At 43.4% G+C, this 64,920-nt stretch overlaps 4 protein-coding genes and 1 pseudogene across 5 annotated transcripts; 2 read left to right on the top strand and 3 right to left on the bottom strand.

Annotated features, from left to right (window-relative positions):
* Positions 1-33,938: 33,938 nt before the first annotated feature.
* LOC127778865 (thylakoid lumenal 15.0 kDa protein 2, chloroplastic) lies at positions 33,939-39,036 on the bottom strand. Of its 2 annotated transcripts, XR_008018579.1 has the most exons (7): positions 38,677-39,036; positions 37,323-37,426; positions 36,466-36,556; positions 35,633-35,701; positions 34,925-35,034; positions 34,302-34,460; positions 33,939-34,204 (listed from the first exon to the last, which is right to left on the bottom strand). XR_008018579.1 is itself a non-coding variant. In XM_052305506.1 (6 exons), the coding sequence occupies exons 1-6, from the start codon at positions 38,957-38,959 to the stop codon at positions 34,368-34,370; spliced, it is 750 nt and encodes a 249-aa protein (XP_052161466.1). In that variant the 5' UTR covers positions 38,960-39,035; the 3' UTR covers positions 34,211-34,367. The 2 variants fall into 2 exon arrangements, 1 of the variants encoding a protein (XP_052161466.1); XM_052305506.1 differs by lacking the exon at positions 33,939-34,204 and having other exon boundaries at positions 34,211-34,460; positions 38,677-39,035.
* A 3,237-nt stretch (positions 39,037-42,273) lies between these two features.
* Positions 42,274-44,169, bottom strand: LOC127779955 (aspartic proteinase nepenthesin-1-like). The gene has a single exon (XM_052306886.1). The coding sequence runs from the start codon at positions 43,846-43,848 to the stop codon at positions 42,463-42,465; it is 1,386 nt and encodes a 461-aa protein (XP_052162846.1). The 5' UTR covers positions 43,849-44,169; the 3' UTR covers positions 42,274-42,462.
* Positions 44,170-50,066: 5,897 nt separating this feature from the next.
* Positions 50,067-51,730, top strand: LOC127780579 (aspartic proteinase nepenthesin-1-like; annotated as a pseudogene).
* A 397-nt stretch (positions 51,731-52,127) lies between these two features.
* On the bottom strand, positions 52,128-54,698 carry LOC127780276 (aspartic proteinase nepenthesin-1-like). Its single transcript, XM_052307196.1, has 5 exons — positions 54,324-54,698; positions 54,068-54,258; positions 53,815-53,931; positions 52,560-52,775; positions 52,128-52,311 (listed from the first exon to the last, which is right to left on the bottom strand). Exons 1-5 carry the CDS (start codon positions 54,696-54,698, stop codon positions 52,128-52,130), a joined length of 1,083 nt encoding a protein of 360 aa, XP_052163156.1.
* Positions 54,699-59,025: 4,327 nt separating this feature from the next.
* On the top strand, positions 59,026-60,600 carry LOC127780429 (aspartic proteinase nepenthesin-2-like). The gene has a single exon (XM_052307335.1). It carries the CDS (start codon positions 59,075-59,077, stop codon positions 60,425-60,427), a length of 1,353 nt encoding a protein of 450 aa, XP_052163295.1. The 5' UTR covers positions 59,026-59,074; the 3' UTR covers positions 60,428-60,600.
* The last annotated feature ends 4,320 nt before the right edge of the window (positions 60,601-64,920 follow it).

Here is a 64,920-nt window from a genome sequence, read left to right as displayed (position 1 = left end):
GCGGTTTTGACAGTTAAGGCGGTTTTCGGACGGTTACACCTGACATGTGGGCCCCCTTATCCATGTGCTTGCTTAGGAGTGAGGTTTCTTCACTTTCTCTTTGTTTTATTTGATAAATTCCTGCAACATGTTATTCTCCAAGTACAAGTGGAACTATATTATTTGAAAACAAACATGCATTGTAAGCATAGCTAGTTCTCCATTATTTTAGTTATATTGGCGGTCAAAATTTGTCTGTAACGACCGTCAACACCCTACATTACCATCCATAAAGCTAATAATTTTGTGCCCTGAGGCTGCATCCACCAATAAATCTGCAATTAGCATTGGGTATTCATCCTTAGGTGTAGCCTTGTTTAAATCCCTGAAATCAATACAGACTCTCAGTTTCCCATTCTTCTTCATAACCGGCACTATGTTTGAAATCCATTCAGCATATCGGCAGGGTCTTATAAAATTCGCATCATACAGCCTTGTGATCTCATCTTTGATTGCATCGTACATCTTGCCTTGAATCTCCTCAGAGGTTGTTGCTTTGGCCGATACCCTGGCTTAATGGGCAACTGGTGTTCAACTATGGATCGGCTTAACCCTGGCATCTCGTGGTATTCCCAGGCGAAACAATCCCGGTACTCTTTCAGTAAGTCAATTAACTCCTCCTTGAGCTGAGCTGGCAAGGTAGCGTATATGTACGTTGGCCTTGGCCTATCTCCTAGGCCAATGTCGACCTCTTCTAGTTCATCAGCTGACATGAAGCCCTGCCCCAGCTTTCCTTCTAGCTTGTCGACTGCATCTCCGGTGTACGGACTGGGGTTGTCGCCTATCTCCTGCCATTGGTGTTGTGGGGATAGATAATGCCAGTCGGTGTGGATCTAATCCCTATCAGTTGTCATGACTTTAATTAATGAAACTTGGTCCCACTGGACGTGCCAAAAGGTGTGTCAATGCGAAAACACGTGCAGCCTAGGAGATCTGCTTAACTCCAGTGTAGGTCCAGGGTTTGCCTCGAGTGCTAAGGGCGTGCCAGCTGATTTGATCCTACAATCAGCAAAGAAACAAAAGAGAGGTCAGTCAGCCAATAGCCGATTTGCCGATAGGCCGACAGTGTATCGTTAGTGGTCCCCAGCCGATTGGGCTGGCCATGGACTGAGTATATCACGGAATATGTATGCTCTGAGAATGCCCTATCAGCCAAAGTACTGTCTATAAAGATAAAAGCATATGGAACCAGGACAATACTAGCAAGACTACAGCCGATAAAGTAAAAACAGAGCCAAAAAAGATAACGTGTCGGCTAGTATTCCGGCACGAACCTATACAGGCGAGCCAAGCTGTAACAAGGCGTCAAGACTGAGCCGATAGTCGAATTAGCAGCCCTAGCCGATAGACACGGTCTCGATGCCAAGCTATAGCGAAGCCCATCTCTATAGGTGGTGGATACACATGTAACGATCTAAGAAACAGGCATAGTAGGTAAGATCGGCTGAAACTCCGATACTATCTCTAATTATGATTAATTATAGGTTAGTTTCCAGGGTTCTAAACACGACTAGGGATGATGCATCTCAAAGTATGTAAAGAAACTTAAAGTCTAAACAATCAAGGAATTAAACACTTTTCAAGATGGTAGATGCCTTAGCTAATCTAATCCGGTAAGACAATTTTAGCCGATACCGGTAGAAACCCTAAAGCGAGAGACAACCGATAGAGTTATATTGAGATACCAAGACCAGATTAGCTAAGACATATGATAACGATGGTCATGATAAGAGAACTAAAACATCTAAAGCGACGTGGAGAGAACTCGTCGAAAACAGGAAAAGTAAAAAAAAGGTGGCGATGCGCCGAAGTTGTATTGGATTGTCTCCCGTATTACAGTGCTAGGGGGTTAATATTTATACCCCAGGTACAGATAAGTCCATTGAGGACACGAGTCAAAACCTTCTAAACTCTAAAATACAAAAAGGACCATATATGACGGTTTCTTACCAAAACTAACCAAACCGCCATAGCTAACCTAATTAATAGATACAATTGCCTTCAATGAGCTCTATCTCTTTTCGGCAATAACAGTTATCCCAAATCGGGCCAGTACCGGGCCCAGGTCGTGTTGCATCGGCCAAATTAGCCCTCGGCCCCTCTGACCAAGTCATCCTCCAACCTTTATCTCGAGCTGATGTGATCCCCAATCCTCTCTCTCAGCCGATACGCTCCTCAGCCGATATGCGATTCAATCTTGATTTCATTTATGCTCTCAACACCAGGTCCATCTCGGTCTCTTTTCTCCCCTCCGAGCTTGATACCAAATTTCGCTGTTAACACGTGCCAGGTCTCTTGTTCGCTCCTGTTGCTGCCATCACAAACGTCGTCGTCGTCATCTCCATGGAGATGTAGCTGAGGGTCCCCTTCTAGTTGAACGAAAATAGCGTACTTGACGCCAGGCTGCCAGTGTTCAGGTGGTTTGTCTGTCACCAGGACGGAGCCGGGCTGCGCAGCTAGCCCCAAATTCTTAGGGATTTCCCACTACCCCTGCTCAATCTGGGATGACACAGTTAGTTACTCCCGGGTACGGGTCCACAAGCACGGGAGGTTTGGAATGCCTGGTGCGCTTGGGCGGGGAGAGGCGCCTGCTAGTCGGCAGAGGAGCGGGTTGTTGGCGACGCAGCGAAGGCGAGCGTGGGCGGGAGTGTTGGCGACGCGGCGAAAGCGACCACGGGTGGGAGTGCTTAGAAGGATGGCTTGGGGACACCCGGCCCACTGGCGAAAACGACCGAGGCAGCCTCCGGCCATGCCAACAATGTCAGGCTTTGTGTCCAGGCCAAAAGCAGAGGAAGCAGCGCTCGGGGTCACGGCCAGAGGCGGCGTGGTGGTCGTGGGCGAGTCACACGAAGCACTTCCCCTGAGTTCTCTCTTGGAAGAGGCGGAGGGATGTCGCATCGGCCCGGTGCAGATGGTATGCACAGCACCTTGACGGAGTGCCTGAATGACTTGTAGGTGGACTTTGGCTGGCGTGTCGATGCTGCTTGCGGCATCACTACAAGCGTGGTTTGACCTGCGTCCATCCCTCCTCAGGGGAGGCGTCGGCTGAAGCCATATCGTCGTGCCGACGTACTGTCTCCTCTGCGTGGTGCGGAGCTTGTAGGTTACTCTAGGGGGGATGGTGACGATGAAGTTCAAGGCGGGTCATCGAGGTGGCTGGCGATGCTCAGACCTTGCCGATGGCGGAATCGGCAATTCAAACCGGGAGTCGGCGTTGCGGGCGGTTTCCTCCGGCTGAGCTGGGGCGGTGAAGGGCCAGGAGGGGGTCGGCGGCGGTGTCCTAGTTGCACGCGGCCTGCGGGGAAGCGCAGCCGGCGGCGGTTGGGGCACCGCTGGAGGTGAGGAGCGTAGTTCCTTTGGACGAGCCCAGGAGGGGATAGGTGGCATCCTAGGTGCTCATGGCCTGCGGGGAAGCGTGGTGGACGGGGGCTAGGGCAACGCTGTGCCCCGGGCTGGTGGCGGCTAGGTCACCGCCAGGGGTGAGGAGCGCGTGGGCATCTAAACCCGCGCGGGGGGTTGACAAACTGCTCGGCGAAGGTACGGTGGTGGTCCGGGCGGCGTAGATCCGGTGGCTCCGGTACTTGGGAGATGCTCCACGGAGAGGGAACGCGGGTGGATATGGGCGGCGGCGACGGTGACGACTCCCTCCAGAAATCGAGCACGGGCTCCCGAAGGCGCAGAAAGTAGGCTGGGGGTGAGCAGCGGTCCAGAGTCGACTCTCGACGAAGGAGGCTGGGCCGGCGGAGGAGTTTGGGAGGCGCCGGGACAGACTTCGACAACGGTGTCATACCTGGAGCGGGCATCGGTCAGCCGGGCGAGCAAGCGGAGGCCGCTGGGGCCGGAGTGGCCACGCCTGCCATGCCCGCGCGAACGAGACAACCATGTGGTCGGAGAAGCGGCGGCGGTGGCGTCCCGGGTCGGAGAAGCGTTGGCGGCGCCCCATGCATCGCTGCCGCTGTGACGGCAGATCTGGCGGCCGTTGCGCTGCGGAGGTGGGGGGGTGGGGAACTCGCCGGTGGAGGAGGAGGAGGAGGTCCTCATCGTCGGCTGGAAGGGTGGGGCGACGCTGGTGGCGGGGAGGATGGGGCAGTGGCGGATCTTCTCAATGGCCTAAGATCAGTCAACAAAATAAGGCTTTCAACAAAATTATTTACCTTAGTCAAAAACGGAGGTATCCTATTTTATTGCGCATGCATGCACGTTTCCTTGTGCTGGTGTATACGCTTGTTTTCCACGCACTGATTTCGATCATGTGCATGCAAATCTCCGCTTCCTAGTTTGTTGGGTGTACCTTCCCAGTTTCTAGCGCATGCACAGGATTTCCTTTTGGCAGAGCATGCCAAACAGTCACCCTATACGCATCCCAATCCTAAATTTTTGGGCATCTTAGCAAAAATTAAGCTCCAACAGTACCCCTAATCACGTTTCCGAAAATTGGATTTCCCTAAACCGGAAATCTTTGATGTGGATCGGTGTCTCTTTCTTGGGTAGCAGTGTTACGTAGGAAATGTTTACTCCAGATAAATCCGCAGCGTTAGAATGAAAGTCATTGAAGAAGGCAATCAAATCAGGCTTTAGAGTTTGGGTGAAGCATTTATAGAATTCGTTTGTGAAACCGTCTGGGCCAGGACTTTTGTTTTGGGGAGATTGAAGGATTACCGTTGAAATTTCTTCCCAAGTGAAGTCAATGGATAGGTTTCGTACGCTCGGCTGGTTTGGGTAAAGAGAGGCTAGGTTATTGTGTTGGACCAGGGCAGAGCAATGCCGAAGATGTTATTGAAGAAATCAGTGGCTATCTGGAGTATTTGGGTAGTCTCAAAGAATTCTACTTCCTCCGTTTCACAATATAAGACTTTCTACTATTACTCATATTCATTTAGATGTTAATGAATCTAGACATATATATGTGTTTAGATTCATTAACATCTATATGTATGTAGCTAATGCTAGAAAGTCTTACATTGTGAAACGGAGGGAGTATATCATTGTTGACAAGCACTTTGATTTTGTTTTTTCGGTGGTGTATCCTGGCCGCAACGTCGAAGAAGTGGCTGTTTTCATCTCCTAAGGTGCACCAGGTGATTTTTGCACGTCTTTTCCATTTTAGAGCCCAAAACCAGTTAAGCTCTTTGATTCGCAGCAATTTTGATGTGGCCACTGCCGATGGGCTCAGCAGCCAAGGTGATTGAACACTATTTCTCCATCTTCTTCATCTAGTTTAGAGAAAATGAAGAACGATGTTGTCAAAGAAAATTTGTTCCGTGAACAAAACTTGTGTTACTGGGTACTGATGAATGAATTTTTGTTCTAGTCACAATTTGCTCATGTTTTAATGAGTTTGCTTGGGCGAGTCATCTCTTTTTCTCCTAGTATTTTTGGAGGGGAACCGATAGAACAATAATCAATATGCAAAACTAATTATCAGATCAAACTTAATATTTTGCATACAATAGATCCCCACAGATCAAAATACAGATATAGAGATTGTCTAGGACACAACAGATCAATGGGATTTGCTAGGGATTACCTCCTTGATGACACGAATAGCTACAGTATATCCTCGGTATTTCGTTTGTTTAGAAATCACAGCAGTCAGGATACTGGTTGGCTAGTGATGATGGAGATTTACGATGCCGGCGACGCTGGTGCAGGTAAGGAGAAGACAATCATACAGGGAAGGGGAAATTGGCAGATCAACTTCCGACTGGGTCCCACCTTGCTCATGTGGCAAACTAGCAAATGATAGGGATTTAATGTTTAGGCCTCTCTTGTAGGAGGGGGTGATTGTTGAGCCTAATTTTTATTTTGGTATTCCTAATTCAGATTTTTAGGGAATCAAATATTGGAAAGCTGTTGGGCATAGCTATTCCCATCTGGTAGCCGTCGCTTGTTAAAAAAAGAAAAGGAAAAAAAAGGCAGGAAGGTGAAAAAAAAAGAAAAAAAACCCACAGCAAGAAAACCAGAAAAGGAAAAAAAATATTAAACAATCAGAAAAAGAGAAAAAGAAAAAGAAAAAAAAGAAAGATTAAACAATCAGAAAAACAAAAAAACAAGAAAGAAAAAAGAAAGATTAAACAATCAGAAAAAAGAAAAATAAATATTAAACAATCAAAAAGAAAAGAAAAAGGACAAAGAAAGACTAAAAAAGAAAAAAAAACAAAGATTAAACAATCAGAAAAAAGAAAGAGAAAAAAAGATTAAACAATCAAAAAAGAAAAAGAAAAATTAAACAATCAGAAAAAAAAAGAAAGATTAAACAAGAGAAAAAGAAAAAGAAAGATTAAACAAGAAAAAAAAGAAAAAGAAAGATTAAAACCTACACGGCTACACAGTCGATCGGCTCGGCTGTTTCTTCTGAAGGTTCAATGGTTCTATATATACGATGGATTTTGACATAAACTTTGCCTTGTTTTGAATTGTTTTTTTTTTTCACATAATTCAACTTAATCTAACCTGAATTTTAACAAACGTTTCACAAAGTTTGACAAATAACATGACAAAACTTTGATACAATTCGAATATTAATTTCGCACAACTTGCAGAAAAATTCGATCGAAAACCATATAACAAGCATGGCAGAGTACCACATGTGACCATATCATAATTCAAGCAACTTGCAGGATTCTAGCACCTACAGGCCGTACCTGTTAACGTACCAATATATTAGCACACATCATCATTGTTAAAGTACCAATATATTAGCACACACTCAAGAAGCTTGCAGAACTCAAGCTTCTGCATGAACACGTACTGTGCTGCACAAACCCTACACATAGCTTGCAGAAAAAGAAAGATTAAACAATCAAAGAAAAAAAAGAAAGATTAAACAAGAAAAAAGAAAAAGAGAGATTAAACAATCAGAAAAAAAGAAGAAAAGAAAAAAGAAAAAGAAAGATTAAACAATCAGAAAAAAAGAGAAAGCAAAAAGAAAAAGAAAGATTAAACAATAAAAAAAGAAAAAAAATAAAAAGAAAGATTAAACAATTAGTAAAAAAGAAAAACAAAAAAGAAAAAAAAAAGAAACAATTAGAAAAAAAGAAAAAGATTATTTTTCTTTTCTCACATTGAGATCATTTCAAGCTATGCTTTCCCCGGCTGCTTTGCCTTCTTTTCCCTGGCTGCTTTGCCTTCTTTTTTTTTTTTTCTTCTATCGAGCTACTGGCGAGCCTCGACGTATATATATACGATTTTCGTTCGATGCACATAAGCCATGCCAAGTCATCATTTTTGTTGGATCATTTTTCTTTTCTCATGATAAATTTGTTAGTTAGATTGGATGGTGAAATTGTTTTTTTTTTTTAGTTCGTTGCCGCTAGCTCTTGCAGTGATATATTAGTTGCAGCGTCTTGTTCAAATATATATATGGTCTCTTGATTCCCTCTCAACAGATTTGCATGCCTTGACTTCTAAGGCTCCGGTTTCTACAGGTGTATTCAGAGGAGATTAGTTAAATATGAAAACTCTAACACACGTACCTAACAGCGACTTTATTGCTGATGTTTATACTCGAATCAATGGAATGATAAATAACACGGAATTACCAAGGCCCATATAGATGGCAGCCCGTATACTAGGGAAAGCCCAGAAGCCCAACGGTAGATGTCACGAAAACAATTTCAGATATTCCTTTTTAGCATAAAATCCTTCCAGTTCAAAAACAAGGGCACCAATTTTTTTTTTTGTAATCATTTTGTGTTATTAACAGAGAATAGCATAGTCAAGGTTTCTAAGGCCTATATATATATATGTGTACGTAGTTAGACGTGATACCCTTGGTAAAATTAACTTAATCAGTTCATATATATACTGATATGAGGTGACTAGCTAGCTATTTTTCTTCTTTTCTCACAAAGTCTCAATTGGAGGTTTATGATCAGTTGAAATAAAAAAAATTCCAACAACAAAATTTGAACCAACTATTTGGCATAAATCTAATGAAACTATCCTTTGCTAAGAGAACCATGGGTTGGATATATACATCCTTATTAGTGTAGAGGCTGGATATTAATCTGTTACCTAAGAAAACAATCCATGAACTTATAAAATGCATTTAGCCATCTCCGGCGCAGATCAAGCGCTGCCATTCGGTCATGGCCGATTGGTTGGTTGGTTGCTAGCTAGCGAGAAATCGCTGAGAGGATATTGAAAAGCTAGTAGGTAGTGTAACAGCTACCTAAGCCTTATTTGGAGAGCTTTGAGATTTTGGGAAGCATAGCTAGTGAGTAGTCAATCACTCAATTGGTGAGAATATGGAAAAAAATAGGTTTTCTAACTTTAAACTTCTAGTTCATTTTTTAAATTCAATAACTATAATTTCTTAAAATCTAGATGAAAATTTAAACTGTTTGAAAAAAAAAGGTTATATAAAAGAAGCTACGACTATCAAAAGCTCCCTCAAACAGAATCTATCCCTCAAACAGAATCTAAGTTACATGATAGTCATCTAGGTTCCATGCTAATCCTGGCTCGGAGTGGAAAGTCCATGCCTCTCGTCTAATCGACTAGCTAATTAAATGATTCAGGTGCTTCGCTTCTGTCGAATAATATATATCACACACGACGTTGAAGAACGATGTTGTCAAAGAAAATTTGTTCCGTGAACAAAACTTGTGTTACTGGGTACTGATGAATGAATTTTTGTTCTAGTCACAATTTGCTCATGTTTTAATGAGTTTGCTTGGGCGAGTCATCTCTTTTTCTCCTAGTATTTTTGGAGGGGAACCGATAGAACAATAATCAATATGCAAAACTAATTATCAGATCAAACTTAATATTTTGCATACAATAGATCCCCACGGATCAAAATACAGATATAGAGATTGTCTAGGACACAACAGATCAATGGGATTTGCTAGGGATTACCTCCTTGATGACACGAATAGCTACAGTATATCCTCGGTATTTCGTTTGTTTAGAAATCACAGCAGTCAGGATACTGGTTGGCTAGTGATGATGGAGATTTACGATGCCGGCGACGCTGGTGCAGGTAAGGAGAAGACAATCATACAGGGAAGGGGAAATTGGCAGATCAACTTCCGACTGGGTCCCACCTTGCTCATGTGGCAAACTAGCAAATGATAGGGATTTAATGTTTAGGCCTCTCTTGTAGGAGGGGGTGATTGTTGAGCCTAATTTTTATTTTGGTATTCCTAATTCAGATTTTTAGGGAATCAAATATTGGAAAGCTGTTGGGCATAGCTATTCCCATCTGGTAGCCGTCGCTTGTTAAAAAAAGAAAAGGAAAAAAAAGGCAGGAAGGTGAAAAAAAAAGAAAAAAAACCCACAGCAAGAAAACCAGAAAAGGAAAAAAAATATTAAACAATCAGAAAAAGAGAAAAAGAAAAAGAAAAAAAAGAAAGATTAAACAATCAGAAAAACAAAAAAACAAGAAAGAAAAAAGAAAGATTAAACAATCAGAAAAAAGAAAAATAAATATTAAACAATCAAAAAGAAAAGAAAAAGGACAAAGAAAGACTAAAAAAGAAAAAAAAACAAAGATTAAACAATCAGAAAAAAGAAAGAGAAAAAAAGATTAAACAATCAAAAAAGAAAAAGAAAAATTAAACAATCAGAAAAAAAAAGAAAGATTAAACAAGAGAAAAAGAAAAAGAAAGATTAAACAAGAAAAAAAAGAAAAAGAAAGATTAAAACCTACACGGCTACACAGTCGATCGGCTCGGCTGTTTCTTCTGAAGGTTCAATGGTTCTATATATACGATGGATTTTGACATAAACTTTGCCTTGTTTTGAATTGTTTTTTTTTTTCACATAATTCAACTTAATCTAACCTGAATTTTAACAAACGTTTCACAAAGTTTGACAAATAACATGACAAAACTTTGATACAATTCGAATATTAATTTCGCACAACTTGCAGAAAAATTCGATCGAAAACCATATAACAAGCATGGCAGAGTACCACATGTGACCATATCATAATTCAAGCAACTTGCAGGATTCTAGCACCTACAGGCCGTACCTGTTAACGTACCAATATATTAGCACACATCATCATTGTTAAAGTACCAATATATTAGCACACACTCAAGAAGCTTGCAGAACTCAAGCTTCTGCATGAACACGTACTGTGCTGCACAAACCCTACACATAGCTTGCAGAAAAAGAAAGATTAAACAATCAAAGAAAAAAAAGAAAGATTAAACAAGAAAAAAGAAAAAGAGAGATTAAACAATCAGAAAAAAAGAAGAAAAGAAAAAAGAAAAAGAAAGATTAAACAATCAGAAAAAAAGAGAAAGCAAAAAGAAAAAGAAAGATTAAACAATAAAAAAAGAAAAAAAATAAAAAGAAAGATTAAACAATTAGTAAAAAAGAAAAACAAAAAAGAAAAAAAAAAGAAACAATTAGAAAAAAAGAAAAAGATTATTTTTCTTTTCTCACATTGAGATCATTTCAAGCTATGCTTTCCCCGGCTGCTTTGCCTTCTTTTCCCTGGCTGCTTTGCCTTCTTTTTTTTTTTTTCTTCTATCGAGCTACTGGCGAGCCTCGACGTATATATATACGATTTTCGTTCGATGCACATAAGCCATGCCAAGTCATCATTTTTGTTGGATCATTTTTCTTTTCTCATGATAAATTTGTTAGTTAGATTGGATGGTGAAATTGTTTTTTTTTTTTAGTTCGTTGCCGCTAGCTCTTGCAGTGATATATTAGTTGCAGCGTCTTGTTCAAATATATATATGGTCTCTTGATTCCCTCTCAACAGATTTGCATGCCTTGACTTCTAAGGCTCCGGTTTCTACAGGTGTATTCAGAGGAGATTAGTTAAATATGAAAACTCTAACACACGTACCTAACAGCGACTTTATTGCTGATGTTTATACTCGAATCAATGGAATGATAAATAACACGGAATTACCAAGGCCCATATAGATGGCAGCCCGTATACTAGGGAAAGCCCAGAAGCCCAACGGTAGATGTCACGAAAACAATTTCAGATATTCCTTTTTAGCATAAAATCCTTCCAGTTCAAAAACAAGGGCACCAATTTTTTTTTTTGTAATCATTTTGTGTTATTAACAGAGAATAGCATAGTCAAGGTTTCTAAGGCCTATATATATATATGTGTACGTAGTTAGACGTGATACCCTTGGTAAAATTAACTTAATCAGTTCATATATATACTGATATGAGGTGACTAGCTAGCTATTTTTCTTCTTTTCTCACAAAGTCTCAATTGGAGGTTTATGATCAGTTGAAATAAAAAAAATTCCAACAACAAAATTTGAACCAACTATTTGGCATAAATCTAATGAAACTATCCTTTGCTAAGAGAACCATGGGTTGGATATATACATCCTTATTAGTGTAGAGGCTGGATATTAATCTGTTACCTAAGAAAACAATCCATGAACTTATAAAATGCATTTAGCCATCTCCGGCGCAGATCAAGCGCTGCCATTCGGTCATGGCCGATTGGTTGGTTGGTTGCTAGCTAGCGAGAAATCGCTGAGAGGATATTGAAAAGCTAGTAGGTAGTGTAACAGCTACCTAAGCCTTATTTGGAGAGCTTTGAGATTTTGGGAAGCATAGCTAGTGAGTAGTCAATCACTCAATTGGTGAGAATATGGAAAAAAATAGGTTTTCTAACTTTAAACTTCTAGTTCATTTTTTAAATTCAATAACTATAATTTCTTAAAATCTAGATGAAAATTTAAACTGTTTGAAAAAAAAAGGTTATATAAAAGAAGCTACGACTATCAAAAGCTCCCTCAAACAGAATCTATCCCTCAAACAGAATCTAAGTTACATGATAGTCATCTAGGTTCCATGCTAATCCTGGCTCGGAGTGGAAAGTCCATGCCTCTCGTCTAATCGACTAGCTAATTAAATGATTCAGGTGCTTCGCTTCTGTCGAATAATATATATCACACACGACGTTGAAGAACGATGTTGTCAAAGAAAATTTGTTCCGTGAACAAAACTTGTGTTACTGGGTACTGATGAATGAATTTTTGTTCTAGTCACAATTTGCTCATGTTTTAATGAGTTTGCTTGGGCGAGTCATCTCTTTTTCTCCTAGTATTTTTGGAGGGGAACCGATAGAACAATAATCAATATGCAAAACTAATTATCAGATCAAACTTAATATTTTGCATACAATAGATCCCCACGGATCAAAATACAGATATAGAGATTGTCTAGGACACAACAGATCAATGGGATTTGCTAGGGATTACCTCCTTGATGACACGAATAGCTACAGTATATCCTCGGTATTTCGTTTGTTTAGAAATCACAGCAGTCAGGATACTGGTTGGCTAGTGATGATGGAGATTTACGATGCCGGCGACGCTGGTGCAGGTAAGGAGAAGACAATCATACAGGGAAGGGGAAATTGGCAGATCAACTTCCGACTGGGTCCCACCTTGCTCATGTGGCAAACTAGCAAATGATAGGGATTTAATGTTTAGGCCTCTCTTGTAGGAGGGGGTGATTGTTGAGCCTAATTTTTATTTTGGTATTCCTAATTCAGATTTTTAGGGAATCAAATATTGGAAAGCTGTTGGGCATAGCTATTCCCATCGCTTGTTAAAAAAAGAAAAGGAAAAAAAGGCAGGAAGGTGAAAAAAAAAGAAAAAAAAACCCACAGCAAGAAAACCAGAAAAGGAAAAAAAAGGAAAAAAATATTAAACAATCAGAAAAATAGAAAAAGAAAAAGAAAAAAAAAGAAAGATTAAACAATCAGAAAAACAAAAAAAGAAGAAAGAAAAAAGAAAGATTAAACAATTAGAAAAAAAGAAAAAGAAATATTAAACAATCAAAAAAAGAAAAGAAAAAGGACAAAGAAAGACTAAACAAGAAAAAAACAAAGATTAAACAATCAGAAAAAAGAAAGAGAAAAAAAGATTAAACAATCAAAAAAGAAAAAGAAAAATTAAACAATCGAAAAAAAAAGAAAGATTAAACAAGAGAAAAAGAAAAAGAAAGATTAAACAAGAAAAAAAAGAAAAAGAAAGATTAAACCCTACACGGCTACACAGTCGATCGGCTCGGCTGTTTCTTCTGAAGGTTCAATGGTTCTATATATACGATGGATTTTGACATAAACTTTGCCCTGTTTTGAATTGTTTTTTTTTCACATAATTCAACTTAATCTAACCTGAATTTTAACAAACGTTTCACAAAGTTTGACAAATAACATGACAAAACTTTGATACAATTCGAATATTAATTTCGCACAACTTGCAGAAAAATTCGATCGAAAACCATATAACAAGCATGGCAGAGTACCACATGTGACCATATCATAATTCAAGCAACTTGCAGGATTCTAGCACCTACAAGCCGTACCTGTTAACGTACCAATATATTAGCACACATCATCATTGTTAAAGTACCAATATATTAGCACACACTCAAGAAGCTTGCAGAACTCAAGCTTCTGCATGAACACGTACTGTGCTGCACAAACCCTACACATAGCTTGCAGAAAAAGAAAGATTAAACAATCTAAGAAAAAAAAAAAGAAAGATTAAACAAGAAAAAAGAAAAAGAGAGATTAAACAATCAGAAAAAAAGAAGAAGAGAAAAAAGAAAAAGAAAGATTAAACAATCAGAAAAAAAGAGAAAGCAAAAAGAAAAAGAAAGATTAAACAATAAAAAAAGAAAAAAAATAAAAAGAAAGATTAAACAATTAGTAAAAAAGAAAAACAAAAAAGAAAAAAAATTAAACAATTAGAAAAAAAGAAAAAGATTATTTTTCTTTTCTCACATTGAGATCATTTCAAGCTATGCTTTCCCCGGCTGCTTTGCCTTCTTTTCCCTGGCTGCTTTGCCTTCTTTTTTTTTTTTTCTTCTATCGAGCTACTGGCGAGCCTCGACGTATATATATACGATTTTCGTTCGACGCACATAAGCCATGCCAAGTCATCATTTTTCTTGGATCATTTTTCTTTTCTCATGACCATTTTATCATTTTTCTTCTTTTCTCACGTTGGGATCATTTTATTTTCTTTTCTCTAATCAGCACGATCATTTTATCATTTTTCTTTTCTCACGTCATCCACATCAATCATTGTTTTTCTTTTTCCTTTCTCATGATCATTTTATCATTTTTCTTCTTTTCTCACGTCGGGATCATTTTATTTTCTTTTCTCTAATTAACTACGTTGGGATCATTTATCATTTTATCAATTTTCTTTTCTCACGTCAGGATCATTTTATTTTCTTTTCTGACGTAGATCATTTTACGTCGGGATCATTTTATTTTCTTTTCTCACGTCAGTATCATTTTATCTTTTATCTTTTCTCACGTCAACCACGTCGATCATTTTTCTTTTCTCACGTTGGGATCATTTTTCTTTTCTCTAATTGTCATCATTTTTCCATTTTTTCTCATGTCAGGATCATTTTTCTTTTCTCTCTATACGACCAACTTTGGGATCATGTTTCTTTTCTCTAATTATTTATTTTCTTTTGTCATGTTGGTCATTTTTCTTCTCTCTATATACGACCAACTTCGGGGTCATGTTTCTTTTCTCTAATTATTTATTTTCTTTTCTCACGTCAGATCATGTTCTTTTCTTTTCTCTAATTAACCATGTCGGTATCATTTTCCTTTTTCTTTTCACAGGATCATTTTATTTTCTTTTCTCTAATTAACTGTAACATACCCAAAAATTTTGAATTTCAAAATTTGTACCTAAAATTTGAAAATGATTTTCTAAATTAGAAATCCTATTTTTTTTCATTTAAGACCTAAGTAATTCTAAACCAACTAGTGCACTTGTGAAAATTTGGGAACTATTAAAAGTGGAAAGAATTGATTGGAGCCAGAGATTGTGCGAGAAAGAGAATTGAACACAATACAGCGAATTGAGCATGTGTTCTTTATTGATTAATGCGGTACAATTTATAGATGGGGAAGGGGTGGCAATCGTAGACGCGATGGTTGCGTCCATTGCCCAGGAGCACCTAGGGAAGAGGCGCGGTTGCCTTCGGTTGCGATCCATCCTTTTATGGATGAGATCACCCTGTTATTTCATAACACTCCCCCTTAATCGAATCCAGCTTTGATCATTGCTCTTTCATTGTTCCAGATATCTTTATATAGTCTTAGAAATATTTATAATTTAGTATCTTAAATACATCACGTCAAACTCTTCGAACCCAGTGGGAAAAATAAGGAGAGAACCGTGATATATAATTGACTATTTTTAGATCTTTATGAGTAAAGCTCATAGTATGATCCAAAAATAGTATTCCCTCCATTCCCAAATGTTTGACGCCGTTGACTTTTTTAAAAATGTTTGACCGTTCGTCTTATTCAAAAAATTTTAAGTAATTATTAATTCTTTTCCTATCATTTGATTTATTGTTAAATATACTTTTATATATACATATAGTTTTTCACATTTCACAAAAGTTTTTGAATAAGACAAATGGTGAAACATGATTAAAAAAGTCAACGGTGTCAAACATTTAGGGAAGGAGGGAGTATAATGTCTACAATTATCATTTAGTAAAAAAACCCAATGTGGAAAAGCAAAATGATAAGGCATATAACTAAGATATGGAAAATCAAGTCCAAGCACATCCTCACCATCTTCCTTTGGTCTAAATGGATCTTTCTCCATGTCTAGAGATTGAATCACCATAGGGGTTTTGGAAGGATATGACTTGTCCATATTGAATTTCTCTAAAATTTTCTGGGTATATGCACTTTGGTGCACAAGGATTTCAGAAGGTAAATGCTCAAGTTGTAGACCTAAGCAAAATTTGGCTTGACCCAAATTCTTCATCTCAAATTCCATCTTTAAATGATGACGTGCTTCATTAATATCTTCTGTATTGCCAATGATGTTAAGATCATCGACATATACCGAGATAATACAAAATCCTGTATGGGACTTTTTGATAAAGATGCACAGAAAATCATCATTTTTAGTGTATCCCTTTAGTGAAAGGAATTCACTTACTCGGTTGTACCACATCCTGCCCGATTGCTTTAAGCCATAAAGTGACTTTCGCAACTTAACATAATATATGCTACGATTTACCTTCTGATTCGGGGTGTCGATTCCGTCAGGAACCTTCGTGTAAATATCAGAATCAAGTGGCCCATAAAGGTATGCTGTCACTACGTCCATCAATTGCATAGATAGACGATTTTGTACTGCCAATGATATTAAATATCAGAAAGTTATACCACTCATAACTGGAGAGAAGGTTTCGTTGAAATCAACGCAAGGTTTTTGCGTAAAACCTTGTGCTACAAGCCTTGCTTTATATCTCACCACCTCGTTGTTTTCATTCCGTTTCCGAACGAAAACCCATTTATATCCTACAGGAAAGATACCATGAGGAGTAGGCATTACAGCCGAGAAAACATTTTTTTTTGTAATGCGAGGCTAATTCTGCGTCAATTGCGTCCTTCCATTTGTTCCAGTCAAAGCACTTTTGGCACTCTTTTATAGACCTAGGTTCTGGATCAACTTGGAGACAATCAACAATTTGTTCAGAAAAATTAGTGTCGACAATTATAGCTCTTCTATCAAAAGATTCTCCAGTTTCAAAGTAGTTGATGGCAATTTCATCAACCCTTATAGACTCATTGTGATTTCCCAAAACAATGTGTCTATAGTCTTCCGAGTTCCTAGTCTCAGCATTGTGCACAACCGAGCTAGGTTGCAGATTATAATGATCTGCTCGATATATAGTATCAATTTGGTGTGTACCAACTAAAGGTTGGTTTGCATTTACCGTCTTTCTTTGCTTGTTAGCAATTGTGTCTCGCTGAGTGGCCATACTTCTTCCTCTCTTTTTAGTGAGTGGAAGTTGAGTGGTTTTATTTGATACCTCCACTCTTTCTGGTGCATTCTGAGCGCAAATGAAAGATTTAGTCACACATTTATAATTAGTAAATGCATCTGGCAGGTTATTTGCAAATCTTTGCAAATGTATAATTTTCTGAACTTGGAGTTCAGTTTCAGTAGTACGTGGGTCTAAGGCTGGAATACCTTGGGCATCCCAATTAATTTCCTGGTATCCTTTCTGGAACTTGAAGTCTCCCCCTAATGCCAGGAAATGTTCCTCACCAAAGATAGAGTCAGCGAACCGGGCAGTAAACAGATCACCTGTTAAGGGTTCTAAATACTTTATGATCGAAGGAGATTTAAATCCCACATAGATCCCCACTTTCCTGTGTGGGCCCACAGCGGTACGCTGTGGTGGTGAGATCGGTATGTATACAGCACAACCGAACTTACGCAAATAGGAAATGCTTGGAGGATTTCCACGTACTAACTGCATTGGGAAAGTTTCATGATATGCAGTTGGTCGTAGTTAGACAAGGTTAGCAGCGTGCAGAACTGCATGACCCCAACACAACGAAGGTAATTTGCAATTCATCAATAATGGTCGAGCAATAAGCTTAATTCTTTTGATCAATGATTCAGCCAAACCATTTTGTGTGTGGACATATGGAACAGAGTGCTGAACCTGAATTCCCAATGCCATACAATAATCATCGAAAGCATGATATGTAAATTCGGCAGTGTTGTCCATACGGATTTAGTGAATCCTATGTTCAGGGTAATGTGCCTTCAGCCTTATAATTTGAAACATTAGTTTGGCAAAGGCATGGTTTCGTGTCGATAGAAGACACACATGAGACCATGTAGTAGATGCGCCAATCAAAACCATAAAGTACCTGAATGGTCCAGATCTTGGCACAATAGGGCCACAGATATCTCCTTGAATGCGTTCAAGCAATTTAAGTGGTTCGGCTCTAATTTTGAGATAAGATGGTCTCAAAATCAGTTTCCCAGTAGCACATGCAGTGCATACAAAATCAGAGGATTTAGGAAATTTGTCAGTGATCAAATGATGACCAATAGAGTTGCCAATAATTTTTCTCATCATCCCGATACCAGGGTGCCCAAGTCGACCATGCCAAGTGTGGAATGCATCAACATTTTGAAAAATTACTTCGTACGCAACATGTGCAATGGGCTTAATGTATGTATAGTAAAATCCCGATGTGAAGAAATTCGTATCCGTTTTGTTTGGTTAAGAGAAGAAATTCGTTTTGTTTGGTTAAGAGAAGAAATTCTTCTCGATTATTTAAATGGGTTTCAATGTAAAACCCATTTTGACGGATATCTCTATAACTTAGTAGGGTACGGTTTGAATCAGGATACAATAAAGCATCCTCGATTATAATTTGTGTACCCATTGGGAGTGTAATAGTTGCTCGTCCTGAGCCAACTATCACAGTATCGCGCCCAGCGATAGTCAAAACTTTGCCTTCTCTCTTTTTGAGAGTTTGAAAGTATTTGATCTCCCTAAGTATAGAGTTTGTGGTACTACTGTCCACAAGACATAATTCCTCTCCAGTCGGAGCGATATCCTTAGACATCTATAATGAAAGAAGAATTGCTTGGTTAAGGGTGTGTTTGGTTGGGCTTCTCAACCTGCTTTTGCTTTTGTAAAAGTCAAAAGCCACCCAAAGGGCCCAAAAGCCACAAGTGCTTTTTCCCCAAAGCTGCTTTTAGGGCTCATTCGGAATGCAGGATTGAAAAAATATAGGAATAGGAAAAACGTAGGAATAGGATAGGAATGCAAGTGTAAAACAGAGGATTTGAAAATATAGGAATTTCATGTGAATAGGTGTTTGGATGGAGTAAAGGAAAAACATAGGAATCTTTAAGAAAATAGGTGCACTATTACAAAATTATCACATGCTACTAGTGAATTAAACAACATTAATCAACCTAATAATATGCTTTAGTTGCTTGATGGCATGATTTGCCTCGTTCCCACGCAGAGGGAGAGAAAAAAGAGGTCAGCGTGGATTTTTTTTTCCTGTGATCTTCCAGTGATATGGCTAGCGCAGGAATTTTCCCTATGTATTTCCTACGAATGTTTTCCTGTGATCCGAATGACGCCACAGTAAAGTAATCCATAGGAACCAAAATCCTTCATTTTCCTGTGTTTCTCCTCCATTCCGAATAAGCCCTTAGTGTACTACAAATCCAAAAGCAGCCCCTACCCCTGCTTTCACTGGCTTTTGAGGGAAAAATTACCCACCTATGCCATTATGATAAAAAACTATTCGCTTCTTTGCCCTTCCCTTCTCGCGAATAGACCGAACACGCTGCTGGGGCGACGAACAGGGGTAGCCCGACGCGGGTTAGGTTTTTGCGCCGCCGCCGCCCTGCGACGCCGACCTCACCTCCAACGGCAGCGCCCGACGCATCCCTGCTCCGACGGCGGCGCGACGCAGCCCGTGCTCAAGCCGGCCGGCCGCCGCCCGTCCGGCGCCGCGTCTCCCGTCGCTCGTCTGGCTCTGCGTCGCCTGGCGCCGCCCTGCTTCGACTGCTGATTGTCAATGTATTATACTGTATTGATTAGTTAAGTGAGCGACAGCTACCGTTTGAGCTAACTTAAGAGTGTTCTAATTTTTTTTGCTGTTAATGTCTTGTATTCTTAGCTTTCTTATGGTGGTTAATAAATGGTCAACACTGCATAATTAGGGCCTGCTGTATTGGTTTCATGCTATCATCTGATAGCTTTGTCTACTGACCAACAAATACAAATTTTGCGTGTGTTCATTTACAGAGCCTTTTACTCCCATGAGTGGTCTTATGCTTGTATTTTGGTGATATGTAGTTGAGGGAAGTACCAGGACTGGCTGAAAGAATGGCAGCATTTGATGTGTGTGGATCTGGACAGGAGAACTGAGCTTCAAGAAACAGATGAACAGGACAATGGGAATGGAGGGAGTTTGGAGAATGCCTTGGAGATAGTTGAGAAAGAAAGGATTAGAATCCAGGAGAAGGGAAGTGACTTTGCAGCATGGCTGGAACTTGAGGAGTATAAACCAAAACGTTGTTTATCTGCCTGATCTGATAAAATATATCCTGCTGTGCATATCTTTGTAGATGATCCGATCCAATATTATGGTTTGAATTATTCTTCAGGAAAAGAAACTTTCCAGTGCTAAAGATCGTTTCAGTAAAAAAAAATTTGGAATGTTTAGTGCTGGTCTAGCTCTCCGAAAAACATTATATGACTTAGAGATGTATATTTTTACCATACCTTCATGCTTCTTTGAATTTTGTGTGTGTTCTGAAGTTCTCCTTTTATTTTCTTTGTATGCCATTAGAATATGATAGCCCTCAACCTATGGGGAAACAAGCTTCAAGATCCAGAGAAAATTATGAAAGGAATCGGGGAATGTTAGCCCTCAACCTAACTTCTGTTCTTGAACAGAAAGTAACTGAGCAACATTTTAAGATAATTGAGATATTCTTTAGCTCAATTCTAGTAAATGTTCTCTTTAATTTGAGGAATAAAACCATCTTAGGATGAGTTGGTCCATCATGAGGTCTTCCCATGGTTTTGGTGGGATAACTTCCTTCTTCATCGTACTAATAAACATGTACTTCTGAACACTGAGATAAATGGATCCTCAAACCAAACAAGTGACAGGTTTTGGTTAGGCCATTCTCCAAATTAGCCTTTTAAATATGAAATATTGAACAAATTAGGTTTTTACGAGTAATTTGCATATAAACAGTCCCACAGGCCTTTAGGGGCATTACAGGTATTTCTTCTACAACCAACAGTTTAACAGCTGCTCTACAAACGGGCTTCTGCTTTTCCCACAGCCGCTTTTCCACAGCCCACAGCTCACAGCAGCTTTTCCAAAAGCCATAGCTCAACCAAATACACCCTAAGAATTCTTTATCCAATATATATACATACATACAATAATTAAAACATCAAATACATAGTATGACGTTTACATATGTTAAAAAGTACATACTCTAATGACTAGCAAATCTTACAACCTTACAATATAAGGGAGTTCATACTTATCTACTTATTACAACCAATATTGTTTGGCAAACTTATAGGATATCAATATGATGTTTCAAGCACACTGAGATTAGAGCAACTTCATCTCCAAGTGGGACGCACCGAGTTTATTGTAAATCTCCAAGTGGGTCCGTTGAGCAGTATTCGATGAACATATCGTCCATCGCAGAGATTGGAGCGACGTCTTCTAGGAGAACATTGAGGTTGTTCTCTGGTTCAACAGGAACCTGGTGAGAACTTGCAACCCTAGGGCGTTCTTCGTTTGTAAGATTGAAGTGGGCTTCAAATCTTGCGTCCTCACAAGATTTGTTGTCCTTGAGAGATTTTTGGTACAAGAGAACAAGATGTTTCAGAATGCGGCTACCTTTAGCGACATGATTGTCAGATCCACACCTGTTGCAATGTTTATTGGCATTGCTACGAGGTTGTGGCGCCTTACCCTTCCCTTTTCCTTTCTTTCGACCATTGAATTTGCGCCTGTTGTTGCATTTGCGCTTTCCAGTCAGATTCTTAGGATTATTCGAAGAATTTCCCTTGAATTCTTTCTTGTTCTCAGCATTATTTTTTACATTGAAGTGCACCTCAGGCAGTGGAGCAGAGCCCGGGGGGCGTTGTTGGGCATTCTTTAAAGAAAGCTCATGGTGTCTTTCTGTCCGAGTCAATGTATGTGTAAGCAGAGAATGTTTCTGGAAATTGTTAGCACGATACTGTTGATCAGTATCCTGTCCTCTGCATAGTCGATAGAGTTTTCTCTATCTTCTCTACTTCCGTTGGCTCTTATTCGCAAAACTTCAACTTGGAGCAAATGTTATGAACAGCATGTTTGTATTCTGCCACAGTTTTAAAATCCTATAGGCGTAAATGAATCCACTCATAATTAGCCTCAGGCCAAATGAGTTCCTTTTGCTGATCATAACACTATTTTAGAGCTTTCCAAAAGTTGAGGGGGCTTGTCTCCAACATGTATTCATGTTTGAGATCCTCAGAAGGAAAAGGGCTGGATTTAGCTTCCTGTTCTCAATTGGCGGGTCCCCATCATTGGGTTCCTCAATTGTATTTAAAATCCCTCGAGAGGCAAAATTGATTTTGATATCGGAAGCCCAGATGGGATAGTCCCATCGAGGGCGAGTTCATTGAACTCTTTTGTTGCCATGTCCTTACAATCATGGTTAACATTATCAATTTATAGAGGTAAATTAATAAAAACATGATATTGAGGTTGTAATCTCAATGCGAAATGTAAGACTTCATATTTTGTAATGTTTCAAAAAAATGTAGGTAATAGACCTAACAATTTGAGTTAGAATTCGAAATTAGGTGGTACAATGTGGATTATCTCCAAGTAATTAAACAATGGAGTAGATCTCTTAATAGTGGGCAAGTTATACTTGCTGCCTAAAACATGGTCTCCAGGCAAATATATTCTGGTGAATATACCACAGCCAATGTTTAAGACTCCACTATCTTGTGCTCAACCAAATTTCAAATAATCTCATTTTTCAAAACATATTCTCGGAAAATAACACATGTGGGTAATCATCGTGAGATGTAGACCTCACCGATTTCGCCGTCGCCGCCTCGCCGATTTTGTGCGCCCCGCTTCATGACGCGGATAGATATAGAGAGTGGATGAGAGAGGAGAGGAGAGAGGAAGAAAGGTGGAGAGGGGAGGGGAACAAGAGGCTGACGTGTGGGTCCCACGATGAGTCAGTTGCCACATCGGATAAAACCGGAGTCAAAACCACCGAGAGACCTAGTTTGCATTGTTTTCGTAAGTTTGGGGATGCGTTGTATCTGATTTTGCGGTTCAAGGACGATTTTGTAACACGATGAAAAGTTAAGGGACCTTCGGTGTACTTTTTCCTATATGTGCACATAATTTCAGCCCGTAATCTGAAGATTTTGTGGGCCACAAGTACACCCAACTCTTTGTGGGTACGGTTGAAAGTGATTCGGATAATTTCCGTCCGACCGGACCTCTTTTGGATTCGAATAGTTTCGGTCGGATATAGCCGGAAATTTTCAAATTCGGATATTTTTTTTCGGAAATGAAAAGGAATGTGATATAGGTGATATCCATCAGAATCGGATAACGGTCGGATACTTTCTGGTATTCTTATACAAAAACATGTTTTTTCTTTTTTCTACTTAGGTGTAACAGAACAAACCATATGAAAAAGATACAAGGAATAGCAATTAACATACAAACTGTTGTGGAATATTTGGGTGATCTCATCCATGCATGGAGATAGGCATGGTGGTTACCATACCTCTTATTGCTACAACCGGTAGAGAAGGAACTCGGCGGCTGGCCGCACCCCTTCTCCCTTTGGCGCTCCTCAACAACGGGTGTGATGGTTCCCAACCATCGCGTCCTTACGGTTCCTACCGTATCCCCTTGTATAAATACACCTATGATCAATGAGAATTCTATCCCTCGCTCATTCGCTCTATTGTATCATTCAATTCTCTCTCGCTCCAATCAATTTTATCCACTTTCAATATGTTATCAGCACTTCGCTCTAAGCAAAGAGAAGAAACACATCACTTTCGATCTGAAGAAAAGCGAAAGAAACCGAAATCAACAAAATGTACTATGCCTACCTTTCATTCGATCATGGATTCCGTTCTCGGCCTCCCTCGCCATCAGCGTGCCCGTCGTCTTCGCCATCTTCTCCGTCGATCGGAGAGGAGTCGCCGCCACCACCACGGTCGCCACCAACACCATGAGCATCAGACTAGGGCTGGTGGCCATCGCCACCACCCTCACCGCCGCATCATGGTGGCCGCTACTCCGGTTGCTCCTCCTCCGTCTCTAGCTGCCGAAGCGCCTCACCGTATCCGTGTGTAGGGGGTACAGTACTGTGCCCACCATGGATGGACGGTAGTGGTGACTCTGCCCAGTGAGCCGTGCGATCTTCCACTAGAGATGGATTCATCGTCGGCTCCAGTCGTTGTCACCCCGCCACCAACAGCCACTCCTCCACCAACGTCGCAGCCGACGCCAAGCCGTCGACGCTCCCGCACTCCCGCGCCACGAGGATTCGGCCGGACCGGAACCATGGCGGCGCACACGGGGGAGCCACCTCTCTTCACACCATCTTCATCACGTCGTCATACCAGAGCCGCCGCTGCACGCCGTCCCGGCCTCCGCCATACGTTCCTCGCCGTTCCCCATGGCTCCCCGAGCCGCACGCTACCCAATGCCGTGGGGGGGGGGGACGGTGTCCGGGTCTGGGTGGTCTTCGACTCCGATGAGGAGCGGGGACCGTCGGCCTAAAGCCGGCCGGCAAGCCGCCGGCCGACGAGGGGGATGCGGCGGCGGCGGAGCGGCAGTGGAGGCGATGGTGGATGTGGGAGGCGGCGGTGGAGGCGAGAGGCGGCGGCGGCAGAATTAAGGGGAGGGGGAGGTGGCAAGAATGGAGGCGGTGACGGCGGACGGGCGGTGGAATCGGCGGCGGCAGTGTCGGCACACCCAATGGCGCCACAACAGGAAGAGAGGAGGCGGCGGCAAATCGGTGCCGGCGGCGACGCATTTTGCAGGGGCGGCCCCCACGCCCCCCCTCCCCCCTCCCCCGTGCCACCCTTTTCCCCTCAAGCCCGATGGGCCGGCTGCACAGTAGCAGTGGTGCGTCGAATCCTATTGATTTCGGCCCACCACCCATTTACCCTTTATTTTTTTTAGTTTATAATTTTATTTTAGCAGCAATTTCATTTTAGTCCCTATGTTTTATGTAATTCAGTGGAAACAGTTCATTGGTTGTTCAAATTATTATGTAATGGTCCTATAGACCGCTGATGTTATGTGTTAAGAGATCTACTCCACTATTTGATTACTTAGAGATTACAACCTCGATATCATGTTTTTATTAATTTACCTATGTAATTAAACAGTGGAGTAGATCTCTAAGTAATTAAACAGTGGAGTAGATCTCTTAACACATAACATCAGCGGTCTATGGGAGTTAATCATGATTATAGGGACATGGCAACTATAGAGTTCGACGAACTCGCCCTCGATGGGAGTAACTACCCAATTTGGGCTTCCGATATCAAAATAAATTTTTCTTCTCGTGGGATTTCAAATACAATCGAGGAACGCAATGATTGGGATCCACTAGTTGAGAACAGAAGGCTATATATTGCCCTTTTCCTTCTGAGGCTCTACATCTATAAAGATCTCAAACATGAGTACATGTTGGAGACGAGCCCTCTCAACCTATGAAAACTCTAAAAGAGCGTCATGATCAGCAAAAGGAACTCATTTGGCTTGAGGCTAATTATGAGTGGATTCATTTACGCCTACAGGATTTTAAAACTGTGGCAGAATACAATCATGTTCATAACATTTTCTCTAAGTTAAAGTTTTGCGAAAAAGAGCCAACGGAAGCAGAGAAGATAGAGAAAACTCTATCAACTATGTTTCCAGAGGACAGGATACTGAACCAACAGTATCGCACTAAAAGGATTCAAGGGAAATTCCTCGAATAACCCTAAGAATCTAACTGGAAAACGCAAACGCAACAACAGGCGCAAATCCAATGGTCGACAAAAAGGAAAAGGGAAGGGTAAGGCACCACAACCTCGTTGCAATAGCAACAGACATTGTAGCAGGTGTGGATATGACTATCATGTCGCTAAAGATTGCCGCATCCCAAAAACATCTTGTTCTCTTGTATCAGAAATCCCTAAAGGAGAAAAAGTCTTTTGAGGAACTAAGATTTGAAGCTCACTTCAATCTTACAAAAGAAATACCTGAGGTTGAAAGTTCTCACCAGGCTCCTATTGAACCAGAGAACAACCTCGATCTTCTCCCAGAGGATACCGCTGCACTTTCTACAATGGATGACATGCTCATCGAGTATTGCTCAACGGACCCACTTGGAGATTTACTATGATTTCAGTGCGTCCCACTTGGAGATGAAGCTGCTCTAATCTTAGTGTGATTGAAACAGTATATTGATATCCTATAAGTTTGCCAAACAATATTGGTTGTAATAAGTAGATTAGTACAAACTCCCTTATATTGTAAGGTTGTAAGACTTGCTAGTCATTAGAGTATGTACTTTTAACATATGTAAACATCATACTATGTATTTGATGTTTTAATTATTCTATGTATGTATATATTGTGGATAAAGAATTCTTCACTAAACAATTCTTCTTTCACTATAGATGTCTAAGGATATCGCTCCGATTGGAGAGGAATTATGTATTGTGGACAGTGGTACCACAAACTCTATACTTAGGGAGATCAAATACTTTCAAACTCTCAAAAAGAGAGAAGGCAAAGTTTTGACTATCGCTGGGCGCGATAATTAAAGTTAGTTGGCTTAGGACGAGCAACTATTACACTCCCAATGGGTACACAAATTGCAATCGAGGATGCTTTATTGTATCCTGATTCAACCCGTACCCTACTAAGTTATAGAGATATCTGTCAAAATGGGTTTCACATTGAAAACCAAATGCATAATCGAGAAGAATTTCTTCTCTTAACCAAAAAATCGAGAAGAATCTTTTGATAGAAGAGCTACAATTGTCGACACTAATTTTTCTGAACAAATTGATGATTGCCTCCAAGTTGATCCAGAACCTAGGTCTCTAAAAGAGTGCCAAAAGCGCTATGATTGGAACAAATGGAAGGATGCAATTGACGTAGAATTAGCCTCGCTTTACAAAAGAGATGTATTCTCGGCTGTAATGCCTACTCCTCATGGTATCTTTCCTATGGGATACAACTGGGTTTTCGTCCAGAAACGGAATGAAAACAACGAGGTGGTGAGATATAAAGCAAGGCTTGTAGCACAAGGTTTTACGCAAAAACCTGGCGTTGATTTCAGCGAAACTTACTCTCCAGTTATGAGTGGTATAACTTTCCGATACTTAATATCATTGGCAGTACAAAATCATCTATTTATGCAGTTAATGGACATAGTGACAGCATATCTTTATGGGTCACTTGATTCTGATATTTACATGAAGTTACTAATGGAATCAACATCTCGAATCAGAAGGTAAATCGTAACATGTATTGCAGAAGTCACTTTATGGCTTAAAACAATCGGGCAGAATGTGGTACAACCGATTAAGTGAATTCCTTTCGCTAAAGGGATACACTAAAAATGATGATTGTCCGTGCGTCTTTATCAAAAAGTCCCCCACAGGATTTTGTATTATCTCAGAATATGTCGATGATCTCAACATCATTGGCAATACACAAGATATTAATGAAGCATGTCATCATTTAAAGAGGGAATTTGAGATGAAGGATTTGGGTCAAACCAAATTTTGCTTAGGTCTACAACTTGAGCATTTACCTTTTGGAATCCTTGTGCACCAAAGTGCATATACCCAGAAAATTTTGGAGAAATTCAATATGGACAAGTCATATCCTTCCAAAACCCCTATGGTGGTTCGATCTCTAGACGTAGAGAAAGATCCATTTAGACCAAAGGAAGATGGAGAGGATGTGTTTGGACCTAATTTTTCATACCTTAGTGCTATTGGCGCACTTATATATCTTGCAAATAGTACGAGGCCTGATATTGCTTTCTCGGTAAATCTATTAGCAAGATACAGCGTTGCTCCTACCAAACGCCATTGGACTGAAGTTAAGAATGTCTTTTGATATCTTAATGGCACAAGAAATCTAGGACTTTTCTTTAAAAAGAAGCAGGATCCGACTTTAATTGGGTATACTCATGCTGGCTATCTATCTGATCCCCACAACACCAGATCACAAACATGATTCGTATTTTTACAAGGTGTAACTGCTATTTCATGGAAGTCTTCTAAACAGACTCTGGTAGCCACTTTCACAAATCATTCTGAAATAATTGCATTATATGAGGCATCACGTAAATGTGTATGGCTTTGCAGAATGATTAACCACATATTAACATCTTGTGGTATTGGTTCATTGGAATCACCTACCATTATCTATGAAGATAATGCCGCTTGTGTTGTTCAGATGGAAACTGGTTATATTAAGAGCAACATCACTAAGCATATTGCTCCTAAATTATTTTATCCTCATGAGCTTCAGCAACATAGAGAGATAAACATCTTGCAAACTAAGTCATGTGATAATCTTACTGATTTATTCACAAAATCTCTACCGTACTCCACATTCTTTAAATGTGTCGAAGGAACTGGTATGAGACGACTTAAAAATTTGCAGGATTCAGGGGGAGTACCTCTCTCAGGAAAATAACCTATTTTGTTCATATTATACTATTTTTCCTTTGTATGAGTTTTACCCTTTAGGTTTTCTCATCCAAAGTTTTTAACGAGGTAATATCAACATAAGTTATATGTCTTATCATTTTGTTTTTCCCCACTGGGGTTTTTACTAAATGATAATTGTAGACATTATACTAATTTTGGATCATACTATGAGCTTTAATTATAAAGATCTAAAAATAGTCAATTATGTATCACGGTTCTCTCCTTATTTTTCCCACTTGGTTTTTGAGGAGTTTTAGTGATGTATTTAATATACTAATTATAATTATTTCTAAAATCATCTTTATAGATATCTGGAACACTAAATGAGCAATAATCAAAGCTGGATTCGATCAAGGGGGAGTGTTATGAAATATTTGGGTGATCTCATCCATGCATGGAGATAGGCATGGTGGTTACCACGCCTTCTATTGCTACAACTGGTAGAGAAGGAAATGCGGCGGCTAGCCACGCCCATTCTCCCTTTGGCGCTCCTCAACACGGGTGCGGTGGTTCCCAACCATCACGTCCTTACGGTTCCTACCGTATCCCCTTGTATAAATACAACATATGATCAATGAGAATTCTATCCCTCGCTCATTCGCTCTATTGTGTCGTTCAATTCTCTCTCGCTCAATCTCTCTCGCTCCAATCAATTTTATCCACTTTCAACACAAACAAATGGAAAAATTCAATTCTGAAAAATAACCCCTCAAAATTTTCAAAAACTTTCTATTCAATTCTGAAAAATTTAAAAACTTTTAGTTCAAAAATTGAAAAGTTTCAGTTCGAATTCAAAACTCTCAACTCAGATTTAAAAAATTCAACTCAAATTCTAGAACTTTTAATTCAATTTCAAAATTCTCAACTCCATTTGAAATGTTCAACCCAAAATTTAAAATATTCAACCAATTTTCAAAAATTTCAATGTGCCTACGAAAATTTTAGTGATACACTTTAATTTATTTGTTTCATGATAACATTAATTTGTATGGAAAGTAAACCCAGCATTTCCTATCTCCCCCTTGCCCTTACAAATAGAGATAAAATTTGAAAATGTTGATGTTTTGTTTTTGAAAACTAATGGCTACATCTCTTCCTTGATTTAAAAAGTTTACTTTGAGCGGTCTTGACATTTCGATAATTATTTGTTTCCGTATTCGTTTTGATTCGTATTCGCTCCGTATCTGTATTCAATAATATTCGATTCCGTTTTTGTATCCAGGTTTCCGATTCCGATTTCGATTCCGAGAAAAAAAATATGTAAACGAATATGATAGAGCTAGTTTCTGACCGTATTCGATCCGTTTTCATCCCTATATGTGGGTACAAGAAATAGGTCCAGGTCGTTGTAAGGCCATTGGCTGACTGAATTTGTTGACGAGAAAGATGTGGACCGGATTCATATATGAACCTGATTTGGATTTGGAAAAGGTATACTTTGACTCCCTCAATTATTACCCGAGTATGATTTATGTCCGCCAACCTACCAAGGTATATCGACTCCTCCAACTATCAAAACCAATGCAAACAATGTCCCTCAGTGGTTTTGGCTGACGTGGCGCCTATGTGGCGGTCTGACCGGGTCTTTGTCCTACGTGGCGCTTATGTGGCATTAGAATAAAAACAAAAATAAAAAAATATGTGAGACCAATATGTTATTCACACAAAAATGTATTGTGGGAACCAGCGACATGTAGGACCTTCATGTCATCCTCCCTCTCTTTCAGTTCTTCCTCCTCCCTCCCTCTCTCTCCCTTATCTTTCTCTCTCCCAGCCTTTCTCTTCACCTTATCTTTCTCTCTCCCAGCCTTTCTCTTCACCTTGGCCGAAGCAGCGGTGGGGAGCAGCGATGGTGGCGGTGGAGATGGCGGTAGGGAGTGGCAGCAGCCAGGCCACCTCGCCGTCGGCCACCACACGGAGGCATATCAAGCACTCCCACTTGTCACACTCGTCACCCGTGCCATGGAACTCGAACTTGGGCAGCGCGGCGAAGGCGTCCTCGCCGAGGCCTGACGCTGGCCGCTTCTTGGTGACGTTCCCGACTGCTGCTACCGCTGCCGCTGCCGCCGCTGTAGCTGCCACTGTGACCCGGGGATGGTGAGGACCTCGAGGTAAGAGTGGTGGAGCAGCAGCGGTACGACAGCCGGGAGAGCGCGAAGCAGGACTGGTCGACAGGAGGCAGCCGGTGGTCAGCTTGTGCAGGGCGGCCTTGCTGGTGACGTCATGGTCGTCACTGCCCATGGCCACTGGACGCCGTGGCGGCCACTGCTGCTCCCTATTGTCGTCCCCACCGCCACCGCCACTCCTCACCGCCATCCCCACCGCCGCTCCAGCCAAGGTGAAGAGAAAGACTCACCCTGACGACGCCACACTTCGGCTCATCCCGTTCAACCCTTCATGTGGCTCAAGCGCACTGAAAACCCCACTAGCGAGCTCCTCCCCCTACGCACGGATGGCTAGCAAGCTCCATCTCCCCGCGTACGCGGATGGCAGGCGAGCTCCTTCCCCACGCGCAGACGGTTGGGGAGCTCCTCCCCGCACGCCGACGGCCAGCGAGCTCCTCCCCCGAGCGCGGACGGCCAGTGAGCTCCTTCCCCGTGCGCCGTCGCTGTTGTCGCCACCCCGCCTCTAGTGATGAAAGGTGAGAGGAAAGGAAAAAATGAGATAGATAGAGGGCGGAGAGGTGAGGATGACATGTAGGGCCCACATGTCGATCGGTCCCACTAGTTTTTTTGTGAATGACATGTTGGTCCCACAATTTTTTTACTCTAATGCCACATAAGCGACACATAGGACGAATACCGGGTCAACATCGCCACGTTAGCCAAAACCGCTTTCAAAACCACCCAGAAGTATAGTTTTGCATCGGTTTTGATAGTTGGAGGAATCGATATACTTGGTTTTGTGGTTAGATGTCATGAATCATACTAGAGCCATAGTTGAGGGAGCCAAAGTATACTTTTTTCCTTTGGATTTCATCCAAGTGAAAGGTGGGCCGAATTTGTTCGAGTTCGGAGGTGGACCATCTTCTTTTAGTTGGTGAGCTGGCGGCGCCCTAATTTTGTTATGGGCCAATTCGCTCCAGGGCAATTTGCGGGTTGACTTTGTTCACATTAAAGAGGTGGGCCAATTCGTTGAAGTGAAAGAGTTGGGCTGACTTCGTTCATGTGAAATAATAGGTGGGCCGAATTTGCTCATGAGTGGGCTGGATTTGTCCACGTGGAGATTAAAAGGAATAAGTTAACTTTGGGTTCCTCTATCTGTCACCCATTCCGATTTTCGTCCCTTGGTCGCAAAACCGGGTACGACCCCTCCCCCCCTAACCAGGGGCGCCTAATGGGCGATCGATCCAGCGATCGGTCCCGCCCCCCCCTCTCCCCTTCCTCCTCCCCTTCTTTTTCTATTATAGTACACCAAAAAAAATTTAAAAAAAACAAAAAGTTAGAAAATTTATGTATAAAAAATTTGAATTCAAATTCAAATTTGAATCGGGTATGTAAACTTTTGACTTATAAACTTTGGGTCTATAAACTTTAGGTGTATAAACTTTAGATGTATAGAAATACTATATATAGAAAATATTTGAATTTAAATTCAAATTTGAATCGGGTATATAAACTTTAGGTCTATAAACTTTAGGTGTATAAACTTTATATGTATAGAAATACTATATATGAAAAATATTTCAATTCAAATTCAAATTTGAATCGGATATATAAACTTTATGTCTATAAACTTTAGGTCTATAAATTTTAGGTGTATAAACTTTAGATGTATAGAAATACTATATATAAAAAATATTTGAATTCAAATTCAAATTTGAATCGGATATATAAACTTTTGACTTATAAACTTTTGGTCTCTAAACTTTAGATGTGTAAACTTAAGGTGTATAAACTTTAGGTGCATAAATTTACTAAAATAGGAAAGTAATGCGGTGCCAAAAAAGAAAACCAGGTGGAGAGAGGGGGAGAAGGGGGGCGGGCTACCGATCGCTCTGGGCGATCGCTCGCTCAGTAGCATTTCCGCCCCAACCAACCCAACTTACGAAACCGTGTAAATAAAGTCCCTCAGCAGTATTGTGTCCGATTTTGGCTAAGGTGGCGCCTACGTGGCTCATTTGACTAGGTCTTTGTCCAACGTGTCATTGACGTGGCACTTACGTGGCAATTAGATTCGCAAAAAATAATAAAATCCATGGGACCCACATGTCAGTTGCACATACAAATAATAAAAAATGGTGGGCCCATGTGGACCCACACGTCATCCTCAATACCCTCTTCTCTCTATCCTCTCTTCCCCCTCCTCTCTCTCCGGCGGAGTGGGCGGTGGCCGGTCGGCGGAGCAGGTTGGGCGGTGGCTGGAGCGGGCTACGAGCAAGGTAGCTCGACTCGGCCACGCTGTTGAGCAACGCGAGCGCCTACTGCACACACACCAGCTTCGACGTCATCATCGTCGCCATCAAATCCCCTACTCCGTTCGCGTCTCCTCTCCCGCCCAGCTCCACCCCTCCTCTCCTACCCTGGCAAGGTCGACGGCTGCGACGATGTCTGCTCGTCCCCGCTCCGCCCCTCTACTTCGCCTATGGCCCACCGCCGCTCCGGCCACTCCGCCCCTCCGGCCTGCTCGAGCGATACATGTGCGGGGTGGTGGGTGTGCAAGGTCCACGTTGCCGGCGAGCATGAGGCTAAGGAGCCAGAAGAGCAACGCGTCGAGGTTAAGGAACGCCGCGCTGCCGAGCACGCCGGTCTTGGCCGTCAGGCAGGCGTACCCGGGTCGCCGCCGTGCACGTTCCGGACGTGGTGCATGGCCTCGCTTGCTGTCACCCTCGCACGCGGCGGCCACCACCGAGAGCGCGCCCAGTGCCACGATCGGGTCCGCCCGGAACTTGTAGACAACCACGTCCCTACTCCTGATCGGCGTCCCGTGCGGCGGCTGCACCGCCATAGCGTCCTGTTTCAGCTCGCGTCGCCGGAGAAAAGAAAAAAAAAGGCAAACAGAAAGCATCGGCGCACGCGGCGGCGACATCACCAGCCTTACCTTGTTGAGCTCGGCACGTTCGACGGCGCTGACACCACCATGCTCGTGCTCCGCGTGCCTCAACTTCGCCGACTCCGCATGGCTGTTCGCCGTGCCGCCCCCGGCCACCCTCCGCAGCGCCACCGACGTCCAGCGCACCGTGGCGTGGGCTCTGGAGGACTTCGAGCAGCGGGAGTCGTCATCGTTGTCGCCGTGGCGCCGCTTCACCCCTCTGCTCTGCCCCACTCCACCTCTTTGCTCCGTCCGCCGCCGCTCCGCCCGCCTGTCACCTCCTCCAGCCGCCACCCGCCTCGCTTCGCCCCCGCTCCGGCCGCCGCCCGCCTGCTTCGCCCCTCAGGTTCCACACCGCTCTGCCTCCGTCCTTCTGCTCTGCCGCAGCTCCGCTCCACCGTCGCCGCTCCTGCCGCCGCCCATGCCGCTTCGCCAGCTGGAGAGAGAAGAGGGTAGTGAGGATGACGTGTCGGTCCACATGGGCCCACCATTTTTTATTATTTGTGTGTGCGACTGGCATGTGGGTCCCACCGGTTTTATTATTTTTTGTGGATCTAATTGCCACGTAAGCACCACATCAATGACACGTTGGACAAAGACCTAGTAAAAATTAGCCACATAGGCGCCACATTAGCCAAAACAGGACACAATACTGCCGAGGGGCCTTATTTAAACGGTTTCATAAGTTGGGGGACCCGTCATACCCGGTTTTGCGATGAAGGGTCGAAAATCGGTTTGGACAACAAATAGAGGGACCCAAAGTGAACTTATTCCAGATTAAAAAGGGTTAATAGTTTATTTGGTCTTAAGGGGCTGTTCAGATTGTAGCCAAAATAAATATTAACAAATTTTATCAATGAAAATATTTTGGTAAGTTGGCAATATTACCAAAATTTTGGCACGATTCTTATATATTTACCAAAGTTTGGCAAAAAAAATAAATGTATACATATCTTTGAAAACTTTACTAAAAAAGGATGTTATGGTTTAAAATGACATCAATCTGAACAGTCCCTAAACCTCGAAGTAGTTCGCATCTATAAACAAGAGTGACTTCATCCTTGCAAAAAAAAAAAAGGAAAAACAGAATTAGTCAAAATGATGAGATTTGTGTGTACAACTGAAAAAAGAAACCTGAATGGTCCTTGGCCTCGTACTATTTACTATAGCTCTTGGACTTTTTTTCGCTTCTATACATATGTTGCGCTTGCTTGTCTTCACATCTACAGAACCTCAGAGCAGTTATTTGCCCCAGTGGGCTCTCTCAGACAGCGTGATACGGCCATCACAGCAGCTTCAATTGATGCATCCTCCCCCTGTTCCATGTTTCAAGAAGGCAATGGTGTGGACAACATATAAAAGGTTCCTACAGTATATAGAAACTAGAAGAGAGTTTCTAAGCAGGGACTGGCATGGTTATCCACAATTTCACAGGGCAAAACATAAATTTTTTGGTTATTTCCTCACAAAAAAACAAAACTTGAGCTTACTATTTTTGCTAACAATTTACATTGTTGTTCAAAATATTGAGACATTGAAACCAGCTTAGACAAGGAAGGAAAATCTGAAGCACGAAAAGAGAGAACCTGATCAGTCGGAGGAATTTTGTTATTTGAAAGGTAACTGTAGGATAGTTTCTATTGGATGGTTTTAAAAGTTTGTGCTGTTTCCATTGCTAATGATCATATGTTAGTACTATTCTAATTGTAGAATGAGGACAAAAAATCATCATTATGAGTAATTTTGTTGTTAACTGCTAGATTGAATAACAAAATGTTACCTTTTCTTTCCAGAAGAACATGTTTCCGTACTTCCCTGAAACACGACTCCAAAAGCTCCGAGGAATGTCTAAATCAACTAATGCACCAACATTGAAATTTATAATGTTTCCTGCCAAAACAAAGACATCATTGTGCTGCTAATAAGCATGAGTGCATGACAAGTGATCAAATTTCAAAAGTTCTGTAATATAAACAATGGTACTTTGGGTGTGCAAAGTTTTGCTGCTCAGTTATGAGGTGTTAACATCCAAGAAATGCAGAAGTTGGTAAAACTTGGGATCATTTTTAGGGAATGAACACTTGGGATCACGAGGCCAGCAAGAACAACTCAATGTCTTATGGATCCAGATCACATGATAGGTATCATGCTCTACCTAGCATGTACACTTGGGTACCATGATTAAACAGTATCATTTGTTCGCATGATAAGAAGAGCCAGGCAAGAAATGGTAAGGACATCAACTGCATGGACTAGCAAGCTCATTGATCATCAGCCATCACTGAGAATATCTTAACAACAAGCTTCATCCCAGCATGGCTCGGTCTTTCCTAATTTCCATAGTCCTAAAACTTTCGCCCTTAATTCAGAGAGTTAGATTCCTTCTTTTTCCTATTTAAATAATACCCAAACATTATACTCATCAAGCGTGCGATGCAAAAAAAAATAAAGATATGGAGAACTGTTTTTTCAACCAAAAGTATCTTACCGAAGGTGGGATCGGCGACAAACACAATGGTCTGATCATCAACTTGCCAAAAATCTTTGATAGCCAACCCTGGAAAAAGATTGCCCATAAAGCAAGTAAATCAACTTTATACAAATATCAACATGATAGTACGAACCAGTGGATCCTGCTCTAAATAGCAGAGGATTACAAAGCTATGTGCCAATAGATTATCGCAATCAAGTTGGCAATCAATTCATAAGTTAGTTGTACATCCTTTGCTAAGAGAGAAATAATTGTTAAAAGAAATTATCACAGTATACAAGAGACTTCTAAAAAGGGCATAAGATTGTTGAGGAACGAGTTCAGATCATAGCACATCAGCAATAATTAATCGGCTGATCCAGTGAGTTAAATTACCAATTTTTTTTCTTTTGCAAGGAGTTAATTACCAGGCTCAACTCATAAAGCAGACCTAAAGAGACAAGCTGAGCTGTTGCAACTTTTGCCTATAGATACACCCCATGACAATGAACTTAGCTGTTGCAACTTGCAATGTGACCGAAAGTACACTGTAGTACATAAACCAGGCTCAGTTGTCCAAAAATAGATTCCATTTTTGGCTTTAGAATCATCATTTAAAAATAGGTTTGGTTATTGATTTTGTAATGAACAAACGATATATTAGAAAAATTTATACTGTCAATTCCATGTGGCTGGTTGAGACTTGAGATACTCTATAGATAGAAAATTGGTCAAAATTGGCAAAGTCCAATTGTTGCCACACAATGTTACCATGTATCTATAAATATATTTATAATTAAATAACACAAACAAAGGATAACTATATGTAATATAACAGAGGCAAAAAGCACCTGGTGTATCAGGATAATTTTGTGCAAGAACTCTCAACTTGTATCCTGTATCTTTCTCAAGATCTTCTATCTCTTGACGCAGACGGTTTTCCTAAGAACAAAATCAGGTTCAATACATAGCTCCTAGCTATTATAATCTAGATTATAACCACCAAAACAAAGAGTACAAAGACAAATAGTGCATTTTGAAATACAACTCAATGTGATCTAGTGATCCAAAAGACAATTATTTCTACTTCTACCCCCATGGAAGTCAGTACAGAATGCTGATAAAGAGTGCATGGCAATAGAAAATATGGCATTTAAATCAAAATCCAAATGCCTATACTAAAATAGAACAATCGTATCCATATATACACCTATCTTCCACATTTATGAGACGTCAGAGTTCTACAAGAAGAAGGCAACACTTTTTTCCACCGTAAAGGATCTGAAATTAGGGCCAAATATGTTGCTTTTGAATGCAACTATTGTGTTTCTGCAGTGAAGGGATGTCAACCATTGACAGCAGAATTTCCCTAACCAAGTTACAACAGAAAATTATCCTATTCATGATTTGTTACATGAGATTCAGGCATTCAGCAAGCTTAATTCCAAGTCTGCAGGGCAGAACTCTTTTTATTCCTATTGACACTAAAGCACTTAATACAGCTGAGATACCATGAAGTTATGGTTAAATAGATGTGATTAGGTATCGTCTTTCTGCTTTATCTTCTCAGAGTTTAAGCAGCTCTCTATCTGTACGGATGAGAAACATGTGCATGTTCTGATCTGCATCTCAGTGTTTCTAATGGACACTAAATTTTGTAACTAGTTCTGAAAAACTACATCTCATAGAATATGTTGTTTGAATTTACCTGACCTGGGGAGAGAAAACCAGCAACATCAATGACGGTGGTGAATTCCTTGGGAAGCAATTCGGGTTTGTTGACCCCAGTCTTTGCATTAACTATACCAACAACTGCATGTGCGAGATTCTGCATGAGATTTTTCCATTGACAGCCTTTTTACTTAACAAAAAATACAAAAAAAACTATATATTTCAGAGAACTCTATGTGTGCCATTGCAAATACATGTAATGGTCAAAATGCCACTTTAATACCAAAAAATTCAAAGTGACCAAACAACATAAACCTCAAACAGAAAAGAGAAATGAATTGGGTGTCTGACTAAGGAACATACAGAATGTTCTGTCTGGCTGTTACAAGCAGCCAATGCATTGCCAGCGTGAAGGTACAACACCACAGCTTGACAAGCTGCTGTGGCTAGTGACCGAATCACTGCAGTAAATAAATTAATCCTGGATATATTTGGCAAGAGATTCATTTGCATAAGCTGTTAAATGGTTTACCCAGACTCTGTGTAGGCCTATAGTGTAGACTTTATTATGTAGTAACCCATTTATCCACTAAATGCGGAAGTTGTAGCTGAATATCCACATAGGAAGAAACAATAGGGGGATAAATAATCAATAGAAATATCAGAGTAGAATTTTAATACAGAAATATCTTTCGAGTGGCACTAATTGGCCAAATTTTTGGAATGCCATTTATCCACATGACCAAACCAAATCTTTTTGCCCGCATTTATCCCTCATGAATATGCATTAGTAATAAAAGTTACACAAGGTACCAGTTTTCTGAAACGAAGTAGTAGCACTGAACTGAGGGAATTTTGTGGTGTCTTTGAAATAACATATATATGATTGCCCATTTTCATATTTTACTACATGGACAGCATATATACAATTGCCCATTCTCATATTTTACTACATGGACTATGCAGTAGCAAAACAAATAAAAAGCAACGTATACATTTGGATTTTTTTTCCATTAAAAAAAGCACCTTGAGTTCCATTTCTTGTGCTACAGTATGCTGTATTGCTGTTAGTGGTAGTCTGGTAGATTCAGTTTCATAGCTTTATCCATTCATATTACAAAGTGATCACTCCACTCTTGAATATCATATTGCAACTGGAAAACCACCAGTCCAGACTTCTAATAAAAAAGAAAGTCACATCTGTTCGTTTGAGCAACAATTATACCGCGATTCTCCACACCCAATCCTTTATTTATTCAATGGTGGATCATTGCTTCTTTTCTTTTCGAACAAGCCGTACAGTTTTTTTCTTGTTCTTATTTTTATTTTTATTTTGCAGATGCAGTTCCCTTCAGTTCCTGAAAAACAAAGACGAAGGCCAAGAAACTTACAGCAAGTGAAGGATAAGGCGACGGCAAGCGCGCTGGAAACCGCCGCCTTCCATGGCACCGCTCTTCCGAGGTCACCGTCCCAAGAAGCAGCAGCATCCCTGCCGCCGCCGGCGGCGGCGGCGGCGGCGGGCGGTGGAGTCCGACAAGCGGAGCAGCGGCCGCCGAGGGAAGAAGCAAATACTGGTCTTGGACGAGCAGATAATGGCGACGACGCAAACGCGGCTGCTCCGGGAGGTGTTATCCGAAGGGCGTGGCAAGGAAGGAGAACCATGTTCGTCGCCATAGAACGGCGGAGAAGGGGGGAGTGGCTGCGCGCGGGGATGACGAGGCGGGTTTACTGCTATAGGACCTAAATTGGACGGTTTTGTATAGTTTATGGGTGAAAATTTTTAGTATTGAAGATAATGGATGTCAAATTAACTCGGTGTAAAGTTGAGGGACAGCAGGTGAAGTTATTCCTCAAACCTTCGACTTGCACACGATGTGGGCTGGGCCGGATGGCTAGCGCCATTGTGCTTTCGAAGGATGGCCCGTTTACTCGTTCCTCTCTGGGCTGTCAGTTTCTTTTTCGCCTCCCCTATATATGGATCTCTCCGCCTCTACTCCGCTGTTGGATTGGAACAGTCGCTCTCAGGCTAGTCGCCGTCGGTTCCAATCCAATAACCACGCCGTTCCGGTCGCGCTGCACCGCCGTCCGCCGCCCGGCGCCCGCGGTTAGCCTAGGGTCAGTTTCGGACAGCGGCCAGCCCGTCCGGCACTATCATGGTGAGTGTTGTGAAACTGAAAGGTTTTTTTTTTCTGTTCCAATTTCAAGTTCGGAAGCCACGATCTCACAATTGAAAATCTCCTTTATTAATCTCATCAACAAGATCACAACATTTGATCTCACTGATTTTCTCGATTTCTTCCCTGCCTTCCCCGGCGCCAATATATGAAATTTGATTTCCGCATTTTCCCCTTTCACCATTTTCAACTCTAGACGTTGCCCTACAAAGATAAATTGCTGAGATACATCATACATGTAGATTAACTCTAGTTCTACCCAGATTTTGCTCCCGTTTCCTCCGCCGTGCCGTACGAGAGGGGCATCCTCTCCGACGAGATATTGTGTTATGGACTATTAATTCCTTGTTTGTTGCTGTGTGATAATATTCGGCTACCATGTCCCTTTTAGATTCTTTGTTCTTCATTGTTCATAGCCAGATACTTTCGTCTAGTATTTATTATGGCTAGTCAATTGAATCAGTTCAGAAGTAACAATTAATTTGTTGATCAGTAGCACAAATAATAACATATACATTTTTTAAGATAACGAGAAAAAATTCATTAAAAATGAATTACACGTAACCTCTACATCAACCAGGGATGCCTAGAAAAGAAAAATAATAACCCTAATACAGACATGAACATTTCGTGTCTTATAGTAACTCACCCAAGTACAACCAAGACAATAACACAAAAAAATAATATACTCCCTCCATCTCAAAATACGTTGATTCACAGAGTTCAAAATTTGTTTGGAAAGTTGTATTCCTAAACTCTTACCTATCCCTCAGTATACAAATCAAGAAATTTTATCCCTTCAATACCTCTTGCCTATCCACCAACCATCTCCGATTAACGAGGGACTTAGTCATTTTCCCTCCTTACTAAAATCTTCTTGGGATGAGGAATTATTTTATTTTGGGACACCGGGAGTAGACCTAAGCCTAGTTAATTGTTTTAGATATGGTATTTGATCAGGTTTATAAATTACACTTTCACAATACTATATTTGGCGTTAGGCCAAACAATCTGTCTAAGTTGTATGCTTAGCCGTTAAATACTGATGCTGGTAATAAATACTTGACGTTTAGAGGTCAAAATTGTGAAACTTTGGCCATCAGTTTTATATTAAAATATGTTTATGATATTGTGATTAGTACTTTTCGAGACAAATCTATGCACATTATTATTTTTATTTAAAACTAAGCATTTGAAAAATTATCTATGGTTAAAGTATATTTTCAATATTGACAAATCTTTCCTACACGTTAAATATTTATGACAAGAGGGAGTATTAAGGATGATGCAGTTATGTTTCATATAAAATTCATAAAATATTGGTAATATGATAAGTTCTCCTTAAAACCTCTCATTTTTATAGAACAGAGATTGTAGTTTGGACAGGATGTACTGCATATTAGCATTCACCTGTTAATTAATCATTGCAACCCTGACGCATATATATGGTTTGTTTAATCTTTATTTTATTCATGACTATCTGTAGACTAAATACTTTTAACTGTAGGAAAACATGTTCGACTTCAACAGCGAAGACTTTGATGAGCTTGCTCTTGATGGAAGCAATTACTTGGAATGGGCTATTGAGGCTCAAATCCATTTAGGCATGAAAGGTCTCTGTACGGCACTTATCTCTAATTCAGAGTGTACCGAGACCCAAAAAAGGGAGGCATTGGCTTTTCTTTGGCGCCATTTAAACAAAGGATTTCGGACTGGTTATCGTGCTGAAAGAGATCCATTTGTTCTATGGCAATCCCTGAAGGATCGATTTGAAGAGGAGCAGAAGGCCAGGGTCCTATATCAAGCTCAGAATGACTGGTTGAACTTGCGTTTCCATGACTACAAGCTTGTGTCTGAATATGACTCAGCTCTCCATCTCATAATCTCTCGATTCAAAATTTGTGGTAGAGAAATCACGCAGGAGTTAATTGAGAAGACATTATCTACATTTCACCCCATTAACCTTCAGTTACATCGGCAGTACAGGGCTGCAAGATATGAGAAGTACTATGACCTGCTATGGACATTAAGAGAGGCTGAAGCTCACAAGCTGTTGCTCATGAAAGGTCAGTATAATGACCGACCAACCGGTGCATCGACGAGTAGGACGAACTGGTTACGAGCCAGAGGTCAAGGGCAAGGTGGAAAACGACGGCGAAGAGGAAAGTACAATGGAAGAAAATAAATCACATTTGTGGTTGTAGCTCAACAAAGGATGCTGACAGATGAGGTCATTGAGGACACCAAACGTGGATAACATATTTGCCTGAACTTTCTATGGTGGTTTTGGTGATGCGTACTGACGAGGTCATGAAAAATGTCAATTATCCGCATTTGTTATTTTTAGATATATGCTAGTATGTCATTGTCCGGACTTTGTCATATATAGATACTTCCTGTGTTCTGGTTAAGTTACATCTTACATGTATTCTTTAGTGAAATTGTTAAGTGAAAATTGAGTGGGTATTAAGTTAGATTTTAGTAAAGTCCCTTTTACTTATAGCTAATTTTATTTCCGTTTTTTCACAGTTTTTTCATTACTTTCAACTTAGTTCTATCATGCTCACAAACTCACCGTCCAGATGTACTCTCTGAATTACGGGTTAACTATTTTCAGCGTATGTTGTTTGGTTTTGCTCCCATTTAAACATCACAATCTCATTGAAATTTCCAGGATGCCTTACAGCATTGCCGTGTTCGCAAGTCCTAGTCACAATTAATAGTGGCTTAGACTACCCTGGAAAATCTGTTTCCACCTGGTCAAATGCAAATTATCAATTCCTACGAAACATTATTGTGAATTCTAAGCTGAATCTTTCCTGTTTTAGTTCCATACAACAATTTTTTAAGAATCTTTTTACACAAATTTGTACTGATCAAGATCCTCAAGAAACGAGGTAGAAACTATACAAAAATAACTAGAAACATATACTACTAATAAACACGCACTAAAAAAAAATGTACACGTGTCACATGAATCGATCTGTACAAACTCCCGTAGGATCAGAGCGTGCTGCACTTTGCCGGAGCAAACGACAGCGTCTCCTTCTGGACGTCGTAGAGTATGTGCAGGTTTTGCTGCTGGTAGTTCCCGAGCGTGCTGAGCTCACCGTCGGTCTGGCTCCGCATCGCCAGGCACCACATGCCGCCGTCGAGGATCATGTAGTTCTCCACCGGGAGCACCATGTCCGCGCCGCCGCCGAAGTGGAGCGTCATGCTCGGCAGCGTCGCCGGCGGCGATGTCGTCGCCGACGACGACGACGGCAGCGCGAAGCATAGGTCGAGACCCGTGGCGTTCGACCCGTCCGTCACCGGCAGCTTCACCAGGGAACGCACCGCGGCGCGGACTCTCTTGTACGCCGCGTCGACCAGCGACGTGATCGTCGTGCCGGAGTCGATGATGAGCCCGCCGGTGCCGTCGGCCCGGAGCGCGAACGCGCCGGGAGGGATGGGCAGCGCCGCCGCGCCGACGGATATCCCGGTGAGGTTGAGGTAGTAGTACGTGCTCATCGGTGGCTTGGACGGGCTCGGGACGAACGGCGTCGACCGGACGCCGGTGCCGTTGAGCGCCGCCGCCGCCGCCGGACCGAGGAGGAGCGTGCTCTTGCTCTTGGTGTCCTGGAACGGCGTCAGGCAGTAGGAGAACATGCCGGCGGCGAGCTGGGAGACGAGCGACAGGCCGCCCCTGCCCAGGCCGACGAGCCCCGCCGAGCCGTTCCAGTCGTCGCTGCTGGCGTTGCTGCACCCGAAGGCAATGCCGGGGACGCGCACCTGGTCGGCCGGCGACGAGCCGAACGTGAACGTCTCCGAGCCCTGCAGGCCGGACGTCCACCCGGTGCCGTACGTCTGGTTGTACCTGCACGCGCACCCCGGCGGCGGGGTCGCGCCGGCCAGCCTCGCCTCGGCGGCGCACAGGTTCAGCGCGCTGCCGCACGGGAGCACGCGGAACGTCGGCGAGCTCGACGGGTTGTACAGCGGGCTCGGCTGCTTGAAGCACCGCTTCCCGCACGGCGCGCACTGCGTCCAGACGAGGTCGCTGCCGGTGTCGGCGATGGCCGGGTACGGCAGCGGCGGCGTGCCGATGGCCAGCGTCATGATGTACTCCCCGCCGTTGGGCAGGTCCTTCCTCGTCGGCGCGGACACCGTGCCCGCCGGAGACGACGACGACGACGACGACGACGCGAGCTCCCGCCCGAACCGCGCGCGCCGGTGCATGTCGCGGCGCAGGGCGTCGCGCACGAACTGGGACGCCGTGACGCCGGGCTCGGAGTGGATGCGCGTCAGCCCGACGCGGACGCCGCCGGCCGCCGCATCGACGACGGCGATCGCCGTCGCACACACCAACACAACGATCACACGTAGCGACGCCGCCATTTGCACACTCATCATCAAATGTCGAACACTATCGACAAGACAAGATGCAAGAACTTGGCGTCAAATAATCGCACTACTTATACAACATCTCTCGCGTTAATTCGTTGTGTTCGTGGCGTGCTGAAACGTGCAACATTTTTGGCGCATGATACTTGGTCAAGCACGCCATCTTGTGCCCTAGTCTAATCCGAGTCCTCCATGGGCAGGTTCAGGTTGCCTCTCCTGCCGAGAAACAGCATAGTGCACAGTTGCACCTGTGATTATAGCAACCCTAGAAGCAATTAATCAAGAGGATGATGCTGAAGATTAGGGGGCTAAATTATTGAGGGAAAGTCATTAGGTGTAGAATTAGTTCGGCGTGCAGGCAATAAGCGTTCAAACTCGCATTCTAAAGACGAGACCTTGTGGTCGTTGGATGATGATTGTTAGCCTATTAGGACATCTCTTTCGCAGCCGTTGTGGTCCAAAATTAGGTAAAAAAAAGTAAGATGAATTTGATTGACTTAATCCAAAGTATCCAGAACACGAAACTGAGAACATCGCCGCGTTTTTAAAGAGAATCGTGGCTGCGACGACCGCTGATGCAAGTACTAGATCATCGTTTAGTTCACCGACCAGAAATTTAATTAATTAATTAATTATTAGCAGAGAAGAAGTCGAGTTAAATTCGTTCACAGATTGATGATAATTGAGTCGTCTGTCGTCACATCGATTGAACTGATTAACTGCTTCTTCTAAAGTGTTCTGTCAAATAATGAAACTTTAGTAATTAAGAAATTAGAGATATGTAGAGAAGTTACGGAGAAACACGGGCTCGTGGCAAGTGAATGTCTAGCCACATTTTGTTGATGACGACATGATGATTATGATTGACAAACAATAGCTTAGATATTGCAACCACTTAATTCATTCTTGTTCAACTACTATATACGTGTACTTTGTAGGTGCCTTGTTGGATTGAATGTAGAAGGTGAGAACAAGGTACAAGGGAAATGTGATTTATCTCTCGCTCAATAAAAAGTTTTAGAAAAGGGAAATGTGATGGATATTTTTTTTTTTGAAATTAAACATGTACCCATGCTTTTATACTCACTCCAGTTAATAGTATTTAACGTTGAGAGTACTAACTAATCTTCTCTAACGTAAAATACTCCCTCCATTTACAAAAGTTACACTTATTATTACTTTTGTCATCAAGACCAAGGAAAAATTAAATCATCTTGAATGTTAGAAAATCAATGAGTAAATGCAAGCATGCAACCAACGAGTATTTAGATGACTCATTGGGTTCTAATCAAACATTTAATTTATCTCTCTATTTAAGTTTTGAATATATAAAGACTATAAATAGGAACAACTTATTTGGAAAAATTTAGACGTGAAATATATGTAGATGGAGGGAGTATTATTGACTAGAGAGAGTAGTAGTCAACAATAGTAATCGTGTTCTTTTACCCCAATATTTGGATGTAGAGGTATGAACCTTACTCAACATAAAAAACCTACTAGAATACTTTTTACTACCTTTTAGTTTCATAGAAATTGAACAAACCATCGTTCTACTTTCGATCATAAATTAATATTTAACGGTTTAGGGCAAAACGTTGTCAAACTTTTGTAATTTTGGCAATTATAATAAATTTATAAATTCTAATAAGTCTTACGGTATTATTATAACTAGTTGGGTGGCCCGTGCAATTGCGCGGCTAGCACCCAAACAAAATCATATATTTTTTTAGTATGATTTTACTCAAAATTTATTAAATAGCTATCTCATTATCTTAAGACTTTGAAAGACCAAATCTTATCATCCTTGTGTTTCTAATTATATAGTTTTTAAAAGTCACACCAGTTGCTACCCATTATATCATCTCCTTCTTTATTTGCTTGCTTGATCTACCACCATTTCTATTTATTCTCCTTGGAACCTTTAAAAATTAGATCTTATAGTATTTAGAGTTTATTGTCATGTTTGATTTCGTTTTTATAATTTCTAGATGTCCCATTAAACGTTGCCATTATACTCCTTTACGGCCCGTCCATTGCTCTTCTCTTAATTGTCATTGAGATTTTAAAAATCGAACATAATTATCGTTTGGGTTCATTTTTACTTTTTAGAAGTCCCGCCAAATCGTCAGCAGCTTTGCCATTGTACTCCTTTACGACTCACCCGCTGCCTCCCTTGTTTATTGTCATTGAGATTTTAAAATCGAACATGATTATCATTGTTTTTTACTTTTTAGAAGTTTCGAACCTTTAAAAATTGGACCTTTTAGTTTTTAGAGTTTATTGTTTTGTTGGGTTTCTTTTCTATAATTTTTAGAAGTCCCGTCAAACGATGCCACTATGCTCCTCTATGGCCCATCCGCCGCCTACTCTTTATTGTCATTGTAATTCTAAAAATCGAACATAATTATCGTTGGAATTTATTTTTTATTTTCTAGAAGCCCCGTCAACCGTCGGTGGCTCTGCAATTATACTCCTATACACCCTGCCCGCTGCTTCTCCTTTTTATTGTTATTGAAATGGTATAACAGTGAATCTCGATAAAAGGTATTCCCTCCATTTCATATTATAAGACATCTTTTCATATAGAAGTTAATTCATTTACATATATATAAATATGAGCAATGCTAGAAAGTCTTATAGTATAAAATAGAGGAAGTAGTTCAGATTTATTGTCCTATGAGAGGCCACATCCCCTCCTAGGTTGAGTTTTTTTTGAGGGAGTAAAAAGTAAATAGCTGAACAATGAAAGATTTTGAATAAGCCCCTAACAATTCATACTACGGGAGGCTAGAATAGCCACGCCATCATTATTTTGTGACCGTTGGATCCATCATCGCTGGTTTAGATGTCACCTGAAACTCTAATCCCCAATCCGGCAGTCCCACCCATCCTCGTCTTCTTCCTGTCCCCGCTTCCGCCACCTCCTCCGTTCCCGCCGGCTCGCCGCCGCCGCAGCCTCCTATCCTCCCTAGTCCATCACCGCGCCTCCTTCTCCACCTCCTCCTCCGGTTGGAATGAGCTAAAAATGAGTACATGATGGAGGGAGTACTTTTTATTTAGTAATTTTGCAGAAGCTAAAATTATTTATTTAATATTGTTGAAGTATATTTTAAACAAACATAACAGTAGGAATGAAAATGGATCGAATACGGTCGGAAACTAGCTCTATCATATTTGTTTTCATATTTTTTCTCGGAATCGAAATCGGAATCAGAAACCCGGATACGAAAACGGAATCAAATATTGTCGAATACAGATATGGAGCGAATACAAATCGAAACGAATACGGTGACGAATAATTATCGAAATATCAAGACCCCTCAAAGTAAGCTTCTTAAATCGAGGAAGAGATGTAGCCATTAGTTTTAAAAAACAAAACATCAACATTTTCAAATTTTATCTCTATTTGCAAGGGTAAGGGGGAGATAGAAAATGTTGTGTTTATTTTCTATACAAATTTATGTTATCCTGAAACAAATAAATTAATTGTATCACTGAAATTTTCGCAGGCACATTGAAATTTTTGAAAATTGGTTGAATATTTTAAATTTTGGGTTGAACATTTCAATTGGAGTTGAGAATTTCGAAATTGAATTAAACATTCTAGAATTTGAGTTGAATTTTTTAAAGATGGGTTGAGAGTTTTGAATTCAAACTGAAACTTTTCAATTTTTGAATTAAAAGTTTTTTAAAGAGTAAATTGTATCTACGGTTTATCAACTTGGCAGGTGGGTGCAAATTGGTACAATAATTTGAGAAATGAGCGTTCTAGTGCAACAACTTGGCAGGTATGTACAATTTAGTATAAAAACTTCATAAGTGATCGTATAAATGCAACAATTTGCAAGGTTGCTACGATTTTGATACAATAAATTAAAAAGTTATGCGACAACTTAATTATTTGGAGTACTTTTTTTTATAAATTCAATTTTTAAATATTTATTTTGAATTTATACGATCACTTAACTAATAACAAAAAGTCAATTAAACTGGATGTAGAAATTATTATATTTTGGTTGATATTTGATAAGGTAATTGGATGTAAATTGTACTACAATATGCAGTATAATTCTTAAAGATTAAATTCAATATTATAAGGTAATATCCGTATGATTACTATGTAATGGCATATTAACATCGTGAAAAAAACTCACCTACCATATGCTTAGCCAAGTTGATATACCAAAATTCAATTGCACCGACTGTACAACAACTTGATAGGTTTGTGCGATATAATGCAAGAACTTGAGAATTGAATGTCTGAGTGCAACAACTTGACAAGTGGGTGCGTTCTAGTACAAGTTGTTGCACTCAGACGTTCAATTCTCAAGTTCTTGCATTGTATCACACCCACCTGTCAAGTTGTTGTACAGTCGGTGCAATTTACTCTTTTTAAAATTTTCAGAATTGAATTTAAAGTTTTTGAAAATTCGAGTGGTTATTTTTGAGAATTGAATTTTTCCATTTGTTTGTATGTTGATTGTTATTCCTTGGTTCTTTTTCATATGGTTTGTTTTGTTCCACCTAAGTAAAGAAAAGAAAAACATGTTTTTGCATAAGAATCCGATGGAAATATCGGATAGTATTTGACCATTATATGATTCCGAGGGATATCACCTATATCATATTCGTTTTCATTTCCGAATTTGAAAATTTCCAGATATATCCAATAGAAACTATCCGAATCCGAAAAAAAGGTCCGGTCGGACGGAAACTATCCGAATCACTTGACTCCCAATATAAGAGTTATCTATTTTTCACAAATTCTAATACAATGATTACTCTAAAAATAACCTTATTTTGGGACACCTGGTTTTGCTGACATGGCAATTTGACATGATCCACTCGTGCTGAGTAGACACTGATGTGGCAAAAATGAAAGTGGGCCCCACATGTCATCCTTAATCTCCACCTTATCTCTTCCCCTTATCTCTCTCCCTCCTCCCCTCTTCTCTCCCCTGCTAGTGGTCTCTCCTCCCTCGACAAGGTTATGGTGGTGGCGGCGTTGCACTCGGGGCACGCGAAGAGGTGGCGTGGGGCCGTCGGCTGGGGCCGCGGCAACGATGAGCCAACGACGGTCGACGACTTGGGCCGGCGAGGAGGCGACACCGACAAGGGCGGTGAGGAGGCGATGTCAGTGGCTAGGCGGCGGAGCGGAGCAGGGGCGGCGCCGGGTGAGCACGGCGACTAGTGGTCGACATGCGGAGCAGCTGAGATCCGAGGCGCATGCGCGGGAGGCGGCGCGCAAGATCATGCACGACAACACCGAGTGCGCGCGCGTGCTTGGTGAGGAAGAAGCCGACGAGGGTGCGCCACGCTCCGAGCGCCACCGTGCCGGCATCACACGCTCGGCGTCACGAGGGACACCGCCGCCCAAAACAAGCTCGTAGAGTACAGCGACACGGCGGTGGAGAAGGTCGCAAGAGGCTACCTGACGCGGCTCTGCCCTTCCTGCTCCGCCTATCCGCCGAGCCACGTCGACCGCGGAGGAGGCCCACTAGGTGCTGCACGACGCACATTCGCCAAGCGACTGTGGGAGAGGGGGAGAGGAGGCTAGCCGAAGTGGGGGGAGATGAGGTTGGCGGGAGAGGGGGGGTGAGGATGCAGCGGGCGCCGACAGGAGAGGGGGAAAGAGGCGGTTGCCGCCGCCGCCACTCTCGCCCGCTGCCCGTCGCCAGCTGTCGCCGCCACTCGGCTAAAGAGAGGAGAAGATAAGAGAAGAGAAGAGAATAAAAAAAAGAGAAAAGAGAAGTTTTTCCTTGTCACTTACATGTGGGCTCCACACACTTTTTTTAATTTTTTTGTTGACTAGATGCCACTTCAGCGAAAGGAAGAAGATGATGCTGACATGTGAGCCCCACATTTTCCTTTTCACTTACATGTGGACCCCATATATTTTTTCTGACTAGGATGCCACGCTAGCGAAACCAGGTATCTATACTGTCACGAGACCTTTTTTTTTTATAGCTTTACACAATTATGAGGTACATATTTCTGGTATTGTAGTTACGGGACCTCAAATAGACTCGGCGTACAATCGAGGGACGTCAGGTGAACTTATTCAGGTTCGACGCACCACGCATCAAACCATATCTGCATCGACGTGCGGCGCACACCGCCGCGACTACCATTTCGACTGACAGATCACCCACCGGACTACAATCCATGAACGTGCCACTCCGGATTCAACTAGTATTCAAAGCCTCACTGCGATGAAACAAGCTAATTATAGTACGATATTATGATTGATCATCAAACGCAATGTGGACAGAAAACGCAACAAATCACACCGTCTTCGTGGCTTCGTGCTCTGTTCTTGACTCCAACGGCGGCGTTTCTGGTATGGATTCTCCTCTTGTTACCGTACGTTGCCATTTCGTCCACGGCGAACCATGGCGTTCGTCTTGAGCTCACGCGCGCCGACGACCGCGGCGGCTATGCGGGGGCTGAGCGCGTCCGCCGCGCCGCCGACCGGAGCCACCGCCGTGTGAACGGCCTCCTCGGTGCGGTTGAGGAGCCGTCGTCAACGGCGAGGCTGGGGAGCGACGGTGCAGGTGCCACGGCGGCCGTGCACGCCAGCACGGCAACGTACCTCGTCGACATCGCCATCGGGACGCCGCCGCTCCCGCTCACCGCGGTGCTCGACACGGGCAGCGACCTCATCTGGACGCAGTGCGACGCGCCGTGCCGGAGGTGCTTCCCGCAGCCGGCGCCGCTGTACGCGCCGGCCAGGTCCGCGACGTACGCCAACGTGTCGTGCCGCTCGCCGACGTGCCAGGCGCTCCAGAGCCCGTGGTCCCGCTGCTCGCCGCCCGACACGGGCTGCGCGTACTACTTCTCCTACGGCGACGGCACCTCCACCGACGGCGTCGTCGCCACCGAGACGTTCACGCTCGGCTCGGACACCGCCGTGCGCGGCGTCGCCTTCGGGTGCGGGACGGAGAACCTCGGCAGCACGGACAACTCCTCCGGCCTGGTCGGCATGGGGAGAGGCCCACTGTCGCTGGTGTCTCAGCTCGGCGTCACCAGGTTCTCCTACTGCTTCACGCCCTTCAACGCCACCGCAGCGAGCCCGCTCTTCCTCGGCTCGTCGGCGCGCCTCTCGTCCGCCGCCAAGACCACGCCGTTCGTGCCGAGCCCGAGCGGCGGCGCGCGGAGGCGGAGCTCCTACTACTACCTCTCCCTGGAAGGGATCACCGTCGGCGACACCCTCCTCCCGATCGACCCAGCCGTGTTCATCGACTCCGGCACGACGTTCACCGCGCTGGAGGAGCGCGCGCTCGTGGCGCTGGCGCGCGCGCTCGCGGCGCGCACCTCGGCCTCAGCCTCTGCTTCGCCGCGGCGGCCCCGGAGGCCGTGGAGGTGCCGCGGCTGGTGCTCCACTTCGACGCCGCCGACATGGAGCTGCGGCGGGAGAGCTACGTGGTGGAGGACCGGAGCGCCGGCGTGGCGTGCCTCGGGATGGTGAGCGCGCGGGGGATGTCGGTGCTGGGCAGCATGCAGCAGCAGAGCACGCACATCCTGTACGACCTCGAGCGAGGCGTCCTATCGTTCGAACCTGCCAAATGCGGCGAGCTTTAGGATTCGAACGACGATCAAATTAAATTGCGGCCGAGATATATGACCATATGTACATAACTTGAATTTTCTATCAGTTGCTTTTGCATTTGTTCTATGGAGGTGTTTTTCGTTCCCAAGGCGACATCCACTCGTTTCTTGCATGTCCAGAAACACACTTTCCCCTTGTTCTCTTGCATATGCTTGGTTGATTATGCGTGTGCTTGATGGTGTGTTCTGTGTTCATGTTCTTCAAAGAAGTCCGATGTTCATCTGACTTCTGAAATGCTAAATAATTTCAGCTGAATGCAGCTCAATCACTGCAGCTAATCTGAAATCCAAACTGAACATACTTATATTTACACGTGCGTGTCTAATACACGGACTGTACGTTATTCTCCACAACCATATCTACAAGAATACATAGTGACATATGAAAAGGTCATGATCAGCCGAACAACAACAAATGTATGTAACTCGAAATTCTAGCTAGCCAAGAGAAGTACGATCAACAACACAATAGCTGTGTTTAGTTCAACGCAAAGTTAGAATTTTGGTTGAAATTAGAGATGATGTGACTGAAAAGTTATGTGTGTATGACAGGTTAATGTGATGGAAAAGGACTGAAATTTAGATCCAAACTACACAGCCAATATGTACGTATGGAAATACGCAATAGAGATCAACTCCATTAATCAGTACATGCGTCTCGGTCTCGATCAGATGATTCAGATCTTGCTGCAATCCGCGGGCTGCACGGACATCACGGAGTTCTTGAGGTCGTACTCGTACAGCACGTGGAAGTCCATCTGCATGTAGTTCCCGATGCGCGAGCCGGTTCTCGACTTGCCGATCATCAGGCACAGCACGTCGCCGCCGCCGCTCTGCTTACCGGTGTAGGCGAAGTACTCCCTCCATTTTAAAATATTTGACACCGTTAATTTTTAATTTTTAATACGTGTTTGACCATTCGTCTTATTTTAAAAATTTAAGTAATTATTAATTCTTTTCATATCATTTGATTCATTATTAAATATACTTTCATGTACACATATAGTTTTACATATTTCACAATTTTTTTTAATAAAACGAATGGTCAAATATATGCTAAAAAGTCAACGGTGTCAAACATTTTGAAATGGAGGGAGTAATTACCAAACGGCAACTCTATGTCCATGCCGTCGAAGCGCATCGTCATCGTGGGCACGGTGACGACATTCTTGCTCGCGTTGACGAGGAAGCACAGGAGGCTGCTCCCATTGACAGCCTCGTACGTCCTAGACATCCGCGCCTTGAACGCCTCCACGACGGCGGTGTAGGCCGGCTCGACCAGCAGGGTCGCCGGCGCGCCGATCTGGAAGGCGACGCCGCGCGTCCTGGCCGGTGTTTGGGTTGAACGCGAACGTATCGTTGGGAATAACGAGGCGTGTCCCGTCGACGGAGATGCCGAGCAGGTTGACGTAGTAATTGGCGTTGTAGGGTAGGAGAGGGGTGGATGAAACGCCATTCCCATCCATGCTGGCCGTGGACCCGAACAGCACAGGGCTGGCAACGTTAGGGTTCGACTAGGGATGGCAATTTTGCCCATGGGTCCGGGTATTCGTGGATACCCGATCCAATGGGCACAGGCGTGGGTGTGATTTTTTATCCGTGAGCACGCCCGTCCGAAACCCGTAAATATCGTGGGCAATAGCCGGGTTTCATTTTTTGCCTGTGGGTAACCCATGCCCGACCCGATACATATGTATTACTTCCTCCGTTTCATAATGTAAGTCATTCTAGCATTTCTCATATTTATATTGATGTTAATGAATTTAGAAATATATATCTATCTAGATTCATTAACATCAATATGTGGGAAATGCTAGAATGACTTATATTGTGAAAAGGAGGAAGTAGCTAATTTCGACTTATCTCTTAATTCTTATACCCCTTTCTCTTGCAGGGACGGAGCTAGAACGAAATAGAGAGAGGTGCCACTCACTTGCTTTACTCTACTTTAGACTGATATAAGTGCTTAAATTTGGATTGAGGGGGGGTGCATATATGGTGAAAATAGATGAACTATAGCTAAAAATTTTTTCTTAACCGGGTTCTTGGGCACCCCCCTCTCCTACCTAGCTCCGCCTCTGTTCTCTTGGTTCATTTGTGATACTAACTAATAATAAGTTGTGATGTAATTCAAATTATTGTTGATAACTGATAATTTGGTAAATTGTTGATTTTATTTTTCTTTGTTAAATTATGTATCTTTCGAGTTACTATTCATGTGAGATCCACTGGATACCCGCCGGGTATATCTGTGTCCGTCGGGTATGGGTACGGGCACAAAGTTTTGCCCGCTAACCCTAGTGGGCAGGGTTTGGACGGACGATGACGGGTATGGGTTCGGGCATGGTTTTGCTCTATCCGTGCCTGACCCGACCCGCTGCCATCCCTAGCTTCGACGCGAGGCAGTAGGAGAAGCGGTCCAAGCCCAGCTGGCCCACCAGCGACAGTTTGCTTCTGCCCAGCCCAACTACACCTGTGTTCCTGTTTAATTTGATATGAAAAAAAGAAGAGCCCACTTATACCACTTAATTAATCCATCGCCCTTATATATTCTTAATTTCTTATTACTGTTTGTGAAGCTTGAGAGGGAAATCTATTCGTGAGTACGTTTACGTACCCGTCAAACAAATCATTGCGGTAGACCGTGTTGGTGCACCCGAAAGTGAAGCTGTGCACGGTAGCTGCATCGTTGCTGCCGAACTCGATGGTCTCGGTGCCCAGTATCCCTTGGACGTAGTTGCGGTCGGTGTCGGTGGCGCCGTACACGTACCGGTACCCGCACTCGGTGTCGCTGCACGTCGTGCGGACCTGCTCCGGAGAACCTCGCAGGTCTGGCTCCCGCACGCCAGCGGCGAGAAGCTGCTCGAATTCGCCCGGTCGTACAGCCGCGCCCCCGCCGGCGGCGCGGCGTTGTTGCAGCCGCTGCATGGGGTGCACTCCACCCAGCACAGATCGCTGATGCCGAAAAGGGCCTGGACGGTCACCGGCGGCGTGCCGACGGCGAGCTCCATAACGTAGTAGAGATCAGCGATACCCTTGATATGGGTGCTGCTGGCTGCCGTGGCCTCGGACAACGACAGCCGCCGCCGGTCGGAGAGAGGATGGTCGTGGAGGGTAGCCGCCTTCTTTTGGAGTAGAGAACCTCGAAACCCATCAGGTCGTGTGGCGCCGCCGGCTAGCAGCAGGGGATCAGCTAGGACGATCAGGAGGAGAGCTGACAAGACAAGGACGAGTACTGCGCTTCCCATTAAGGTGACGGCGGGTATTGATCAGGCGAGCTTAATTAATTAGGAGTGTAATATGCTAGCTCTTCCGTTGTTAGAATCCCCTGACAAAATATACATGCATGATATATTTATAAGCAGGAAAAGAGAGCACGCACCTAATTCCACCTGATTGAGTCACAATCACTGACTGATGTACGAGGCTTTAATTTCATGCATGCCTCCCCACTTGGAAATTAGAAAAACAATAATAATTGTGTGGTGATCTTTACTGATGCAAGCTAGATAACATTTTCATGCACAAAGTCAGAACTATAGCGGTTCTCAGAATCCATAACTATGGGCTGATCAGAAGCGTACATGCGAAGGTTTGTGGATGAAAACGGTGGACTGATATGTGCTCTGCAATTTATTACTCTCCTCCGTCGATCAAATTACTCTCTATGATTTATCCTAAGTCAAACATCCATTAAATTTAGAATCCATGTAGTCTAATAACACGTGGATTATATATTATATATGAAAATATTTCCTAACATTCTGGTAAAAAAAAGACATTTAATATATAAGTTTTGATTTATCAAACTTTTATTTAGAATAACAACAATCGATAATTTCTCATTTAAAAATGCTTAGTTGAAAACAAATGGTGCAAATAGATTGATATAGAAAAGTACTTATATATGCTAATATAGAATTGATGGTCAGAATTCAATAACTTTGACCAAATATTGTCCAAATGTCAAATTCCATTGACATGCTAAAAATATAGAGAACCTGGAGATTAAATCTCTAGCCTCTGTAAAATCATATCGGAAGTGCAGCAGTCATGTGTAAATAATATTCGTGGAAAGTAAGATTTAAACATTTACAGCTAGAAAAAACATTTTCGCCGACGTTGGCAAATCATTTTCACACGCGGACATACACTATCGAGGGAAAACCCCGCCAACGAAAACTAGAACTGGGGAGGAGTTGGCCAGCCGTCTGCGAAGATCGGTTATCGCAGGCAGACCACATAACGGGAGCTTGCGAAAACCGATCTTCACAGGCGGGCGCCTTAGGTGCGCCGCCTGCAATAATCGCAGGCGGGCGGCTTATGTGCTCCACCTGCGAAGATCGGTTTTCGCAGGCGTCCGTTATGTGGTCCGCCTGCGAAAATTGCACTATAAAGTTATCTTCCTCCCCAAGCCCTGTTCATTTTATCCGGTGTTTCTCTCTCCTAAAGCAACTAAAATATAGTGGGAAGGTTTTGAACTTCAAACCTTGGGGGGGGGGGGGGGTTGTACGGTGGTTAGATCTACTCCTTTTCACTCTAGGTATGTATTTTTTTAAGTTTTTAGACCTCAATTTGTGATGGATCTATGCATGCAAAACTGTGAAAGAAAAGCTCCATGGCCTGGTTTAGATTCAAACTTTGAACCCCCAAAAACGTCACATCGAACTTTTTTACACACACAAACTTCCAACTTTTCCGTCACATTGTTCCAATTTCAATCAAAATTCCAATTTTGGCGTGGAACTAAAAACACCCCATGTTTTTTTATTTACTTTCTTTTGATATGTTGGTGTTAAATATATGTGCAATACTTGATGCATCTTGTTGTAGTGGTTTAAAGTGCTAATATAAATTCCCATTTTTTATTTTTCTATCACATCCACCTCCTAGATCTAGATCTAGATGATATGGGAGAGAGAAGAAAATTTTTTATGTCTATTTATTTGGTCCATTAAAAAATTAATTGTATTATGTTTAATATGCTGATGATATGATTTTGTTAGAATTTCCTATTATATTAATTTTCTGTCTCTATATACCAAATTGAAATAAACTTTGTTTTTGATAAATTTATAAATTACATTCCCTTAGTTATGAATAGTGCTCTGTTATATTTAGTGAACCCTAGAAATTTGGTATGAATAATGCAAATATTTGTTGTTCATTTTTTTAGAGATATGGACATGCGGCAATGGATGTATCATTCGCCGAGGTATTTGGCTCCATATAAGGATGAAATGTCTAAATTTATTGGTATTGCGAAGACACACGTTGAACACAACAATATGAGGAAGATACATTGTCCATGTGGTGATTGTAAGAATGAAATAGCCTGGGAAGATGCTTCTAAAGTAATAGAGCACTTAGTAACTCGTGGATTTATGGAAAGGTACGAAATATGGACATGTCATGGCGAACAACAAGTGGATGGGCCTGAAAAAGTTGTTCCGACAGAAGTTGAAGACATGGTGTACGGAAATGGTTGTGGTGAGGACAAAATTGATCTAGAGGAAATGTTACGTCATGCAGAACCTGAGGTGCTGATTGGGTCGGCTAGAGGTTTAAATAACTTTGAAACTTTACAGAAGGCAGCTAAGGAAGTTTTGTACGATGAGTTAAAGGGCTGTGACAGTGAGTTCTCAACACTACGGTCAGTTCTTTAACTTATGAGGTTAAAGGCGAGACATGGATGGTCTGATAGTAGTTTCGACAGTCTACTTGAACTTCTGAAGAGAATGCTTCCGAGGCCTAACTCATTACCATCCAACACGTATCAAGAGAAGAAACTCATTTGTCCCCTTTCACTTGGTGTGGAAAAGATTTATGCGTGCGTTAATCACTGCATACTGTACAGGAAAGAACACGCTTCTTTGGATGAATGTCCAACATGCAGTGTTAGACGGTATAAATCAAATAGCAATACTTGCCTATAAGTGTCTGACACATTTGAGGGAACTAAGAGAAAAATCTCGTAGCTTGTGATGTGGTACCTTCCTGTCAAAGACCACATTAAACGGATATACTCAAATCCGCGAGATGCGGGACTAATGCGCTGGCATCAAGAAGGACGCAAGAAAGATGGGATGCTTCGACACCCGACAGATGCTCGTCAGTGGATAAACTTTGATGCTCAGTACAGAAAGTTTACTAAAGACCCACGGAATATTAGGTTTGCCCTGAGTACTAATGGAGTTAATCCTTTTGGAGACATGAGCAACTCACATAGTACTTGGCCTGTGCTTCTCACCATGTATAAATGTATAATCTTCCTACCTGGCTTTGTCAAAAGCGAAAATACGTATTACTTTGTATCCTGATATAGGGACCCCGATAGCCTGCTATTGATATTGACATATTTCTTGAACCATTATTGGAAGATATGGCAGATTTATGGAAAGAGGGGTTGAAAGTGTGGGCCGAGTACTTAAGAGAATACTTCACAGTGAAGGCCATCATCTTCATGACCATTAACGATTATCCAGCCATGTTTTTAGTTTCAGGGCAAATTAAAGGTAAAACAGGATGCGTGATATACTTGAATGGAACGTATTATAGGTATCTCCTGGGTTCCAACAAGCTTGTGTACATGCGGCACCGCCGGTTCCTATGCACAAATCACAAGTACCACAAGATGAAGTTGGAATTCGATGGCACTGAAGAGAGTGATCCTTCACCAAAACCTACATCTAGGGAAAAAGTGTGAAATGACAGAGAAAATAGTTTGCAAATTTGGAAAAGTGACTAAAAAACCTTCAAAGGGGACAAAACGCAAGAAACCTGACAAGACTAAGAAACTAGAAGATAGTAAGAAGTCAGATGATAAACTCTCTCCCCCATTCATGAAGCATTCCATTTTCTTTAACTACCTCTCGTACTGAAAATATCTGGAGGTTCGGCATGCCATAGATGTCATGTATCTAGAAAAGAATGCGTTTTGTCCAAGCGTCCACACCTGGACGCTCTAGCTAGCAGCGTCCTTCCTATTTTTTTAAATACCGCTACTGATTTACTCGTTATTTAATTTCAGAATAATTAATTATTACAATAAAAAATAGGGATACAAACGATAGAATTTGCAATTGAACAATAAAAAAAGAGATCGAAATCATGCAAAAATATGGCAACACTATTTAGCAAAACTGATTGTATATACCCTCTACACCTATCTTAGTTTTTTTTTGGAAAAATAGGAGATATATTACTCACTGAAAGCGATGTGAAATAAAATTACAACTGTCATCCGGCCAAAACGCGGTTAAAGATTCGCTTCTGCCTTTATTCACTAAAAAATGGCTAATACTATTTTGATCTCGATGAACTTTCGTGAGTATAGTCTCCTTTAGTCGAATTGATCTATGTCTAGATGAACCCGTCAAAGAAGAAAAAACAGAAAGAAGGAAAACTACGCATGGAACGAGTCTGTCTTTTTTTCAATGTAGAACATTAAAGCGATTCTTAATAGCAATTTGCGAAGTTTAAATACGCAACTAGGCCGGATCATCTATGAATTGTTTTCTTGCTATGAGTTGTTGAAATGGTGTTTATAAGATCAACGAATGCTCATCGAATCAACACTGCAAGATTCAACGAAAAAGGAGATCGAGATATATACATTCGAAACATGGCATCCACAGCTGCTATACTAGCCCTCATCCTCCTCCTCCTCCCGCCGATAGCTCTCGCCGCCGGCGACCTAAATGGCTTCCGCGCGACCCTTACTCGCATCCACCAGCTCTCGCCGGGCAAGCATTCGGAAGCGGTGCGCCGCGACGGCCACCGCCTCGCATTCCTCTCCTACGCCGCCACCGCCGCAGCCGGCAAGGCTACCACCACCGGCACCAACTCGTCGGCGGCGAACGTCCAGGCGCAGCTCGAGAACGGCGCGGGAGCGTACAACATGAACATCTCCCTCGGCACGCCGCCGCTCGACTTCTCGGTCATCGTCGACACCGGCAGCGACCTCATCTGGGCGCAGTGCGCCCCGTGCACCAGGTGCTTCCCTCGGCCCACGCCGGCGCCGGTTCTGCAGCCGGCGAGGTCGTCCACCTTCTCCAGGCTCCCGTGCAACGGCTCCTTCTGCCAGTACCTACCGACCTCCTTCCGGCCGCGGACGTGCAACGCCACGGCCGGCTGCGCCTACAACTACACCTACGGCAGCGGCTACACCGCCGGTTACCTCGCCACCGAGACGCTCACAGTTGGGGACGGCACGTTCCCGAAGGTTGCGTTCGGGTGCAGCACGGAGAACGGCGTGGACAACTCGTCGGGCCTCGTCGGCCTCGGCCGCGGCCCGCTGTCCCTCGTGTCGCAGCTCACCGTCGGCCGCTTCTCCTACTGCCTCCGCTCCGACATGGCCGACGGCGGCGCGAGCCCGATACTGTTCGGCTCCCTTGCCAAGCTGACCGAAGGGAGCAGCGTCCAGTCCACGCCGCTCCTCAAGAACCCTTACCTGCAACGCTCCACGCACTACTACGTCAACCTCACCGGCATCGCCGTCGACTCGACGGAGCTCCCGGTGACGGGCAGCACGTTCGGGTTCACGCAGACCGGCCTCGGCGGCGGCACGATCGTCGACTCCGGCACGACGTACACCTACCTCGCCAAGGACGGCTACGCGATGGTGAAGCAGGCCTTCCTGTCGCAGATGGCTAACGCGACGACGACGGCGAGCGGCGCGCCCTACAACCTGGACCTGTGCTTCAAGGTCAGCGGCGGCAAGGCCGTGCGCGTGCCGAGGCTGGCGCTGCGGTTCGCCGGGGGAGCGAAGTACGACGTGCCGGTGCAGAACTACTTCGCTGGAGTTGAGGCGGACTCGCAGGGCCGCGTGACCGTGGCGTGCCTCCTGGTGCTCCCGGCGACGGACGACCTGTCGATCTCCATCATTGGCAACCTGATGCAGATGGACATGCACCTGCTCTACGATATCGACGGTGGGATGTTCTCCTTCGCGCCCGCGGATTGCGCCAAACTGTGATCTCGACCGTCCGTTAGCTAGCTGCAGTGATAATAATAAGCGTATATAACGGCGCACATGTGCGGATGTGCCTGCCGTTTGATCTTGCTGTGCATCGACAACTTAACAAGGCTCTTTCTCCTGTTACATCATCCTCTGGAATATTATTTTTAATAATGAAAATGGTTTGTATATTTCCGTTCATCACCGGCCTCTGCTTTGGTACAGAGAAAAAGGTCTTAAAGCTAGAAAAACAAAAAAGAATACGGTGATGAGGCAAACACCCAATTTCGCTAATAAGAGATTAACTGATATAACTTTTTCAAAGTCACAAAATTTATACTCCCTCCGTTTCAGGTTATAAGGCGTTTTAACTTTGGTTAAATTCAATTGACTAAGTTTATATATAAATATAGTAATATTTGTAATACCAAATTAGTTTCATTAAATCAATAATGGAATATATTTTCATAATAAATTTGTGTTGAGTTGAAAAATATTATTATTATTTTCTATAAACTTGGTCAAACTTGAAGCAGTTTGACTTTGACCAAAATCAAAACGTTTTATAACTTAAAACGGAACGGAAGGAGTAGCACATAATTTTATAGGTACTGCACCATTCAAACTACAACAAAAGATACATGTTCCCTACCAATTGTAAGTGTGTAGCACCATTACGTATAATATTTTGCTATTACTTTGATAGCATCATGCATAAGTAGTGGAGCCAATTAACACACATGGATATAGCATGTATCATATTAGATAACTTTTTGTTGTTAAAAACAAATTGACCAACATAAATAATAGCCCAAAATAAAATCATTTGCATTACGTACAGGCTCCTCATAAAACACTCCTGATAGCCAATTACCAAAGATAACTTTTCTATTATAAGGAAGAGGGATATTAAAACAGACAACATGATAGGCAAAGAAAAAGAAAAAAAAATGTTCAATGGTCTTTGTCGGTGATATGGTCCCGGGGGTATCATGTTTAGAGGGAGGAGGCCACCCCCAAACCCACGTGGCGTCCCCAGAGGAGGGTGGCGCCCGAGAGGAGCGGCGGTGTAGCGCCCGTTCCGTCGTGGCGCCTAGCGGGAAAATTTAAATTCTAAAAACCCTAATTGCGAAAATTGTTTCTTTGCTTGTAGTCAGTCTCCGTGCCAATTCCAGATCTCAAATCCCCAATCCATCGCCGAATTCAAATCCCAAATCCAATTCCTCCCCAAATCGAATTCCTCCGCAAAAGTCTATTTTGCCTCCCTCGGGTTCGTTGGGCCGATTCCCTCTCGGCCCATCTTTCTCCTTCTTTCTCTCTCTCTCTCTCTCTCCCTCTCTCCCTCGCTCTGCCCGCGCGTGCACGTGAGCCGATGCCGAGCCGAGCGCCCTCCGCCCTCGCTGCTGCTTCCCGCCCTCGCGCGCGCCGTGGTGGCCGACCGGCCAGTCGCCGCCGCCGTCAGCCCCTACCGTGCCTGAGCCCGCGCCCGCCGCCCGTGTCGGCACTCCGTTCCAAACCGCCCCCGCCGTCATCGCCGTCGTCACGACCCGGCCCCGCCACCTCCGCGCGCTAGCTTCCAAGGGATGGAGGCAGAGCTCCTCCTCCCTCTGCCGCGTCGCCCTCTCTCCCTCCTCCTTTTCCCAAAGTGGCAAGGGGCAAGCCCCCCTTTCTCTCCTCCTTTTCCCTTTTCTCTTCCACCGGCGTCACTCCCCTGTCGCCGTTTTGGCCACGACCGCTGAGCGCTAGCTCGCTCCCTTGACCGCCCTAGGTCGGTTCCCAAACCGACATCGCCTCCTATTTAACCAAGGCGCCCTCCCATCGATTCCTCCTCCCGTTTCGCTCGCCACCACCGCGCCATTGCCGCCCCTCTGCCTCACCTCCGCCGTTCATCGCCAAGCACCGGGAGAGCCGGTGCGTGGGAAGGACGCGTGAAGGGGACTTCGGGCACATTGTCTTCCTCCGCTTCCCCGGCCCGAGGCTGGAGAGATCACTCCCGTGCCGTCGGCCCATCGTCACTGCGCCCCGTCCCGCACGGTAGTGCATCTCCCCGTTCTCCCTCCTTGTTCCCCCTCTTCCCCTTAGCTTTCGATAGAAGCTTGTGTAGCCTCCCCGTAGCTAGCTAGCGCCGCCCCAAGCCTTGCCGCCGCCCACTGTGTGCTCGACGCCGTCGCCACCCGAGCTCGGTAGCGCCTCTTGTCGCCGGCCTCCCTCGGTGCGTTTCCTCCTAATCCGGCGCAAGGAATGCAATCCCGAGGTCGTGTAGATGCTCTAGTCCGGAAGAATCGAACCCTAGTCGTCTCGCCGTCGTTCCCCTCTTCTCTCGCCGCCGGTGGTCGCCGCCGCAATTCGCCGCCAACGAACTCCCTCCGGCGAATCCAAGCCATTGGCTCGCTCCCTCTCGTTCTCCCTCGTCATTCCGGTGTACACCCCGTCACCCCTCGTCGTCGCACGGCGTCCCGGAGAAACCGCTGCCGCCCACCGTCCATTCGCGGCCAGCGCCTTCGTCTTCCTCCAGCCGGCCCGCGTGGCAGCCACGTAGGCGCCACGTCGGTGCCACCTCGGCACGACCGAATCAGCTGACCCGGTCAGCCGCTCCCTCCGTTCCACCCTCCCCGTGCGCATGGTCCACGGTGAGCTGTGAGGCTGCGCGTGGGCCCGCCGCGCACCGCGCCCGCCGCGAACCGCGCGTGCGCCGCGCCTCCCCTTCCCAAACCCTAGCACGCCATGCGTGCACCTCGCTCACGGTGAGCCGAGCCGCCGACAAGCGGGTCCCACTCGGGACCACGCGACATGGACCCAGCCCACCGGCTCCCTCTCTCCTCCCCGCCCGCGTGCGCGCCTTGGGCCGCCTTCTCGGGCCGGCCGGCCCGTTAAGCTCGGCCGAGCCGCCCCTTTCTCTCAGGCCGCGCCCTAGCCGCCCGAGGGAAGTTTAATTCCCCTCCCTCTTTCTTTTCTTTTCTTTTATCAAAAAGGATTTAAATAAATCCTTTTCCTTTAGATCAAAAATCCAATAATCTTAGAAATTCAAAATCTTCCCAACCGTAAGTCCGTTTGACTCTGTTCAACTTCCGAAATTCCTCAAATCTCGAGATCTATCTAATGGCATGCTTAGAGGTCCATAATAGGGCTTTATTTTCGCCGTTTGTTGAGTTGTCCTGTCTCGCATGTAGTTTCGGAGCCCGAAGACCCGCAGTGCGAGGATTTCGAGGATCAAGGTCAGGGTCTCGAGCAAGGCAAGTCACCTTTGATCATCTTGCACCTATAATTTAAATCTAAGTATTTCTTTTCCGGAAATATTGCATGAATAGGATCTACACAAGTAATTCGGCCGCGGCTTGCGAGATAGCCTGCCGGCCCCTAATCCTAATTGCTGCAATTACCCTCCTTGAATTATTGAACACTTAAACCTCCTTTGCCAACTGTTGTGCTTCGATGCACGGGCCTTTGGGTACGCGCATCGGAACACCCCCCCTCAAAATTTAAAATATCCAACGATGGGTAAAACTTGGGTTTTACAAAAGACTTGGAAAACCCGACACCTGGGTCGGTGCTTGCGAACTAAATGAATTTCCAAAATCGCGGACCGGGGAACGTACCGGGAGTACGATTTCCCGCTCTTGCACTTAAGGACTGTCTCCTTGGAATTTCATCCGAACATAAGACAAGTGCGACCACATGGGTGGAATGGGACACCCCTGGCTGAGTAACTAGCTAATCGGGGGAGCCATGATGCCAAGAGACATGTGGATTCAACGGGGTGGTGCCGGGGAGAACCCCCGGGTTTCCTGGCACAGTATGGTCTGGGACCTAATCTGGTGTTGGTCTGGGACCCCTCTCGTTGGCATATGGTGAACCTGTGTCGGCTTTCGAAATGCCTTGTCATGAAAGCCTTAAGGTCTCTAGACGTGGCCATTCTGCACGGGCTGGATGATCCGGGTTAGTAATGTCGTGTGGGTAAAGTGTACCCCCTCTGCAGAGGTTATTAAACTGTTCGAACAGCCGTGCCCACGGTCATGGGCGGATGTGAGGTGATTCCTAGCGTAGTTTTGTTTGACTACTGCTTTGTGAAATTGCTGCTGTGGAATGGGTTCGATGTTTGGTAAATCTGCGGCTGATGGGATCAGCCAGGCCCGGGTGGCCGTTTTAACGTTGTTGGCCGGGTGCCAACCTTGAATCATTTCAAAGACTGATACATTACACATACTTCGACTGGACGAGACGCACTGCCTCATCCGTGCCGTTTGAGAAGCACTCACTTAGTCGTTTCAAAAAGGAGTTTAAATAAAATCAATTGCAAAAACAACAGCCTTTCCTTTGAAGCCTGCAATAAACACTTAATTCCCATGGCTTGCTGAGTACTTCTGTACTCACCCTTGCTCTATATAAATAACCCCCCCAGTTGCTGAAGAAGATGATGTGGATCCCGCTGACGAAGAGTTCTTCTAGGAGCAAGTCGGTTACGATGAGTTTTAGGGTTTCGGCCTAGTTCCCTAGTCGCGCCTGTGATGATT

The sequence above is a fragment of the Oryza glaberrima genome, chromosome 7, assembly GCF_000147395.1.
Source record: "Oryza glaberrima chromosome 7, OglaRS2, whole genome shotgun sequence".
NCBI lineage: Eukaryota > Viridiplantae > Streptophyta > Magnoliopsida > Poales > Poaceae > Oryza > Oryza glaberrima.
Note: the sequence above shows the minus strand (reverse complement) of the source record. Positions and strands in the feature narration are given on the sequence as shown.

Coding starts and splice junctions, on each gene's coding strand:
- LOC127778865 (XM_052305506.1), bottom strand. CDS start 38,959: ATGGCGACGAACATGGTTCTCCTTCCTTGCCACGCCCTTCGGATAACA. Junction 36,557..37,322: donor GTTTTCTCTCCCCAGGTCAG/GTAAATTCAAAC, acceptor TTTTGTTCTTAG/GAAAACCGTCTGCGTCAAGA. Junction 34,461..34,924: donor TGTTCTTCTGGAAAGAAAAG/GTAACATTTTGT, acceptor AACATGGAACAG/GGGGAGGATGCATCAATTGA.
- LOC127779955 (XM_052306886.1), bottom strand. CDS start 43,848: ATGATGAGTGTGCAAATGGCGGCGTCGCTACGTGTGATCGTTGTGTTG.
- LOC127780276 (XM_052307196.1), bottom strand. CDS start 54,698: ATGGGAAGCGCAGTACTCGTCCTTGTCTTGTCAGCTCTCCTCCTGATC. Junction 53,932..54,067: donor CGCAATGATTTGTTTGACGG/GTACGTAAACGT, acceptor CAAATTAAACAG/GAACACAGGTGTAGTTGGGC. Junction 52,312..52,559: donor GGCATGGACATAGAGTTGCC/GTTTGGTAATTA, acceptor TTTAAAATGGAG/GGAGTACTTCGCCTACACCG.
- LOC127780429 (XM_052307335.1), top strand. CDS start 59,075: ATGGCATCCACAGCTGCTATACTAGCCCTCATCCTCCTCCTCCTCCCG.